Raw genomic sequence first — 72,089 nt, forward strand, 5'->3', positions numbered from 1 at the left:
GTGGGATGAACATATAGTCCAGTATGGATCTCAACATGATCCTCAACAATAACAACATTACAGATAGCTATGATCATGAACACCCATTCTCATACTAGAATAATAATGTGACAGTTTATACAAAATATATATATAAATATATATATGAACTTTTCTTGAAAACAATCATTTAATTCACCGCTATAAGCGATTTATCCTCCCTTTTTCCTTTCATTAACCCCCGTTCCCAATCTTTTATAACATTAACAATTACTTAGAAACATAGATTCACTAAGCCCATTACTCTTTCATTTGCCACACATACAACAAATGTGCCTTTTCAAAACATGTTTGGCATTTCAATGCAATTCCAATTATATCGTAATCATCCATGCACACCTCTATAAAAAAGATAACAACTCAACTACATACATAAAATCAATCAATGAGTCAACTCGTCCCTCCAACACTGTAACAAATACAATCCACAATGTTTCTAGATACACTGAAACAATAACAAAACAACATTGCACTACTAGCTATATACGTAGTAAGCCAAAGATACACTTCTCACCACAATCTACCAGTTTACCAGGCGCTAGCTAGAAGGGTATGGTACCTTAGATTATCAGCGCGTTAGTTCTCCAGGCGCTAGCTGGAAGGGTATGATACCTCTGATTATAAGCGCAGAACACATAAGTGTGTGGAGTCCATCCCCTATCTTCTCATACACACTGGAGTACAACCCCTCTCTTCTCCCAAACCAGTATACAAATATAATGTAATTCAGCATTTCATTACATATAATGTTCAATCAACAATGGTGTATTACGTACACAGCCATTCAACACAACCACGTCATCCTCCACCGATGACCAAGGATAAAACCTCTAGATGCAAATATTTAGTACACCTATTAAAGACTCAATTACTATGAGACCACAAACCCGACAACAACATTAACATGGTAGTTCAAGATACAATTCCACACATGTGTGTGTTCAACACTCATGAAACAATAATCCAATTTTCATACGTATTTCAAAACACTTTTCCCATTTCACAAAATGAATTCCACTTCCTTTGTTTTCACAAAATCATTCCCATGAACAAAAGCCATAACTCATTTAAATTCACTACATTCTTTTCAAAGCCATTTCGAGCTAATTATGCAAATTAAGTCATAAACAATAAGTTAGGGTTTTTCCTTCCTCTTTCTCAATATTGACCAAAAAGGCCCAATTTACATCAACAAACAACAATAACCACAATTAAGACTCAAAATACCTAAGTATTTGCCCCAAAGATAAAAACCCCTCAATTAATTTATTAAATCAAATAAAAGAAATTAGGGTTTCCTCTCCTTTCAATAACCACATGCTAATTAACACTCCAAATAGCCCAAAACAACTCTCAATGATAACATAACCATTTTCAAATACCCAACCCTAGGTTCCTTCCCATGATTTCAAACAAATCCAACATGGATATGATTTTTTTTTTTATGCAATACAAAATTACCACATGTCTATCTATAGACAAAGTATTGAAGAGAAACAAGGAGAGTCCCTACCTCAAATAGAGAACTCAAATAGAGAAGACGACCCGAAATCAAAGTGCTCCAAATCCCAAATTTCTTGGATCACAACGAAGCCCTCGACGATCAACACACTTCTTACAAAGGCCCAAGGTGAGGAAAGCACTCTAGCTAGATCAACCCTAAGAGAGAAGTTAGGTTTTAGAGTGAGGTGCCCTCCAATGGAAGTTTTGAAAAAATAAGAGAGAGAAAGGAAATCAAAAAGTGATCAAAAAGTGATTTCACAGACTGATATAATAACAGGTCCGCTCGAGCGTACAACACTCCGCTCGAGCGTCAGACACAGGTTCACGCTCGAGCGACCAAATTTCCGCTCGAGCGCCGGATGCACTCTCCCAGAATTTTCTGTAGACGACCAAAATGCTGAGAGAAGGAAATTCACGCTCGAGCGTCCAAACTGCTGCTCGAGCGGAAAGGCAGCAACAAAAGCCCGCTCGAGCGTCAAACCGCCGCTCGAGCGGAGAGACAAAAACCTGGACAAAAATTTCAAAGCTTTAAAACACAACCAACTAATTCCCAACTTGCCCAACACAACCCAAAACTCTAAAACAAAGAGTAAGGGATAGAAATGAGAATAAGACAACAACGAATCTACGGAACCGAGTCCGGATTACAGTTAAACAACAACAGGGAATACTGGGATCGCTATAACCTCCCCCCCTTAAAGAATTTCGTCCCCGAAATTTAGAACACGCCAAAAGCACAAGGCCAACAGATCACACAGCAACCAACACCTGAGTATTAGAGAAGAAACTATTCTCCCTACAAACTTTCGATTCACTCTTACCAAGGAAGAGACTAACTAAGGGAACACGTTCCAAACGACAACACTGTAGACACAAATGCTACAACAAAAACCAAATCTTTTTCCGAAACAATTCACCAACAACCGACTAGCGCTTCAAGCCAAGTCACTACCCAACAACAAAACTTCAAATAAAAGGATAGACAAGGCAAATCTATTACATCAATATAAGAAAACATTTTCTTGCTCATGAAACATTTCAAAATAAACCTTGCCTTTGCAACGCAAAACTCAAAAGTTTTGTAAACATTTTTCACAAATACGGTGTTATCCAAAACACAAAACCATCCACAGTTTATCTGCCAAAAATCATTCATTTGGAATTCCTCAAAACCCTTGAATTAAATCAATTTCTCAACAACGCATTTAGATAACCCAAACACTAAGAAAATTTTGTTTTCCATTCTTTTCAAAATAACTCTATCAACAACCATCACGGAACATAACATTTCTATATTGATAGTTAATAGAAATAACAACAGCACTATCAGCACATAAGGCATAAGAAATTCATGGTTTTTTGCAATTTCAACCTTCCTCCCTTTACTTAACCAATATAATAACATACACCTGGCTCAGAACCTGGCCAAACAATTAAATGAGATAATAACTCACATAAAACAGTTTTCACTTCACAATAGATAAGCATATGAGCTATATCGATCTTTCAACAGATACACATTTTGGTGCTGTATCATCGGAGTCCATCCCCTATCTCCTCCCATACAATATACATACATAATGTATAATAAAAAAAAAAATCCAATCATTTACAATGATCATTCAATGGACAAATTTGCTGTATTATTATAACCGTCAAATTCTATGACACAACCGGATGATTAGTTTTAGTTTTTCCTTAATCAACACACAAAGTCTACAACGAATGAGACTAACCTCACGGCGACAAATGTCAACCCAAAACCCGATACCAACAAGCTGACTAATCAACTCAATAAACTCCACACTCAGTAATCCACACACTGATGTGCCACTAACCCCAAGCACGGAGTTCCCCACACAAACCCCTAAATTTTGGAATCTCAACGGATCTCCTAAAATCAACCCACAACAACACTGCGTTTAAGGGAATTACTACCCCCCCCCCATGGCCACGTAGCAAGTCTACTCATCTCCTCGACCGAAAATCGACTTGGTAAACCTCAATTACAGCAACCCAATCACGAAAGGCAATTTTGACCAACGCTATCCTCATTACTCTAGATCTCAAACTGTTCTTCCTCCAAAGAATGCTGCCAGCATCCACTCACAAACCATACCCCACAATTGATAACCAATCACACCACAAACACTACCCCAATACAACCAATGGAGTCACCACGGGCTCACTAAGTAGCAAGGCCCAAAACACGAACCAACCAACAGGTACCAAGCAAGCAACAACATTAGGATCATTGACCCCACTAACAACTTCTCAATATAAAAGAGAGCTTAAAACCCATACATACTCCCCAATACCTGAGGATTAAACAAACAACAACAATATGCATACATAAGCGATACATAAACATGGTGCCTCAACAACCAACAGTACCCCGGTCAACAACAAAGTGATTCATATAATATACCACCGGCTAACAATACAAAAGTCCCCCTCCAAGGTAAAACCAAAGGACTAACTAATAAGTCGCCCCTCGCGAGGCTCCTGAAGCCTGGCCTGCCCGTTTCTGGTACCGAAAGCGCCCCCGACTGGACGGGTACGACTGAGTCTGACTAGGTTTTGAAACACTTGCAGAATTCACACGCAAAGGGCAAAAACGCCTACCATGGCCCTGCTGGCCACAAACGAAACAACCATCAGACCCCCTACTCTAAGACTGGCCTGAAACCTGCACCTCCCCGGACCTCTCAACAGAAGAGTCCGAAAACCCTGGCGAAGAAAAGGAACCAGCCCCCGACTGAGCATGTTTCCGCCTCCACCCCTTACTGAGCCTAGAGTATTTAGAAATCGAAGGACTTACCGCAATGGTCTCCTCCTTAACCCCATCATCTCTTGCAATCATGGCCTTCACATGGGCCGCTGCCTCAACTAAATAATAATAATCCTTCCAAAAGGATCCAGCTACCTTCTCCCGAATATTGAAACACAACCGCCTTTCAAACTCAAAACAACGACACTCCTCTGTTACCACCAACTTTGGAGCAAACCTTGACAAGCTAGCAAACCGCATCTCAAACTGCGCCACAGGAGTATCATCCTGACGCAACTCCAAAAACTGATCCCTTAACCTTTCCCGAGCAGAAGGAGGGAAATACTTGGCCAGAAAGGCCTCGGTAAAAGCAACCCACGTGCTACCCACAATATTCCTAGCATACTTCCACCAATAACTCGCATCGCCCTTCAGTTGAAAAGTCGCCAAAGAAACCCTCAACTCCTCATCTTCGACTCTGAGCATATCAAGAGTCTTGGTAATCTGTTCCAACCAACTTTCTGCCTCCAACGGTTTAGCCTCCCCCACAAACTCTGGCGGACTGGAGCGAAAGAACTCCTTAGTAAGTTTGAGAGCATGCCCGGCGCCGCCCTCAGTGCGAGCTAGAGCGTCTTGCACCGCTCTCACAATCTCACGTGCGACATCTTCGCCGACAGCCGATGCTGCAACGGCGGATGCTAAAGGAACTGCTGTGCCCCTACCGACACTCCTACTACTCAACCGTCTTCTACTTCCTCGTGTAGACATCCTATAAAGCACATAAGCAAACACCACGCTTAGTGCATAACACAATAGCCTTCTCCGAGGCACACTCCACTACTAAGTCACAAGATATACACCTCTATTGCATATAAACATCTAAACATATAAACACATAATCGAATCAAGTCTACAAAGATAGTCACTCATCCCGGAACTCTCAAGGAATTCCCATCAGAAACCACGTTGATCAAGCGTGTTTCCAAAAGGACCTCAAAGCAAGTTCACTGGCTATGAATACTATCCGAGAGACTAAATCCCATGCTCACATAAATGCAACACATAAGTCCTAACTTTCATGATATCTATATGCAACGTCCTCACAATACGTAGTAAACCCACTGTGGTAAAAACCACTTCCCACGAGCCCAAAGTATTCAAACCCGGCTCGCTCTGATACCAAGTTGTCACGCCCCACTTTTTATTACTTGGAGTCATTACCAATTCTTTAACTTAATCCAATTTCAGAGATAACATGCGTAAATAAACTCATACATTCAATCCGTCGAAATGATTAACGATACTCTCATTCGTATGCAAAGTAAACATTACATGAACTAACTTAATAAATTGCCCTTGGGCTTACATCATTAAAAGTACAAGAAGAAGGGTGTAACCCTTTACAACAATGGCATTCCGCCAACATAACTAAGGCTCCGTGGCCAACAAATAAGAAGATCCAAATCTTGTAGCACACCCTGCTAAACATTTGAAAAAAATTCAACAACGTGGGATGAACATATAGTCCAGTAGGGATCTCAACATGATCCTCAACAATAACAACATTACAGATAGCTATGATCATGAACACCCATTCTCATACTAGAATAATAATGTGACAGTTTATACAAAATATATATATATATATATGAACTTTTCTTGAAAACAATCATTTAATTCACCGCTATAAGCGATTTATCCTCCCTTTTTCCTTTTATTAACCCCCGTTCTCAATCTTTTATAACATTAACAATTACTTAGAAACATAGATTCACTAAGCCCATTACTCTTCCATTTGCCACACATACAACAGATGTGCCTTTTCAAAACATGTTTGGCATTTCAATTCAATTCCAATTATATCGTAATCATCCATGCACACCTCTATAAAAAAGATAACAACTCAACTACATACATAAAATCAATCAATGAGTCAACTCGTCCCTCCAACACTGTAACAAATACAATCCACAATGTTTCCAGATACACTGAAACAATAACAAAACAACATTGCACTACTAGCTATATACGTAGTAAGCCAAAGATACACTTCTCACCACAATCTACCAGTTTACCAGGCGCTAGCTGGAAGGGTATGGTACCTTAGATTATCAGCGCGTCAGTTCTCCAGGCGCTAGCTGGAAGGGTATGATACCTCTGATTATAAGCGCAGAACACAAACGTGTGTGGAGTCCATCCCCTATCTTCTCACACACACTGGAGTACAACCCCTCTCTTCTCCCAAACCAGTATACAAATATAATGTAATTCAGCATTTCATTACATATAATGTTCAATCAACAATGGTGTATTACGTACACAGCAATTCAACACAACCACGTCATCCTCCACCGATGACCAAGGATAAAACCTCTAGATGCAAATATTTAGTACACCTATTAAAGACTCAATTACTATGAGACCACAAACCCGACAACAACATTAACATGGTAGTTCAAGATACAATTCCACACATGTGTGTGTTCAACACTCATGAAACAATAATCCAATTTTCATACGTATTTCAAAACACTTTTCCCATTTCACAAAATGAATTCCACTTCCTTTGTTTTCACAAAATCATTCCCATGAACAAAAGCCATAACTCATTTAAATTCACTACATTCTTTTCGAAGCCATTTCGAACTAATTATGCAAATTAAGTCATAAACAATAAGTTAGGGTTTTTCCTTCCTCTTTCTCAATATTGACCAAAAAGGCCCAATTTACATCAACAAACAACAATAACCACAATTAAGACTCAAAATACCTAAGTATTTGCCCCAAAGATCAAAACCCCTCAATTAATTTATTAAATCAAATAAAAGAAATTAGGGTTTCCTTTCCTTTCAATAACCACATGCTAATTAACACTCCAAATAGCCCAAAACAACTCTCAATGATAACATAACCATTTTCAAATACCCAACCCTAGGTTCCTTCCCATGATTTCAAACAAATCCAACATAGATATGATTTTTTTTTATGCAATACAAAATTACCACATGTCTATCTATAGACAAAGTATTGAAGAGAAACAAGGAGAGTCCCTACCTCAAATGGAGAACTCAAATAGAGAAGACGACCCGAAATCAAAGTGCTTCAAATCCCAAATTTCTTGGATCACAACGAAGCCCTCGACGATCAACACACTTCTTACAAAGGCCCAAGGTGAGGAAAGCACTCTAGCTAGATCAATCCTAAGAGAGAAGTTAGGTTTTAGAGTGAGGTGCCATCCAATGGAAGTTTTGAAAAAATAAGAGAGAGAAAGGAAATCAAAAAGTGATCAAAAAGTGATTTCACGGACTGATATAATAACAGGTCCGCTCGAGCGTACAACACTCTGCTCGAGCGTCAGACACAAGTTCACGCTCGAGCGACCAAATTTCCGCTCGAGCGCCGGATGCACTCTCCCAGAATTTTCTGCAGACGACCAAAATGCTGAGAGAAGGAAATTCACGCTCAAGCGTCCAAACTGCTGCTCGAGCGGAAAGGCAGCAACAAAAGCCCGCTCGAGCGTCAAACCGCCGCTCGAGCGGAGAGACCAAAACCTGGGCAAAAATTTCAAAGCTTTAAAACACAACAAACTAATTCCCAACTTGCCCAACACAACCCAAAACTCTAAAACAAAGAGTAAGGGATAGAAATGAGAATAAGACAACAACGAATCTACGGAACCGAGTCCGGATTACAGTTAAACAACAACAGGGAATACTGGGATCGCTATAGCAACTAAAATAGACCTTAGCCAAGTGGAATTGCTTGGTAGAAACCGTACTAACGTATTTTTCAAATAATCATTTCTTAAAATGGACCATAGCCAAGTGGAATTGCTTTAGTACTACTTCATGCACCCAGAGTTAGAACAGACTTGGATCATTCTTTCAGCACCAAACTTCCAGCATCAGCCTTATTCAGCTCCAGATGGGGGCAACCAATTGTTTCTCAAAGAACAAACCTAGACCTGAGTAACACTTCAAGAGTTGGAACAAACTCAAACAGTTCTGCCACAAAGAACAGATCTTCAGTACCAATCTTACTTAGCTCCAGGTGAGGGCAAACAATTGTTTTCTTGGAATTAACCTGGACCCAAGTAAGACACTCTAATTACAAGTCAAGCACATCCCTGCAGCATGTCAAATAAACCAGATTGAGCATCTATTCGGCTCTTCAGTCCCAATAATGCTCGGCCGGGGGCAAACAACACAAATAACACAAACATTAAACAACAGATTGCAAGGTCTACAAGGCGAATTTCATCATCTAACAAAAGGCACAACTGGCCAAAACAAAAAGAAAAAGAAAAAGAAAATTTGTTTTAGCATGCATTAGGAGGTAACTTGTCAGGAAGACTGAGCTTCAGTACATCAAGGAAACGAGAAGAAAAGGAAAATTGTGTAAAATAAACTTCAAGTCTTTTAAGATGAAAACCACTCTAACTCTCATCAGCAGGAGGAACTTCAGGGACAGCATTCACAGTTTGGTTCACATCATCTTGGGGAGGAAAAGTACAGGTAGCTCCAACTTCCTGAGAAGCAGAAGGCTCCTTAACCACATCTCCCATAGCTTCAGTCTCCAGGTTTTCATCCCTTTCAACATCCACTGCTTCATTGACAGCATCGTTTTTTGGAGTCTTACTTGCAGCATCAGTCTCTGAAGGAATCTTTGCTGAAGGAGTAACAGGGGTGGTATTGGTCTTCAAACTCGAGGACTTCAAGGGAATAGGAACATTCTGAAACAAGGAGGATTCTTCAGGAATCTGAGCAGCAGCAAGGGCACTCGTCCAGCCTTTAAGAAAAAGCTTATCGCGCAGCACCAGAACTTCATCTTTATAAGCGGCTCCAGTTTCGTCCCAGCCCTGCTGCCAGTGCTTAGCCTCCAAAGTCAAACATTCAGCGGCCATAACTGCTATAACCGCCTTCAGTTCAGTAACCTTGCTCTCAAGTTGTGCCTAAACCCCAATAGCAGCCTCTTTCAATTTTTCAGCAGAGGTGACAACCTTGTTTAGGCGGAACACTTCCCTTTCTACAGTCTTTCAGCCTTCCTTTTCGACCTCCAAATTTGCCGTCAGCCTTTTGGCATCCATGGCGGCCTCTAGTACGACCCTCTCCAATTCTTCAACTCAGGTAATGGATAGATGCATCCCTTGGATACACTACAACAAATAACAAGGCATTAAAAGAAAGAAAATGACACAGACCAACAAAGAATACCAAAAGGAGTACAGAAACACTTACAACAGCCATCATTTGAAGGGTCCCCTTCAGGATTGGAATATCACGAGGCCCGTTGTGACCTATCATGTCTACTGGCATCAACAAAGTCTTGGTTAGGTCAAATGCAAAGTCCCCAGAAGTAACACCCGAATCAAAGGTAGAAATAGACATGCCTTGATGCAACATAGGCGGCTCCCACTTTTAAACGACTCATCCTCAATAGAATCTCAGAAGCTTCTCTAACTATGGCCTTGCCAGTCTTCCTTCTCTTCTTCTTTGCCCTTTCAGGGATTGAAGCAGAGGGTTCGGTAGCAACAGCAGAAGGGCTAAAGGCCCCCTATCTCCAGTTTTACGTCCATAAGGCTCTTTTGCTTGGCCTTGACTAAAGAAGCCTCCAGAGCGTCAGAAGAACCAAAAGCCTTTGCTTCCAGATCCACCAACACTCTCATTTTCGACATTGACCCACCCCCTGTGAAACTAGGGACAAGAGGAGGTGTCCTCTCAGCAGGCAAGCTTTGGCCGCGACAGCGGTTTGTGGCTAGAGGGGCAAGGAGTATCGAAATCAAAAGAGATGCACCAAGCTTTTTTTTTTTTTATTCTAGATTGTGGTACGATAGGTTGCCTGGTAGTCTAGCAGTTCGGGCGCAGACCTCTTTTTGTACATCAAAACGGCCTTGATCGCCTCAACATTCTCTCAGTTCGGCCTGCGTTGGAAACGAGAAGCCTCTTCAGAGATGAGGAACAACGTTAGCACAATATTCAAAATAAGACAAAAGTACAGAAATAATAGGGCAAAAGAGTTAGACCTGGGTAGCCATCTTTTTAGGGCATCCATTTAGATTGAAACTCAATCCCAGCAGGAAACTCCCAGTTACCACTAACTTGCAAGAAATCGTCATTGTGTTTGTCGAAATCAGGTAAGCCGGTGACAAGGTGACAATCAGCCGAATGGACACAGAGATAACAGGTGCTATGATCTTTATTGAGTGAAAGGGTATAATAACCCAAAATGTCCCAGATGTCCAAGTTCAAACCCAATCGCCTATTAAGGGCGGAGACACCACAGACAATTGGGAACAAGTTTACAGACACTTGCATTGGGGTAAGTTGAACTTGGTGCAGGAAACAACGTACTAGTGGATCAAGGGAAAACCAGACCCCTCCTTCAACAATGACAGCAACAGGGAAAGCAACAGTGTTTCTGGTACCCATGCGCTTGGTGTTAACTATCACCAGCTAAAGGATCACATCATCAAGAATACCATAGTCACGGCGGAACAAGGCCATTGCCTTAGGAGTATCCACCAACGTCTAAAACAAGAACAAAACTTTACTAAGCAAGAAATAGAGCCAGTTGCCGGAAATAGTGGCGCGAGGGCCAAAGAGGGCAATCAGGGTAGAAAACGAAAGAAGAGATAAGTTTCAAAGGAACTCACAAAGATTTAATGAAGGAACAGCGATGAGGGGAGATCCTTGAGATTGGAATGAGAATGGTAGCAGTTATGGCGGCAAGAGTTTGGGTGAAACATCGTCGGAACTACGGTAAAAGAACGAAAGGGTTTTGGAGTTTCTTGAAATTCAGAGATAGACGAAGGGGTTTGAATTGACACCCCTAGGGAATTTATTACCCTTAACTAGCGCGAAGGTACAAAATCATGCCTCTTTGTATGGATTCAGCGCACTACCTCTGCACACCAATTCAACGCCGCCACGTGTCATCATGATAGAACACATGCAGAGTGCATGTGTCAAGATCGAACCGTCACCAAGGCCGAACTAAGGCAAATCTGAAGCAACACAACATATGGGGTGTTGGACAGTAGCTCCTCCCAAAAGGAACCTTAGCGCAAGCTTTGGGGCAAATAAAAGGGCAAAATACAAACGAGTCGGATCCAAGCCTTGGGCCAGCGCAATCCATTAAACCCAAGTCCAAGTGGGTCAGATAAATATGTGAACAAGCTAGTTAAGCCCAAGTCCATGATCAACAGTTCGCCCAAGTCCTCAAGCACTTGGGCCCAACTCACAGTGGAAAGGTCAGTCCAGCCGTGACGCTAGGCTGGGCCGAGTTATAAGACTCAATCTTTAGACCGAACTGATGGGCCGAACCCATCACCAAAAAGAAAAGTGGACTGAGCCCACACATAGATATCTAAATGGGCCAGCCCATACTTATAAGCAGTCTCATAAAGGGCCGAGTCGAGGCACAACGGTATCGAGCTGAGGGAATCTCTCAGAGAAATGTGGAAGCTGTGAATGCATGCATGTGTAGGCTTCCACCTCAGTTGGTCCCTTTCCCTATAATCGCGGAAATGGTTGATCAAGGGAATGTGGTCTGTTATCAGCATGGTTATAACGAGTATATGCAACCCAGTTTCAACTACCAGATGGTCCCCTACCTTGAGCAATGCTAAAAGAAGCCTGGCAGCACCAAAGCTTCATGAAACCATCTAAAGAGTTCTATATAAACTACGAGGACTTCACATTGAAGGTAACAAAAAAAGCTGAACCATTGTGGTGACCCCACTGCATATAATGATTAGCACTTAATTAATTAAGGAGATCTGAATTTTAATTGCCCATTGTTATAATTTAATTTGGGGTCATAAGAATTATTTAGTTTGATTCGTATATGATTCTATTGAGTATTTATTTTGGAATTAGAAATTGAAAGCCAACATGGCTCAAGAGTGTATAATTGGTGAATTGAATTAATTTAATTTGGAGTATCGGACCGCACGGAAGCTTAATTAAATATTCAATTCAAATCTATAAAATTGATATTTTATTAATTGGGTCCAAATTGGAGTTGATTAAGTCATGAGGATTGAGAATTGTGATTGTTATGAATTAAATTTATTCATGTGGTGTCTAATTTGAATATGTAATTTATTGACGGAAATTTTGAGTCTGATTAGAAATTGAAAGCCTAAATGATTTGGGAAATCAAAATTAATAATGATAATAAATTTAATTTAATATTTGGAGCCTTTTGGGAGTTTGATTAAAAATTAGATTCAGAATGGTAAAGATTAAATATAATTAATTGGGCCTTAATGGAAGTCAAATTAAACTAATTAAATTATATGAGATTCGTGATTAGGTATGATTAATTTAATTGTATGTCAATCAAGGTTCATTAAGACTAAGTGTTGCTCAATTAAATTAATCTTAATCATAAATTAAATAGTATAATGGTTTAAAAATTTGAGAGTGCATATGGGTGTGGGTGTACTGAAAAAAATGTGTGTGTGCAGAGAAATCTGTGTGTGTATGTGAGAGTGTTGTGTTAGGAGCCTTAGATAATGTGCACGTGTGCATGTGATGGCAACAAGTATAGGTGTGTGTGTGTATTTGTTTCCTTTGTGCTGGAGCACTCTTGGGGGGATTGAGGTCAAAACCGAGAGAGAGAGAGAGAGAGAGAGAGAGAGAGAGAGAGAGAGAGAGAGAGAGAGAGAGAGAGAGAGAGAGAGTTAGAGTTTTACTGAACAAAGAAACAAAAGAGGAGAAGAAAAAAAATTGAAAGAGGAGCTCAAGTTATTGAGGAAGAAGAAGAACTAGAAAATTTAAGGTATGGCATTTATGTTTAAATTGTGTAGAATCCTTACGTTATACTTGAAATTAAAGGTGAAATTGGAACCAATAGCAAGAAGATGAAGAAAAATTAACTTAAGTATAAGATTATGGAAGTTAATTTGGAATTGGGTTCTAAACATGAAATGGGTTGCATGCATGTGGATGATTATGGAAAATAAATCTAGAAATTAATTATTTTGGGTATGATTTTGTAGTCTTACATAAGATAAGTCTCATTGTTACATACATGGGCAAATTAATATTCTAATTACAACATGCATCATGGATTATGAAAAATCTGAATTAATTCAGTTTCATATTTTGAAGAGAAAAAGGGAAAAGCTTTAGAAAAATCAAGTTTATGGAAATTTGGAGTTAATCTTAAAGTTAGACAAAGTTTTGATTTTATTATGAAAATTAGGAATTTGTTTGATTTTAATTTTTAATCCATGCATGTAATTTAATTTAAAAGTGTTGTTCAATTCAAATATATTTTGGAACATCTATGATCATAAATTAAGTACTTGGTTCAAGATGGAGTTAATAAGTTTAAATTCTAAGAAATTGATTTTGTTATAAAGAAAATAAATTAAATCTAAATTTAGACAATTGGAGCATGATTTTGAATAAATTATTTCTAATTGGGAGTGTTTACTAAACTATACAATGATTCTCCATGTTTTTATACCAAAAATACAAGTTTTGAGGCTTTGAATATTAAATTTGAACTTCAATTGCAATTCTGGAAATTCCAAAATTCACAATGTCCGCTCGAGCAAGAAAAGTCTCGCTTGAGCGTGAAAATCGAGCTCCCAGAAGTGTTTTGCAAAATTTTACAGTCCGCTCGAGTGACCAAAGTGGCGCTTGAGCAAAGACCCTATTTTCAGCATATTTTAAAAATTTGCATTTAATTCACATTTTTTTTTATTCTTATCTCTTTCCAAAACATTCTAGACATGATTTATGGCTCAATAAGGATTAATAAGCTAACCATCAACATTAATTAGTTGATTAAAGAATAAGTCATTAACTTAGTGATACTTGATTAAGAAGCCAAGTGAGGAATTGGGTTATTTAGAAAAAAGAATGATTTAGTAATAAAAGGGAGTTTGTGAAATGAGAACCCGATTCATTTGAATAAAGAAAGAATAAGCGTAGTGGACCTTCAAATTATTTAGACAGAAAACAAGAAAGTTAAGTTTGATCAAGGGAGTAATATTGTGCTTCAATGTGTATATGTTATGTGTTTGTGTAGGTCACGCGCTATTGTCTGCTTGATCTGTCTTATCTGCTTCTGCTACTATCTGTGAGTAATAACTTTGTAAAGTTATGTTCAATGTTAAAAATTTTCTGAACATTATGATATAAAATGATTAGTTTCTGAAATTCTATGCTATGTTTTGAATGAATGAATGATTGTCCAAGATTCTGAAAGTTATTTGTGGCATCTTTAGCATCATATGATATGCGTCCCTTTATGGGCCATCAGGTCCCTTAATGGGTCATCAGGTCCCTTTATGGGTCATCGGTAACGTCTCTGTGCACATGAGTCATCAGAATGCCTTCAAGGCCGTCCCTTTATGGGTCATCGGATTTGTTAGCGCTAATGGATGTACTTTGTATGATTATATGCAAAATCTGAATATGAAAATGATCATGATCATGAATATGTATATGAATCTATTTCTGATTTGAGAATCTGAATATGCATAAGACTCTGTTTCTAATAAGAATTTGATTTCTAACTCTATGATGGACATCATTCATAGAAACCCTTTACTTTGTTATTATTCACTGGGCACCAGCTCACTGTTTATATATATATATGTAGGTGATCAGGGCGTGACCAAACTTAGAGGCGTCTGCCTAGAATCAGTTTTTAACAGCCAACCTATGTGCTTCCCGTAGAGGTTCCGGACATGTCTAGTGGTTATGGTTTAGTGCATAAGTTGAAGTCTTGTTTTCCTGTTCAGTCAGACAAGTCTTTGTGTATGTTGTAAATAGGGCTAAGTCCCTTTTTGTCTAGCTTATATATGTATATATATGATGATGTGTATATGTATGTATATAAAGTTTAAAATTTTTCTGTCTCATATAAGTTTGCACAGCTCAATGGACATTGTATAATTGCTATTTGCTTCTACAACCCCTAATTATATGTTAGTCTGTTAAGAGGCCTTTGGTAATCTAAGGATTACTAGCCGGTTCTGACACTAAACCTGTAGGGACGGGTTTGGGTCGTGACAACCATACTCACTTAAACACAACTCTCTGCACTTAGAGAGCATATTCCATCTTCTCCGATCGCTGACTCCCACACCGGATAGGTTATCCGGCCAACTTCGGCCGGGCAGCTATAACGGTGCTCATTGTTTCAGGGTCTCAGTTCCCGGATAGTCTAATTGGGTGTAGAACTCCGGTCCACAATCATCTAGTGCGGTATTCGGTACGCACAATAAAGAATTAGTATGATTCAATATTTGAACACCATGTCAGCATCCAAAAAAAAAAGGGGGGGAAAGAAAAAAATGTGACAAACTAGATATATTAATGAAAATATTGGATCATATCTTAAGTGGGTCGTAGAAATAATAGCTAGCTTGTATATTTAATCATATACATATATATAGAATTGGCTTGGATCTCGTTGTTGGATTCAAATCACTAGTGACCACACAATCTAGGCCTAAAACTTCCCCATCAAAGAAAAGAAAAGAAAATAAAAGAAAAATTAATAGATATTAGCTTTTAAGATTGAAACACAATTTACCTTGATATTAAATACTTGAATGCTTATATAAATGTTAGGCTAGATTTTTTGATGGTTAAAAGGTATTGTATTAAAATTAAATAAGTCTAGTACACTTAGTTCTTTTGGGGTGATTATTCAGTACTCTCGGAGTATGGATACGTGGTACTCTATAAGATTTTGATTAGTGGAGAGGTGTAAGGGCCCACAATTTATGTTAGAAATGAAGGAACAATATGGGATTAAGCAATTAGTGATTGACTTAGAATATGACCACGTGATACTTCGAGAATATTAAATAATTTCTCCTTTAGCATTTAGTGCGAGTTGATTGATAATACATAAAAGAGGTAGTTCATAAGGTAATTTATACTGTCATGAGAAAATTGAGTAATAACAATAAAAAATAATAATAATAACCAATTATGAAGTATATGCTACTCTCAAGCTATGCGTGTTTATGTAGCTATGAATTACAAATCGTCGTAATAATAGTCTAAAATTATTTTCATAATAAAAATAAATATTTATAGATAATGTGTGAGTGATTTTCCGACCACACTGCCAACTCAGTAATCAACTGGAGAGAAGTGGCAGAATAGATGACACCTGGCTGACCTGCAACAGAAAAAGAAGATTCCGGCGGTGGTTCGTCCACCCGGGGGCACTCCGACGATCAAGTCAGTATATCTCTCAAAGATAATCAATAGTCCTAAACTCACCGTTCAGAATATAAATTGCGTACTTTAGACCCATCGGGGGTGCCTCTCTTTTACAGTGAACTCAATCCTTGTCCCACTAGAAGCCTAGCTTCAATGGACTCTTGCTCAGTGCTTATCTTGGACTCTTCAAGAGATAAAGATAAACTCCCTAAGAGTATTATCCTTATCCATGCTAAAGTCCTTTTCTTATTCTAGGACTCTTGTGCCTTATCCACTTATCTCGGATTCCGATATCTTTGGAGATAACCTCGGCCTTGCCGAGATAACCTCGGCGTCATGACCTGGACACGTGGCACCTCGGCTGACACGTCGGCGTCACCTTGGCCACGTGTTGGTACTCAGAAAATATATCTCCACAACTGCCCCTAGGTTCTATTACCTCGGCATTCCGAGGTAATAGAACCTATATCGGTACTTCCTGCCCGTACATCGGCTTAAGCCGAGCTCATCACTATAAGCCGACATGTCTTCTTAAAGATCAAGAATCCCAAGAGCTTCTTCACGCGTATGAGCTGCCACGCATCATAATTCAACCATTTCAGCCACGTGTCCTTCTCTTATTGGATCGTACTTGGTACGTGCTTCTTAATCGTCTCGCGCATGCGTGCGCCGTCTGACACTCACGTTGTTTTAGGTGCATTTAATTCTGTTTTGCCGCCGTTTCAAGTTTTAACAAAACTTTTTCTTCTCTCTTGGTCTTCTCACTTTCGTATCCTCAAGCTCTCAACTCTCTCTAGCTTCTGAATACGCCATTGTTCAAGCTTCCACAGCTCTGCAACTTGCTTCGTTTACCCCTTCTGGCGTGATTTTCACCAATCTTTCGCCTTCGCAACCGTCGTCAGACTTCGGCAATTCCCATTCCGGCTTCCCTCTTTCTAGTAAGCCACTATTCCTCCTGATTTCGGTTTCTTGTTACCTTACTGAACTTTACCGTTTTACCTGCTGTCTTTGCAATCTTGTTCATATTTTTGATATTTCATCTCGCATCTTGTATTCCACCATATATTTGAACATGTTTGTTTCATGATTCTGTTTTTACCTAAATCATCTTCTTGAATATACACTGTTCACACTCCTGTTGATTTCTGCCACTGTTCTTGGCCTGATATACCTGTGCAAACTTTTTGTCTTGATTTCCTGATGGCCTCATTATCATTCTTGATTCTGAAACGCATCCCTATTTTTCTGTTTTCCAGATCCGTGCATTCAATCTTCGTTTCCATAGATTTAGGTTTGGGATTTGCTTGTAGAACCCTCAATTACTAGGAAAAACTAAAACTATTTCCACAAATTCTTACCTAGCACATACTTTAGGTTTTTGCCGAGGTTCCAATAACCCTTTTAAAACACCTTCATTCTAAAATCCAATCCCTTCAGTTAAGCCGATATCATGGGTATGTGGAAGCATAGGGTAGACACCCCGACAAAATTAGAATACTTTAGGCGAGAGTTTTCCATCCCTGCCGACGTCCGTCTAAGGTTGGCTGGGGATGACGACTCTATCATGCCCGATGTAAACCTCATGCCTTTCCCAGTAGTAGCGTTTATTGAGTGTGGACTTAGGTTTCCACTTGACCCTTTTTTCCGTGAAATCCTCCATTTCTATAGGTTGAACCCAATGCAGCTTGCAATCAATTCGTACCGAGTTATTAATAGTACCATAGCCTTAGCCAAACAAGAGAATGTTAGGATTACTCTTGCCGATTTCTAGTACTGTTATACCATGTGTCACCTGAAATCTAAAAAAGGCCACATCTATTACCTCAAGCCGAGGTCCACGGAATACAAAATTGTTGCCGACCTCCCTGACTCCAACAAGGGAGCGGGGGATGATTACTTCGTCGTTTCGGGTAACTGGGAGTTTCAGCCAAACGATGACCTTCATCTTTATCCCCTAAGTCGAACAGTTTTCGAGGAAGGAGCTAGTAAGGGCCACCCTTCACAAATTTTTCTTGCTTTCTTGTATAAAGTTTTCAACATTCTGCTCTAATGTCTACATTTTTTTCTTTTTTGCAGTTCTCCCTCAACTACCAAAGGGCTTCCGTCAGTCTTTCTTTCCCAGTAAAGGCTTGAAGAAACTACTGAATTTGCCAGTCCACAAGCGAAAGGCCCCTCTGCTTTTCAACTTTATCCCCACTTATAAGTTGGCTCTTCCCGACGTCCCAAAAAAGAAGAAGAAAAGCATTTCTCCACCTTCTGCCACAACTCCACAAGTCGAGTCCACATCTCGGGCAAACCAAGGATCAACCTCTAATCCTGCTGAGCAACCGTCAACCTCGGCTCTATACCTGATCCCACCATCTCAGCGACAAAAAAGCTGTCGCAAAAGACCTCTTAGCCAGCATCCCTTCTGACGTTGATACTCAGCAAACCCAGCCTCCACCAAAGCAAAAAAGAATAAAAAAGACTCAGCCAAAGGCAAAGGTGACTTAGGTTGACACTGAGGACTCCTTGCCGATCTCCAAACTAGCTGAGAGTGATAAGACTGCCTCTGTCCCCGAGAAGAGGTCTGCTAGAACGCACCCATTCGAATCCACCAGATCAAAAAGGCCGAGGTCATCTTCTGCAACAACCTCGAGGTCTCAAAAGCATGATGCCTCCTGGGCCCCCAAAATCACTTTGGAAGATAAGCCAATTATGGCTAGTGACAGTGCTGAAGATATAAACGTCGGTGTTGCCCTTAATACCGCTCATTCCCGGTGATCTCGACCGAAACGCCGAGATGAGCGAGTATGAGAACTATGCTCTAATGCTCCAGCACTCTGTTCAGGTAAGTTTCTTTATTGGAAAATTTTTCTTTCTTTCTCTTCATTTACATACTTACAATATTTTATAATAACTTATGTTTACTTTTAGGCCATCCAGTATGCTCATTCTTTCTCAATACAATCTTTCTAGAACCGGGAGAAACTGGCAGAGAGGAAGAGAGAGGTCTCTAGTCTGCAAAAGACTAACAGAAATCCACAGTCAAAGATGAAGACTTTGGAAGATCAGGCCGAGGTCACTATCAAAGCCAAGGACGATGCCGAAGAAAAGGTTGGTGCTGCTAAGGCGATAAACAAAGCCCTTCAAGCCCAGCTGAAAGAGGTCAAAGACAAGATGGTCGAGGCCCAAAGGGAGCTTCAAGACGCCCTGGCCACCAAAGAGGCCGAAATCAAGGCCACCGACGAGAAGGGCTATAATGAAGGGGTGGCCGATGTCATGGCGGACTATGAAAAGTAAGTGAAGTAGGCATGCAATAAGGGTTTCACCCTTGGTTGGATGTCTCTTCTAAAAAAGCTTGAAGTCCCCGAGGACTCGCCCCTCAGGAACGCCGATGCCATTCCTCTTCCATTCCTTCCAACTCCAACTCAATCTGATGACGACTCTGAATCCGAGGAGGAGGTTTTAGTGAGGAAGTCAAAAGAGGCTACTGGGACCAAGTCCCTTTCTCTGAATGATCAAGTCCTAGACTTGACTCAAGATGAGGAGGTTGAAGAGGTTCCCAAAGATGCTACAGCTGAGAAGGCATCAGCCGACGTGACCCTTGCCGACAAGAGCCTTGACGAAACCCTTCAAGAAATTGATGTTAAGCTTGCGGTTGAGAAGGCCGCCGAGATGTCTTCGCAGCAGTCCTCCGTGATCCAGACCCAGCCTGCCAATGATGCTGAGGAATCTTAGTTTTGATGTCTTTTTCCTTTGTTTTTTACACCTTGTACTTCTTTGTTTTTAAAACAATGTAAGCTCTTCATATGGCCGACGTGCCTTTTAATGAATATAATCTTCTTTTTTTCTTGAATACTTGCGTGTTTGTCTTCCCTTTATTGCTCTTGTATGACTTTCATACTTAAAATAATTTGCATATCTTTAATATATACTTCAATCTTGTGCAACCTTCTCGAGGTGACATACCTCGGTTATACAAACTGACGATTTACTTCAGCAAGTATCCAAGTACCTTTCTTGGCGCAACCTCGGTTTCAACTTGTAAATTTTTCTCAAATTTCAACAAGTGTTTAACATCATCTCGGTTTTAAGTTTAACTTGTAAACTTTACTCAAGTTTCAACAAGTGTTAAACATCATTTCGGTTTAACTTCAACTTGTAAACTTTTCTCAAGTTTCAACAAGTGTTAAACATCATTTCTTCTCTCTGCCCTCTAATGTGAACCTAAGTTCCACTTGGGGTCTCATTATGCATGTATTTCGAAACAACGTTATGTATCTTCATCAGTCACAAATATAGAAGAATTCTGCTAAAATTTTATTCATTACGTCGGCAAATAACAAGGAAAATCTAATGATAGAAAAACTTCAGATTACAAGTATTCCAGGGTCTTGGCAACTCTTTGCCCTCACTTTCTTCAAGCCGATATGCCCCGTTGCCCAATACCGAAGTGATTCTGTAGGGTCCTTCTCAGTTTGGGCCAAGCTTGCCCTCCCTAGGATCCTTCTTATTGCCGACGAATTTTCTCAAGACTAGGTCGCCGACTTGGAACTCCCTTGGGTTGACTCTTTTATTATAAGCTCTGGCAAGCTGCTACTGGTAGGCTGCGAGCTAAATTGCAGCTCTCTTTCTTCTTTCTTCTAGTAGGTCTAGATCTCGCGCTAAGAGTACATCATTTGTCCCGTTCTCTACTCCCTAGGTTTTGATCCCTGGGATGCCGACCTCCAGTGGAATGACAGCTTCTGTGCCATAAGCCATGGCAAAAGGGGATTCCCCTGTTGATCTTCTCGGTGTAGTTCGATATGCCCAGAGCACACTTAGAAGTTCATCCACCCACTTTCCCTTGGCTGCCTGCAGCCTCTTTTTTATCCCATCCAAGATAACTTTGTTGAATGCTTCTGCTTGTCCATTGTTTTGAGGAAAGCTTGGGGTTGAAACATAATTCTTGATCTTGAATTTTGCACAAAAGCTTTTGATTAACTTGCTGTCAAACTGTATTCCATTGTCAGCAACTATTGCTCTCGGAATTCCAAATCTGGTGATGATATTCCTCCATAAGAAGTTCTTCACGTCCACATCTCGGATTTTGGCTAGGGGCTCAACTTCTATCTATTTGGTGAAGTAATCTATTGTCACCAGCAAGTACTTCCTTTGTCCAGTTGCTTGGGGCAGTTGCCCAACGAGATCCACGCCCCATTGGGCAAATGGCCAAGGACTGGATACTGGGTTCAGGTCTGCTGCTGGTTGGTGTATCAGTGGTGCAAACCTTTGGCATTTTTCATACTTCTTGACATAGGCTTCTGCGTCCTTTTACTTGTAGGGCCACCAATACCCCTGGGTAATGGCCCTATGGGCTAGTGATCTGCCCCCGGTGTGGCTTCCACAGATTCCTTCATGTACTTCATATAAAAAATCTTCAACTTGTGATGGGTGTACACACCTTAAAAGGGGTCCAGTAAAAGATCTTCTATAGAGATGTCCTTCTGTTGTTAGACTGAATCTTGCCGACTTCAATCTGATCTTGTGTGCCTCCTTGTGGTCATCTGGCAGCTTTCCTTCTTTCAGGAATGCAACAATTGCATCCATCCAGCTTGGTTCCATGTCCACACACATTGCTTCACGCTCTGTGGTCAGTGGTTCGATGCTTGGGCTCGACAAGTATTCGACCATTATCGTCCTTGCTTTTCCATGTTGTATTGCACTGGCCAGATTGGCTAGTGCATCGGCGTGACTGTTATCATCTCGGCTAACCTGATGTAGTCGGCAATTCTGAAACAAAGCTACTAACCTATTGACTTCCTTTGCGTAGGATGACATCCTTTTATCTCGGGCTGCAAATTTGCCCGTTGTCTAGTTGACTATGAGCTGGGAGTCACAAAAGACTATCACTTCATTTGCTTCTGCTGCTACCGCCAGCTTTAGTCCTGCAATCAATGCTTCATACTCTGCTTCATTGTTTAAGGCCTTAAACCCCAATCGAATGGACTGTTCGAATACTTCTCCATCTGGAGATACCAGTACTACTCCTTGTCGGTTTGAGCTCCCATCGACAAATAGTCAAAAGGATTCGCCGATGTAAATGCTGCAGGGTCTGAGTTTTTCCTCTTTGCTTTGTTTTTTCGCCTTTGGCTAGGCTCCTCTTTATTTGTTTGGACATCGTTCACATCGGCTCAACGGAGCCTGATGTTCAATGAATTCTGGCGTGAACTCCGCCACGAAGTCGGCCAAAACTCGGCCTTTGATTGTTGTTCTGGGTCTGTACTCTAGGTCATACTGGCCTAAGGCGACTGCCCATCTGGCTATTCTTCCTGTCAGGTCTCCTTGTTGCAGCAAGGACTTCAAGGGATATTCAGTTAACACCACAGTTTTATGGGCCTGGAAGTAATGGTTCAGCTTCTTTGAAGCCATCACTAAAGCCAATGCCAATTTCTCTAAGGGTAGATATCTTGTTTTTGCATCGGCCAGGGTTTTGCTTACATAGTAAACAGCCCTTTGCTCCCCTTTTTCTTCTCGGATTACTACTGTGCTTACTACGTGTTCTGAAATTACTAAGTATAGGAACAGCTCCTCCCCAGGTTCTGGATTTGAAAGAACTGGAGCTGTGATCAAATACTTCTTCAGGTCGGCCAAAGTGTTTTCGCACTCCTCGGTCCATAGGAAGTCTGTGGCTTTCTTCACTAAGTTGAAGAAAGGTTTGCACTTATCTAAGCTTCGGCTTATGAACCTATTTAGGGCTGTGGCCCTTTCAGTCAACATTTGTACCTATTTTGCCGATGTTGCGCTCTTCAATTCCAGAATGGCCTTAATCTGGTCTGGGCTGGCCTCAATGCCCCTTCTAGTCACCAGGTATTCCAAAAACTTACCAAATCCCACTCCAAATGCACACTTCGCTGCATTGAGTCGGAGCCGATATGTTTTAAGGATGTCAAAGACTGCTTTCAAGTCGGCCAGATGACGTTTAGGTTCCTTGGTCTTCACGACCATGTCATCGATGTAAACTTCTACTGTTTTGCCAATCAGGTGCTTGAACATCTTAGTTACCAGTCTTTGGTAAGTTGCTCCTGCGTTTTTCAAACCAAAAGGCATCACTTTGTAGCAGTACAGACCTTTTGGGGTGACAAACGCAGTCTTCTCTTCATCTGGGGGATACATGGCTATCTGATGGTATCCCCTGTAGGCATCCAGGAAGCTCATCCTTCCATACCCCGAAGTGGCGTCTACCAGCTGGCCAATCTTGGGTAGAGGAAAACTGTCTTTGGAACAGGCCTTGTTCAGGCTGGTAAAGTCCACGCAGACCCTCCATTTACCATTCTTCTTCTTCACCACCACTGTGTTTGATAGCCATGTTAGGTAAGTTACCTCTCAAATGGCCCTAGCCTCCAAAAGTCTGTCTACTTCCTCTTCCACTGCTTCGACCTGTATCAACACCGATCTTCTTGTTCGTTGGATTATGGGTTTTGCCAACCTATCAACATTCAGTTTATGGCAAGTGACCTCATGGTCAATGCCAGGCATCTCATAATGTGTCCAAGTAAACACCTCAATATTTGCTCCAAAAAAGCTTCCAACTCTTTTTCCTCTTCTTCAGCTAAGCCCAAGACAAGAAGAAAGAAGCGTTCTCCATTTCCCTCCTGGACGAGGATTTTCTTCAGTGCTTCTTCACTCTTTTCGGCTGGCTCCTTGCTGACATCCTCTAGGACCTCCACGTCCTCGTCTTCGATCTCTGCCTTCTCTGGTTCTCTTATGCTGCAGGTGGATTTCATTGCTGCCATGGAGCCGTTCTTTGCCTGCAGCTAATCTCCTCTGACCTCCTCAATTCCATGCTCTGTTGGGAACCGCAATAGTTGATGCAAAGTTGAGGGAACAGCCCTCATTGCATGCAACCATGGTCTTCCCAAAATGATGTTGTAAGGGGAGGGTGTGTCAATTACGGTGAACTCTGTTGTTATCTTCCTGGTGCCTGCTTGCACCTCCAAGCTGGTTGTTCCTAGTGGCCATGTCGGCGTTTCATTGAACCCGACCATTCGGCTATTGGATTGCTCCATATCGTCTGGGTGAAGGCTAAGCTCCTTATAACATCGGACGTACATGATGTCACAAGAGCTGCCTTGGTCAATCAGGATGCGCCTTACTTGGCATTTCCCAACCTGGAGGGATACTACCAAGGCATCATTATGTGGGTGTTGTACCATCTCAAGGTTGGCTTCAGAAAAGGACACTACTGGTCCTTGGCACTCCTCTACCCGATGTCTCTTCTCCCCGACTTGGTAGACGTACTGTAAGTGCTTCACCTTTTGGGTCTCCCCCCTAATCTCGTTTTCGCAAACCTTCGAGTGAATTACATTAATTACCCGAGATCCTCCAACTTAAGGTTGCTATGCTGGGGGTGGTGGAGGTGCTATTGCTTGAGGCAATCTTGCCTGTTCTTCCCTTGTTTTGGCCTCATCGACAAGGTCTCTCAGATGGCCTTGCCTCACCAGGTCTTCCAAGTGTGTTTTCAAGGCTCTGCAACCCTGAGTCATATGCCCGTTTTCATTGTGGTAAGCACAATGCCTGCCAAGGTTTCTTCCCATGAATTCTCCTGGTGCTTTTGTTGATGTTCTGAAATAGGATTGATTCCGAATTTGATCTAGGACTTTGTGAATTGGGATTCGGAACACAGTTGTCACTGTCTGTGTAGCCCTCAGTTCTGTCTCTTGCTTGCTTGATCCATTGTTACCTCGGCCTCGCTTCGGCGAGCCGTTTCCCTTCTCTTGTTTTGTCTCCCTAGTCCCCGACGTGTCTTCCTCGGCTCTGGCATACTTCTCGATTCTCGCCATGAACTCTTCCATACTCTTTGGCAGTGTTTTTGCCAAAGATTTTCGTAGTGGACAGTTGTCTTTTAGGCCATTTTTAAAAGATACAACCGCTACCTTTTGATTACACTCTGGTATTCGGTTGAACACCTCATAGTATCTTTTTGCATAGGCCCTAAGGCCTTCATCCTTACTGATCTTCAAAGCCATCAATGCGTCCACCCTCAATGGCTGCAATTTGTTTATTACGAACCTGGCCACAAACATCTCGGCCAGGCCTTCCCAAGTTTTCACGCTTCCCTTTGGTAATTTGTGGAACCAATCTGATGCAATCTCCCCAAAGGATGAGGGGAACACTTTGCAGAGCAACGGCTCATTCCCACTATACAATGCCATTGAGTTCAAGTATAATCCAACGTGAAAGTTGGGGTCTGACTTACCATCATATATTTGGAATCTTGGCATACTGAATCTCTTCGGCGTCTCAAACTTGTCCAACTCCACCGAGAATGGTATCCTCGGCTGATATGGGCAGTTTACCTCGGCATCAGGCTTCTGTTGCTTTCTCTTGAGGTAATCTCTTAAGTCCTCCTTTGTCCGCCCAGGAGCTCGGCTATCTCCTGATCTCCATCTTTTTGATGCACTACTTTCAGCTTCGTGGTGAGTCCTTTTTGACCTTTCTCCATTAGTTGTGTCAAAGCACAGTGCCTGCCCCTGAACATGCCGATGTTCTTTGGGGTCTGCCTCCTTGGCGCGATGCGTCCTCCGCGACTCTTCTCTCATCGACTCTCTTCGCCCGACCTCCCTGGAAGGCCGGTGAGAGTGTTTTTCGCTTCTGGTGTGCTGAGGGACTATTGGGATTGTCTTCTGCCCTTCCTTCTGGGCATTGGCTGCTGGAATCGGCGTGTCCTGCAGCGAGTATGGTGGCTGTATGACATTGTTTTGCATCATGAAATTGACGACCGATTGCAGGTCTGCCAATTTGTTTGCCATCTCTTTTACCTCTTCGTCCCTCCGTATGCATCTATCATTCCATACCTAGAGGTCATCCTCATTGTAGTACCCACTTCGATCTGGCTTCTTTGGTAAGTCGCCATCTTAGCCGACGTTTTTCTTGCTGTGATTCTGGTCACGAGTTTCTGTGTTGTGGTTGTCGCCTTCGACGTCAAGGTCGATAGGTCTGCCACTCCCAGCAGGAGTGTCGTCCCCCATCTTTTCCTTCTGTCCGTCAGTGGCCATCTACTCTTCTTTGTTTCCCATAGACGGCGCCAAATTGTGTGAGTGATTTTCCGATCACACTGCCAACTCAGTAATCATCTAGAGAGAACTGGCAGGATAGATGACACCTGGCTGACCTGCAACAAAAAGAGAAGATTTCGGCGGTGGTTCATCCACCCGGGGGCACTCTGACGATCAAGTCAGTATATCTCTCAAAGATAATCAATAGTGCTAAACTCACTGTTCAGAATATAAATTGTGTACCTTAGACCCATCGGGGGTGCCTCTCTTTTAGAGTTAACTCAATCCTTGTCCCATTAGAAGCCTAGCTTCAATGGACTCTTGCTCAATGCTTATCCTGAACTCTTCAAGAGATAAAGATAAACTCCCTAAGAGTGTTATCCTTATCCATGCTAAAGTCTTTTCTTATTCTAGGACTCTTGTGGCTTATCCACTTATCTCGGATTCCAATATCTTCGGAGATAACCTCGGCCTTGCCGAGATAACCTCGGCGTCATGACCTGGACACGTGGCACCTCGGCAGACACGTCGGCGTCACCTTGGCCACGTGTTGGTACTCAGAAAATATATCCCCACAGATAAAATAGAAGTTTTTATTTGGATGAAATACCAAGAAATTACAAAATGTGATCTTGTGAATTGTTTAATCCTCTATTTTTTTTTATGAGCCCAAAGGTTCCATTAAAGTGAAAATTACACAAAAGGATGATCACTTACATGTTTAGGTTTAATTTTCTAAGGATAGAAGTAAGTTTCTCTAAATATAAAATTATACATTTGGGTAATTCGCATTATAGAGATTTTGGATTTTCCCTTTTGGAACAAATCTCGCATTAAGAAAAAAAAAATATAACACTCTATTAATATAACACTCTAATATAACACTAACGTAACATCCAATGTAAAATACTAAAATCTCTTTGGTGCACTTTTCCTAAATGTAACAACGTAACACTCTAAAAAAACTTATTAGTGTACTTTTTCCAAACGTAACATTCTAATGTAACACACAAAAAACTCCTTAGTGTATTTTTTCCCTAAATGTAACACTTCAATCAATGTAACACTAAAAAACAACTCCTTAGTGCACTTTTTCCAAACGTAACACTCCAATAAATATAATCTCAAACGTAACACTCTAACGTAACACAAACAAAAACAAAAAAAAAATTCTTAATGTAATTTTTCTAAAAGTAACACTCACAATTTGAAATTATACATTTGTTCAAAATTTACTAAAGAATTTTTGTACTCCTTTTGGAATAGTTTGAAGAATTCCACATCCTTTTGAAATGGTTTGAAGAATCCCATATATATATATATATATATATTTTGGAGTATTACATTTGAAAAAAGTACACGAAGGAGTTTTTTTGTGCGTTACATTGGAATGTTACACTAAGAAATTTTTTTGGAGTGTTATATTGAAGTGTTAAATTTGGAAAAAGTACACTAATTTTTTTTTTATTTTAATGTTACATTGGAGTGTTACGTTTGAGTGTTATGTGGGAGAGTTATAGTTTGAAATTATACATTTAGCTAAAGTTTACTAAGGGATTTTTGTACTCCTTTTGAAATGTTTGAAAAATTCCACATCTTTTTGAAATGTTTGAAGGATCCCATATTTCAAGTCATCGTTGTACTCATTTTGAAATGTTTTCCAAATAAAAAAGAATCTTATATAAAAATTTCCCAAATTGATTTTCATAGATTGTATACATTACCTTTCTAGCACAACAAGAAAGAAAAAAAGAGAAGGAAACATAATAAGGATATAACTGTAAATTTAATTTCTAAATAATATATTAAATCTACATTCTCAAAATCAATGGGATTAATTGGTTTATAAAAAAATCCTTGTGACTAAATAAATTATCATTCCTCAAAATGAGATTTATAGGTAAATTTTTATTTTTATTTTTATTTTTATTTTTATCAAAATCAAAAATATATTTTTACCAAACGAAAACATTTTAATAAAAAAATCAAACCCACCGCACACCATACTAAAAAATTAATAATAAAATAAAACAAAACAAATCAAAACATAAAACGATCAACACCGAATATTGGTATGGATTGGATATTGAATGTAAATACAAATACATTAGAGTAAGTTGTTAGAGATAACAAGGCCGATTCAAATGCTATAGTGCACTTTTTTTTAAGATTAATTATTTAAAAATATTCATAAATTACACCATCCAATTTAATTATGATTGATACTATATTGGAAAATTTGGCTATAAATCCCTCTTACCTTCCTTTTATTGTTAAAAGGACTAAGAAAAAAAATTATACTTTCAGAACCCCCTCATAATTATAAAGTCTTATATATAGGACAAAATTTATTATTTAAATATTTTATCAGACTATTATACCTTCAACTAAATCTTCTCACCATCTCCTTTTGCATCACTTTCTCTCTCTTCCTTCACCTCTACCTCTCTCTTCTCATCCGCCGCAGCCACTGCCCCTTCCCGTCGGCCCTCCACAACCTCTCAATGTCCCTCATCTTCCTCACCATCTTCGCCGAAATTCTCTTCTCTGCCGTCGCCGAGATCCGCGATCTCCTTCTCATTCGCCATCGCTGAAGCCAAATTCGCCATTGCGACTCATTCTTTTCCATTTCCGACGACTAATCAGAGGTTTTCGATCGGATCGCGAAGCGCACAACAGAAATTTGGATCTATATATACATATGTGTGTATGTGTATGTGTTAGCAATCTTAGCTCGCAGATCTTGCCATCGCCGATCTCTCTCTTCGAATGAGGAAATTCGGAAGTCGTATTTTATCAAGGTCTTATATTTGTCAGATTGTTGAAATTCCAATCTTAAATCTTATTTCATTGATATTTATAAGGTTTTGAGAAGGAGATTTGGAGATTTGATTCTATACTACATCTATATGTATGTATATATATTCCTCTATCTACATGTGTATCGGTTGCATGTGAATATGTATATACAGGTTTCAAAGTGTTGTTTGTGTTTATTGATTGTTGATTTTGATGTTATTTTTTGTATGGTTCCCAAGAGAATGAGGAAAAAGTTGAGAAATTGATCATTTAAACATCAAGGCAACAGTAAGGATAAGATTATATTTGGTTTTCTTGTTATATTTCTGTATTTTTCTCAGCAACCAAACACGCAAGGTTATTAATACATGACACTTAGTGTGATTCAAAGTGGATACTCTTCTTAGATTATAGTAAAATTGTACTTTCAGAGTAAAATTTTACTCTGAATCAGAGTAAAGTAAAGTTTACTATGATTCAAAGTAAAATTTTGTTCTGGTTAAAAACATGTTGATTTGCTTAACGATATAAAATTTTACTTTGAATCATAGTAAACTTTACTCTGATTCAGATTTAAATTTTTACTCTGAAATTTTACTTTAGTTAAAAACTTGTTGATTTGCTTAACGATATAAAATTTTATTTTAAATCAGAATGAACTTTACTCTGATTTAGAGTATTTTACTATGATTCAAAGTAAAATTTTACTCTGAAATACATTGTGAAGATGTCTTAATAGAAGAATTGATAGATATGAGGATAGTATAGTAAAAGATACAAGTTTTAAAATATTAACAAGTTTTAAAAGTATTTATATAATTCTTATCATTTTGAAAGATAAATTAAACAGTGAAGAGTCTATCACCAAACCCCCTATTATATTCATACTACTACTGTTTTTTGGGTGAATCTCATACTACTACTTTAAATTTCGAAACCAAAGTAACTTAACCTTAGACAAAAACAATAGCAAAAAGACAATATGAGCCGCACAAAATCATAAAACGAGCAATGCTATGTTTGTCATTTGTTTTAACCATTTATATTTATCATTTTATGTAACGTATTTTACTATTATTAATATAAGAAAAATGATGCAGACCACTAATTAGTGGTTGCCCTAGGGATGCCACATGTGTTTTGTGTCTTAATTTTTTTTTTTTTTTTACTTGCCACATCATTAGTGGTGGTGTTAGTGGTAGAAATTTAGTGGTATGTAGCATTGCTGTTAATATAATAAGTATTCTACTATAAATAATATAATATATATTATGATAAATAATTTTTTATTTCAAAAGTAGATGTCACCCCTCCATATCTTTGTTGCATTGACTTAGAAATTTTCTAATATATATAGGCCTTGTTTGGGAAGTTGGCTATTTTAATTGGTTATTTTAGTTTTTAACTATTCTAGTAGGTTAAAATTTTTGTATTAAGGAAGATGGTTGAATTTTTTTGCAGTTAGATGTAATATTTGTGAGAGAAAAAATAAAATAATTATAAATTTGACAACAATGATTCATCCCACTAAAAATATCACCACTAATAGCACTAATGCATTAAAAAAGTAAAAAAAAAAAAACACAACTCCAAGACCAAAACATCACATCATTAATGGCGGGACCCACTGCCACCTAATTAGTGGGAGCACTAATTAGTGCTCCCAAGCATTTTTCTAAATTTGATGTAATATTTTATCTTATTAATTATTTTAACGTATTTAATTTTTTTGTGAATTTTAATCTAAAAAGCCCAATTTTTAACCTTTGTGAAACAAGCCATAGGCTTCAATGTGAACCTTACATGGTTGGTGCTTCTTTTCAATTTCAAATAAGGATTACTAATCCACATTACAATATATTATCAGACAATCATATATTGAAATTGTAATTGTAATAATATCTCTAAGATTTCGGGTTTTATTCTTTGTAAAAAAATCTCTTACGATAAATTCGAGTATATAATAAAAATATAAAACAATTTGACAACGAGGTCAAACCAAACTCGTTTTCATCGCATCATTTTCTGGTAAAGAAGCCATGTACAAATACAATTGAATGAAAGAAATGCAACCACATAACTAAGACAATGACTTGTCCAATACGCACATGATAAAGATGAAGAGATTCAAATCATATTTCAGCCATAAAAAAGGTCCACTTCATGTAGGCCTACAATACAACTCATCCTCTTTCACTCATTCAATAGCATTTATGCTTTAAAAAAAGAATTAAGTCTCGGGATTTTTCTCTGGGGTGATTGTGTGATGAAAATTAAATTTGTATAGTGTGTGGCGTTTATATATCTATATATATAATAAATCTGAACCACAAAATAATAATTCTAAATAATTTTTTGAATAGTTATATCTAGTTTTGTATTTGAGTATAAATTTAGAAACATAAAAGAAAAAAAGAAAAGAAAATGTGAATGAAAGTGAAGCTAAAATTTTCTTCATTTAACTTTCCTGTTCAAATCTCTATCTAAATCTGCAATTCAAACACAACGGTAATGTTCCAAAGAATGAAAAACTATAATACACATTAAATGGGTCTTTCTTTACCTCCCAACTAGGATAAATTATCTAGAAGGTCCGGCTTGTATCTTAGGTGGCATCCCTTTTTAATTGTAGAGTCATGTAACTACTTTTTTTTCTTTCGACTTTTTTATTTACAAATCTCTATCTAGATTTGTGATTCAAAAAGGTAACGTGTCTCATAATTGAAAAACTATAATACACATTAAATGGGTTTATCTCTCAACCAAGATAAATTATCTAGTTGGTCCGGCTTGTATCCTAGGTGGTGTCCCCTTTTTAATTGTAGAGTCATGCAACTACTTTTTTCTATTTTTTTCTCAATGTTTTAGACATAATAATTATGTGTGTCCTTTTACTATAAGGTTGACATACAACCACGCATTAAGTCAAATTTATCAAATAACTTCTCATTAATTACTTAATAATAAATATGAATCATCATATCTCATTTGTAAATTTTTTTCACCATTTAATTTAAACATTATGTAAATAATATCACATTAAATTATTGAATAATTATCCAAGAAATACTACTTCATGGATTTGGTTAGCAACCTATCATGAGTTGCTCATTTACTCAAAAAAACAGATAGTGGCTAAAATTTTGCCAACATTCCGTCGATGTTGTTGAATGAAGGGAAATTTGGCTGGTTGGGGGAGAACTCTTTTTAGCCTAGCTACCAAGCATGACCTTAAGGGGAAGGCCAACCCTATTGCCAACCATTGAATCTCACTAACTCGATTTATGTATACATACATTAAACATGACTTTTCTCTAACACTAGTCACAAACTAGGGGTGGATATGCCAGCCGTTCATTCAAAATATTGCATCACCATTTCACGGATGTGAGTGCAAAATACCCCTTCTAGGGATAATTACATGGGCAAATTAACAAAAAAAAAGATAATTACTTGCGGATATTATTGATTGGACTTATTTAAAAATTTATATATATATAAGTTCTATCGATGAAAATTTATTAGTTTTTAGTTATGTGTAGTTGTGAGTTTTATTTGTTAGATTAATAAATTTATCAATATAACTGTGAAATTTATATTCTGATAAACGTTTATGTATTAGTAAGATTTATTGGTAAATAAATTTAATCCATAATACACTAGCTCGTAACTACCCCTAAATTTAAACATATGGCAAATTACATTAATGGTTTCTATAGTTTGAAACTTGTGTCACTTTGATCCTTGACTGTTCAATTGTGACACATTTGATTCTGAATTTTGAATCTTGTTCCAAATAAAGACAATTGAATATACTATTGCTCAATTTTAAAAGCAAAGTCGTTAATTTGATAAAATATAAATTAATTGGTTAATTGGTCTAGGGTCCCTCTCACACTTTTCGTAATAGAAGAGATCCACAAAATTATTTTTTGATGTCTAAGATCCCTAAACATGTATCAGAGAAATTTGGTCGAAGTCAAAGAAGAGGTGGATCGATTGGTCGAAGATGAGATGCGTCGCAGCTCCAAGAAACCCTCTGATTTCCTCAACGAGCTCCCTCCTCTTCCCAGTTTCAACTTCCAGGTTCTCTCTCCTAACTAAACATTACGGATCGATTGGTCGAAGTTGAGATGCGTCATCGGTCAGGTAATCTTCGGATCGATTGCCGCCGTTCTCGCCGTAACTCAGTCCCCATCGCCATCACCTCCGCCATGGTTGCCATCGCACTCTTAGGGACCGTCATCGGTCAGCTAATCTTCGGATACCTCGACCTCCCCTGCGACAGAGATGGCATTTGCAGGATCTGGAAGAAGAAGTCGGCGGAGAACGAGACCATCACCTGCAAGGTGGTTTCCATGGTGGTCCTGTGAGCTTCTCTCTCCTAGAGGGTGGTTGTTGACTTCGGTAAAGGTCTACGTTGGTTTGTGGAAACCAGTGTTGCTGTTGCTGTTACACTGTGTGGTGACCATAGCGTGGCCGTGGATGCGTTGTAGTGAAGCTGGTTTGTCTGTGGTGAAGCTGATGAAAGATGTCTGTGAATGCTTCTTGGCAGAAAGCACCAATTGTACTGATGATGGACAAGTAAGATCCACAAATTTAACATCATCTCTTGCTATATCTAAGAAATTAAATCCAGAGAAAATTGGTCCAGAGAAATTTCTCTCCAGAGAAATTCTGGAAATTTCTCTGGACTTCGGAATTTCTCTCCAGAGAAATTCTGGATTTATCTCTAGAGAAATTTTCAATTTCTCTGACTTCGGAATTTCTCTGACTTTGGAATGTGTTTTAACCAAATTCTCTGACTTCGGAATGAACTGATGTGGGTTTTATAGTTTTTTTTGCATAATGGACCTTACATAGATGGTTTTGTTTCTTTGTGCAAGAAATTGAGAATGAAAAACTAATGGTAGAACATGTTCATATTTTAGAGGAGAACAGTGGTTTACATGTACAGAATAAAAAATTGTCTCAAGAAGCTTCTTATGCAAAGGAATTGGCCTCTGCTACTGCCGTTGAGTTAAAGAATTTGGTTGGTAAAGTCACAAAGCTCTCTCTACAGAATGCAAAACTAGAGAAAGAACTATTGGTTGCTTGAGAATTGGGAGCCAATAGTTCCCTTCCTTTCTCAAATCAGAGAAAATTCAAGAGATGACAGATCTGAATCAATTTTCTAATTTTCCCTTCCTTTCTCAAATTAAAATTTTTCTGGGAAGTCCAGAGAAATTCAGAATTTCTCTGAACCAAATTTCTCTGTGATGTGAATTTTCTCTGGATCGAATTTTCTCTGGGACTGAAATTTCTCTAGATTGATGTTGAGGGACCTTAGACATCATGAAAATAGTTGATGTCCTTTATACTAAAAAATCATAATATCAGGAACCTTAAAAAAAATACCCCTAAATTAATTTGACAAAAATAAATGTCAAAAAAATATTTTGAAATTTTTAAAAATTATTTCTATCCACCAAAGATAAAATTATATAAAATTGACAAATCTTTTACATATTTATTTATTTTACCAAATTAATTTTTATTATGTGTTTGGATGATGATCATGTAATGGGTGATTGTTTTTATTTTTATTAAATTAGTTTTTATTTTTTCAAATGTCAAATATGGTGATAACTTTGATATCATTGTTAAACTAATCCATTAAATCAAAAAAATCTAAAACTAAAAACATTTCATATATTAAGGCCTGGTTTGGCATCTTTAAAAAAATTCAAAAAGTCACTATTCTATTTAAGTCACATCATCTTATTTAAATCACATTACCTCTCTACCACATCACTTTAAACCCAACTCATACCCAACCATATTTCATAAAAAGTCAAAAAGTGCACTTATTTAGAACATCCCAAACAATCCCTAAATATATCGATTTCATATTAAAAACCTAACAATCACCCATTACATGATCATCATTCAAACATATAATAAAAATTAATTTGGTAAATAAATAAATGTGTAAAAGATTTATCAATTTTACATAATTTTATCTTTGGTGGATAGAAATAAATTTTTACAAATTTAAAAATATTTTTTTGATATTTATTTTTATCAAATTAGTTTATATTTTATCAAATTAATGACTTTATCCTTAAAATTAAATAATAATATTTTTAATTATTCTTATTTAAAGTAAGATTTAAAATTTAAAATTAAATATATCAAGAAACAAAATAATACGAGTTCCAAAAACTATCAGGAATGTTATTACAATGCGCCATTAAATATAAGAATAGCCATGCCTATGTCACTCAAAGCAAATCGTGAGCTTTATTTGTTAGATTAATAAATTTATGAATGTAGCCGAGAAGTTCATCATTATGATAAATATTTATGTATTAATGGACTTAGTTGGTAAATAAATTTGGGCCCTATTTGGTAGGGCTTATTTCTAACTTATTTTAATTTTTAGCTTAATTTAAACTATTTTGATATATTTAGTTCAGCTTAACAATACAGCTTATAACTTTTTGTAAGTAAAAAATCAACTTATTCTTTGAGTGAGGGAGGAGAACCTTAATTTATAAATAAAAAATCAACTTATATTCACAATTATAAGTTATAAACTGTTAGATTATAAATTGTATTCATTTTCCTACAACTCTACCAAACGGAAAGTTAATCCATAAACTAGCTCTTAACTACTTCTAAATTTGAACATAAGAATATCCATGCCTATGCCACTCAAATCAGGCATAATGGATCTATAGCCCAAACCTGTAGGGCCCAAATTATTAAACTACATAAGCATGTATAGCCCAAACTTCAACATTTTCTCACTGTCTAGTTAACCATCGTTTTCGTCTTTTATTTGTGTTCAAGAGCTTGCAAGCACGACGGCTTATTAAGCTTAAAAATATAAGAAAAGCACATCAAGTAAAAGATAAAAAAAATTCTCCTCTTTTGGTTGGCTTAGGAAACGAAAGTATATATTTTTGTCATGGAATATTAGTTCTCGCCAATTCATTAATTAGAATGAAGGGTGTTGCTAGTTTCATCATGAGTTCATAACCTTCTTATCTTGATAATCTAGACCGTTCATCTTGTCCGGTTTGTAGAAAAAATAATCCATGCAAAACACAAGTTGATCGAACATTTAATAGTCATCTAATTGGATTACAAAATCATGAATAAAAAATATATGCTTTATTTTTAAAATTACATTTATTATCCATTTTTCACGTTATTTCTGTGATTTGATTATTTGGACAAAATTTTGCATTAATGATTTTCTCAATAAACCTATAAATTGTAGGGTCCAAATTACCGATTTAGGCCAATAATGGGCCTAAAAATAGTCTAAATAATGGATTGGAGTCCTATTGGTTGTAAGTGGTCTACTCTGTGTACTTTTATTGAACGAGACAATTTTGATCTATAGAGGTAAACATGTACAAGACACATAAAATTAACTATAAGTCGTGTATAATCTCAAAAATCAAACATGGTAGGCCATTCCAACCTCTAGAGTAGATGCATGAGGCACACTTAGTGCATAGACAGGTGCCCTAGAGTTCCTTCTTAACAAATCATACCCATAATTTATAACAAGCTTCTTTAGCATGCTTGATCCTTGTTTGGCTCTCACATATGAGTGCCCTAATATGTATGCCATCCCTGCCTCCCTAGCCTCCATCAGCTCTTGCAACTCCTTTCGGGCACCGACATCAATCTCCGGGCTCTCCGGTATCACAAATCGGACCCTTTTCCTCGGTTTCATAATTGGAGACTGTATCTCCTTGAGCTCTGACGTGCTAGCCGACTCCGGATTGTCTACTCCAACCTCACGCACTTGAATGCCTTTGCCTTCTGAACGAGTTAAAGGCGTTCCAACAACCGCCATTTTCTCACATTCTTTCCCCAAATCTTCATCTATACCGTCACAACCCACTTTTCCAGTCCGTATAAACTCGGCTATACTGCACACAAGATCTTTCTCGAACTCCATATCGTCCTTCTGAACATCCCGATACCCATATCGCACAATGCACCTGTAGATTCGATATTCTCTCGGCCCAATATGGCCCACGAGGAAGCGTTCTTCGTGTTTGACATGGGGAACGGGGATGGATTTAATGCAAAGGAAAATTAAGACTTGGTGGAATGCTGGAAGGTTAGTGACAAAGCGGGAGAAAATTGCGGGGATTCCAGACACGAGCTCAGTGTGTATGAGGCCAATGCCACGAACACGTACAATACCTAGGCTGGGACCCAAGCTGAGAAGCCAGTCGACGGGGACCTTGTTTTGGTCATCGAACTCATATTTTTTCAGTGTGCCATAGTGCCAGACGTACATGATGATCATGAATATGAATGCGAGCGCGATGGGGACCCATGCTCCTTCAAGAAACTTGATGAGAGAAGCAGAGAAGTAGAGAGCTTCAATTGTTCCAAAGAAGAAAACGAAGCAAACTGCGAGGAGGACACTCCGGTGCCAGCATAAGACAATAACTATAGACATTAGGCAGGTGGTGACCAGCATGACGGTTATCACTGCTAAACCTGATCCAAAAGGAAGAACAAGTATCAGGTTAGTAACGATCACAAACAAAATGATAATTACAAAAACTTGAGTTGGTTTAAGTGAATTAACATGATATATTTATTCATACTGAAATTTAGCATTTTTCAGAATGATAGGGCAAGACACACCAAGCATTCCTCAGCTCAGTATTTCTTATGAAGTTTTACTTCCACTTACTCTCATATTGCGAGAGAGATGGTCTGGTTCTAGTTTGGTTCCAACGGTTCATCTTGCTGAGCAAATTCTCTCTATGAAAACCCAAAAATATGCAAGCACAAGAATATTATTATCATCTCGCCAAGCATGTTTCAAAATAGCAGCATAAAATGTCATGTGTTCTCCTATATGTTGCATGCACATACCAGGAGTCTAGGGTACTTATGCTTCACCGAAATTGAAGATGAAGAAAAGGGAAAGAACAAAAGAATTTTTTTTTTTATTAATTTCAGCCCATAGTTTATAATTTATAGGGGTGTTCAAAAAATCCGGAGGGCATCTGGACTGGTCCAAATCGTATGGTTTTTGTACCTAAAAAAAAAATCATATGGTTTGGTTCTAATTTTTTGAGAGGACGGGTAGGTTCAGGCTCCAAGTAATTAGGAAACCTTAATTATGGTCCAGTCTTGGATTATGGCTTAAGAGAAGTGGACTGAACCATTCCCTATTTCGAAGATTCTTTTACTTGTATTATTGATAAATACATTTATGTAGCACTTGGTGTATAAATACAAACAATTTGATCTGTACTTGCACTTTTTATAAATTAGTTGAAATTTTGAAGTATGGAAGTTTTTTGGCATGCTTTTATAGGTAGAATCAATATTTTATTAAACTAGATAAGCATGATATACTTCAAACGAAAAAAAAAAAACATTATCCTAGAAGGGTAGAACTGAACAGAAACCGAAATCATTTTTTGTGATTTGGTTCTAGTTTGGTTCCAAAGGTTCTATGGTTCAGTTAGTTCTCAAATTTTTGGAACCGTAGTGATCGGTTTGGTTCATGATTCACCTTGATTTATATCCAATTTGGAAACGGAGGTAAGCAAAATGAAATTACTATTACAATAGTTTGAATGCTTCCATTATTGCCATACCTGATGCATTACCCAAGCGTTTTGTGTCTCTGAAACCAATAGTAACAGCCAAGCATAACACCATTAAGATCCAGTTGATCTCTGGGATGTAAATCTGGCCATGTACTTTGGATGAGGTATGGACTATTTTCACCCTCGGGAAGCAGCCCAGAGCAGAGCACTGTTTGATGATCGAGAAAGTTCCGGTGATGATGGCTTGGCTTCCCACCACGGCAGCAAATATCGCAATAACCAGAACCGGCCATCTTAATGTCTCTGACACAGTAGAGTGAGATATCTTGGTCAATTCAAATCCATCAATAATTAATAGGATTAATTATACAAATAGTACGTGTTATGTTACACTTTTGTCCCCAATCTTTTAATTGTTCCATTTTGGTGCCCAAAATATGTAACCTGTTACACTTTGATCCCTAGCATCGGTACCATTCAAAATCAGTAACGGAGAAGGGGTATTTTCAGAATTTTACAAAAGAAAGCAACAGAATTAAAAAGTTAGGGACGAAAGTGCAAATTTGGGAGACTTGAAAGAAACAAAATGCATTTTTTAAGAACTAAAATGCTATAAAATGCTTACTTTGAGACCATGTATATATTTGGTCATTTTAATTTTGTCTAAATTTTATATAAAATTCAAAAAATATGCCCCTTCCGTTACTGAATTTGAAGGCTGCTGATGTCAGGGACTAAAATATAAATTGCATACTTTGGAGACTAAAGTGAAACAATTAAAAGATTGGGGACTAAAGTGTAACAACACCTATACTTTGTGGACCATTAGTGTAATTAATCAAAATTCATATGCTTTATCCTTCAATAAGCAGCAAAACAAGGTACCTACCTGGGACAGAAACATAAAATCCAATTTGGGGGTCATTTTCATCAAAATGGTGCCGAGATAGATACGCAGCTTGCCCCATATATGCAAGAATCAAGGATGGATAAACAAAAGATGTGAAAGCAATCTGCAGAAACATGACAGTCTATTAGAGACAGCTCCTTGCATACTTGAGATCATATCTAGTGAAACAGAAAGTGATTTTCGGAACTTGACATTTGGGAAACCATAAATTATATCCTCAGATTGTTGAAATCACCACAGAAGGGCAGTGAAAATATGATCAACCCTAAGCTTTCTGAGATAAATGACCTATCTCTGAAGGTAAATGCCTCTTCTATTAGCTGTGAAAAATAGTCTCTAAGAAGCAGCAACACTTCTAAGTAGAGGTGGTGTGTCCGTGTCATGTTTGTGTCGGACACTGACAATCATCGGACACTTCCCAACAGGTGCCGGCCATTTTTGTCACGTGTTAGACACTCATCCAAATGTACCATATAATAATAATAATTAGTTTTTTAATTTTTCAGATCTGGACATGATTATACACTTGGGGGGACACAAAAAATACAAGTTTGAATAAAATAACTTCGGACATAATGATAAAAGAAAAACAATGTAGATTTATATAAATTAATATTATGTGGCAATTTTTTTATTATCTTCGAATGATGTTGTTTATATATATGAATAAATATATAAAACTATATATTTTGAGTGTCCCTCACATGTTGTGTCTTACATTTTTTGAAAATTGGTATGTCGTGTCCGTGTCAGTGCTTCTTAGGTAGTACTTGACCAGTTACTAGCACTCTTTGTTCATTAGCATATGAGGTGATTTTATAACTCTGAAATGGCGACATACTAATGCTGGTGAGAAGAGTCCCTAATGTGGGGTCCTAATGAAGGTGACATCCTACTTAGGTACAATCTTTGGGCAATTTGAAAGGAGGAAGATAGGTTAAATTTGAAAACTGTTTAGCAGAAACTATAACCATTTAGCAGTTCTTTTACAGGCATTATTGGAAAAGAAAATAGCGTTACAAAGCTTCAAATCATCTTTTGAGTTGTGTGCATTATATAACAGTATAGGTAGTATAGACATTTTATTCATCAATCATCACCTTGAAGCCAATGTGAAATGAGGTTGCGACAGTGAAAAAGGTGGTAACAACATTAGCAAAGAATTAAAAATTGGGAAGGTTTACATCATGAAGGAGAAAATGTATAATCATAAAACAAATAACAAGCCATGCCAAGTCAATACAGAAAATAAAAACCATTGATCATATAATTCAGACATTGAATAAAATATACCTTGATTGACAACTGTGAAAAGTGCCCTAGATCTGCAAACATAGCTTCCGACCCTGGAAAATTCGATATGGACTGGGGAATCAAAAAAGAGGGGGAAAAAGGACTATTCTTTCTCATAACATGGGTCGAAAATCAGAGGTAAATAAATTACATAAAACATACACTTACCTGTTATACATAACAGGATCCCACCCAGAGACATCCAACCACCTCTTTGTGTTTTCTTTAAAAATTTGTACATGTAATATGGAGAGAGTGCTTTATACACATGAGGGTTCCAGCGAAAAATGTTATATACACCAATAGTACTGATGCACAACAGCCAAATTATGACCACAGGTGCAAACAAGAATCCAACCCTGTGGGTACCATAATGTTGAAGGGCAAACAAGCCTATCAGTATGATACATGCAATGGGAACTTCTACATCTGCAGAATAATCAAATTTTTAGGAGGCGGTACCAATACATACACATGATTTAAAATTTTAATATAATTCTTCTAGGAACACATAAACCGGTCACAAAATCAGACATCCAAATGCAATTACATTATGGAAAACATTGGTATTAAGATCATTAAAAAAGAGCTGATCAGGTTAGCATTGAATAATATCCAACAAACTTTTAGAAATAAATACCAGTATTGCAGAAATTTCAGTCTAGCGTATTTAATGACTGAGATTCTATCAACACGGTTACACGGCGAAATATAACAGGCTATTCTAAAAACTCGGGCTAATAGAGAATGATGCAACTAAGTAGATGTATTATATTTTGATGGAGGCGGGACTCCTAACCCTTACCCTATCATAGAAGTAGCCCTGAAATCCTTGATGAACCATCTCTATCCCACCCAAAAAATCCCAGCAAGTGATTCCCTTAAATTCCAAACCCGAAACGGCCTCAAACTTTTGCCATTTGACCTGCATTCCATCCTTAACTCTAATCACAACTTTCCAGCCAACCATATTTGAATGTAGGGCAGCCTACAAAAGGCTATGTCCTACATCATCCCCCTTTCTGAATACTCCAGGCCAATTTCTCTTTCCCCTGTCTTGACGATCAACAGAATCATAATGATTATTGTCCATCACAAAATGTTAATTTTCTGTTTGATCTCTTATTTCATCCTTGCAGTTCCTCCTCATTATTGTTGTCTACCCTAGCCGCCTTCTTCAAGGACTTAGATAAGTTAAAGATCAATGAAAATTGCTGAGGAGAAAATAAATACACAAAAGGTTTAGGACTAAAAGTGAATGCTTCAGCTTGATAAAGGTTCCATACACAGCTAGTTCTAAAATCCATAATAACCTTATTCAGGGTAAAGGAAATATATTGCACAAACAGAAGGAAAAAAAAAAAGTTGCCATGACAGCTTGTTAACCTTCCAAATTTGTCCGCCACTTTACATTCATAATCATTGTCACACCATGTAAGCTAAAAATCATTGAATCCAATAAACTATCAGGAGGGAAGCAAAAGTGGTTATGCTGTGTATTGGCTACTAAGACACTAGACTATACAAAATCTTCCTCCAAATGCACGGAATTGCATAATTACTAAATTGTGGACATCAATCATCTGGGATAGCCACAAGCATTGGATAATCAATCTTCTAAATCTTCCAACTATCTATTCCCAACGTTGTGCTGGCATCTAAGCTTCAGCACAAGTTACGTAGTCCAAAGTTCTGAATAAGAAACAAATAACCATCATGTTCTATGCCGCATATCAAACACTAGCATTTAGTCTTTGCAAATTTACAGGTAAGCACCTGAAACAAAGCACTTTTTGGTTGAAATTGGCCTCTGTCCAACCATGCAGACATGCAACAATTATACTCATTTATGGCAACCTCCAAGTGTCTGCATGCTCACTGATTGAACAATCCGAGGGAGGAAATGTAAATTCCACATTGGATTGCTTAACTTTTGAGCATATGATCTTCTTAAAATTCTACATCGACCTTTTCAAGTCCCAGTGATATAATCAGTTAGTGCAGACCACATATCCCACCCAGCAAAAGGGAAAGAGCGTCATTCTGTACTCTTCACAGTGGAAAACCCTTCTGATCATGTATATACAATAGAAAATAGTCAATTAACTGACTAACCACATGCATACTCAATTTTTGTCTTATCCTCCCCCATACGTTTTGAATACCTTATGCTATGTTTGGTTGATTGGTATGAGCTGGAATAGAATGATCAGTATATAAAAATGTTCATTCTCACGTTTGGTTCACTAAAAGTGTGATGAAAAGTGCATTGTAAATGGAATCGTCACTCATCATTGTAAGGGAATGGCCATTCTATAAGGAAGCTAAGCAATGACCCTTCAATTCCAATCCACCTTCATTCCAAAGAACCAAACACTACCTTACGGTATTAATAACAACCCGAAGATCCCATTTCAAATATATCTTAACATTCACCATCCAGAGAACACTCGCAAGATTTCTCTGCATTTTCCCAATAATTAACCACATAGACCACCAAAACACTTCACATCAAAGTCAACATAATAAAGCTTGTTTACCTAACCGCAGTTGCACCATTAAAAAATTTCCTTCTGACCTAATGAGATGAAAACCTTTAGCTTTAGATGTCAATACCCACACTCATGACATTGTGACTTTAGATGCATGAATTGTTTTTTAGTCAACTGAAAATTCACCTACTACTTAAAAAAGAGTAAGAAGCAATCGTAAGCATTTCTGTCAAGTTGGTAACTGTTCCTTAAATAATTAACCAGGGGATCTAAAAAAATGGAGCACCATGATCAACACGAAAAACTTTTCTAGCTTTCTGCTATAATAAATCACTCTCCACCCAAATAAATTACCAAATCATGAATTGCTCAAGAATTCTGTAACTGCAAACTTCGAAATAAAGTACATAAAAGGCCAGATTATTTATATACACTCAGAGAAACAAATAATAGTTCTCAATTTCTTTCTGTATAATAGTCCAAAGTTTTTTGAGGGGTCTTACTAGCGTAGTTCTTCTTTTGGAATTGATGGGTAACTCATTTGCATGAAAATTATTCATGCTTTCTGGATTATCTATTCAAATGACTCTAATTCAGTATGGGTGCCCAAATTCGATTAAGGCCAAATCCAGAGAGTTCTCATTCGGTAATCCTTTCAACAATTTTCTTTTCGAAAAGAAATCCTCTATCAAAAAAAAAAAAAAAAAAAAAAAAAAAGAAAAGAAAAGAAAGAAACATAGACTGTTCAAGACGGTAAAATTTGAATATGTTGGACAAAATACATTATATGACTTACTCCTACCGTAACCAACCAAAATTGCTGGCATGGAATCAAATCCCAAAGATTTGCAAATTATTGTTCTATGGTGTGCCTACTTAACTTGAAGGTATTGACATATACTGAAAACAAAATGCAAAACTTCATATAACAGAGGGGGGACAAAGGTTGAGAATCTTACATTTGTGATGCTCTTTTGACATAGCAAGCTCCACTCCAGACACGGCAGAAAACACTGCACCACGACAATCAACCAATCAATACATTAACCAATAACAACAAACACTGACAAGCCCAAATTCAATCAAAATTCACAAGAACAGAATGAATAGTTTTCCCAATAAATATTTGGCCACAACAATCAACCAATCAATACATTAACCAACAACAACAAACACCCTCAAGCCCAAACTCAATCAAAATGAATAGTATACCGGATAAATATTTGGCCACAACAATCAAATCAATCATACATGAACAAACTACAAGCCCAAATTCAATCAAGATGCATAAGAACAAAATTATAAGTATACCAGATATTGCAGGTGTGAGGATGCCATCGCCGATCACCATACAAGCCCCAATCAAAGCCAATACAAGCAAACATTTCTGCAACACTCTATGCCTCTCTAGTGTAGATTTCAAACTTGACCCAAAAGTGGTTGGAGCAGGAGAAGTGACATCCTTCTTATAATCTGAAAGTTCTTCATCTGCTAACTGGCAATTGGGCAGTGAGTTGACTCGAGCGTGTCGACATAGCAGAGAGTACAAAGCAAATGTGCCCCCTTCGCCATTATCATCGGCTCTGAGCACAATGAACACATATTTAAGAAGAGGAACTAAAGTTAGTGTCCAAAACACAAAAGATAGAACCCCATAAATCTCTTCATTGGTCTCTGAGTGTGTAATGTCTTCAGCAAAAGTACTTTTGTATACATAAAGTGGAGATGTGCTCAAATCTCCATAGACAACTCCAAGGCTCTGATAAGCCAAAATCAATACTGTCCTCCAAGATTCTTTCTACAACAACAAAAAACACAAAAACAATTTGATCAGAAAACACAAATGGGTTTGTTCCAAAACACAGATTAAAAGCAAACCCATTTCTCAGAAAACACAAATTAAAGGATTACCCATCTCACCTTAACACGATTCTGATAAAAACCAGTTTCTAGATCCATGATGGGTCTCCTCAAAACCTCATGGAAACCAAATTTAACCCCAAATTAGGAAGATTCAAAGATGACCCATTACTGAAAACACCCTCCCCAGTAAACAACTTAAATGAAATTATGTAGTAGACACCAACACATGATACACACAAACTAAAAAAAACAAAGAAACATATAGTTTAATAAATACAGATTATGTGGACTCTTGTGGAGTTAGCAGTTGAACCACCATCAATGAAGAAAAAACACGAAAAGCCACAAAAACGAGTGCCAGAGCTTTCGTGGAATGAATATGGAACCGGAGAACAGGATTCTAGAATATGTGGCGTATGACAGCGAGAGAGAGAGAGAGAGAGTTTGTTTTGCAGTTGGTGTTTTTTGTATTTACAACGTTACGTTTCTCTATCAAATGGGTTTTGCATTTGGGGATTTTTTTTAGTAAGATATATATATTTTGGTGTTGATCTGTGATTCCACTTGGCTATGAGAGAGAGAGAGAGGGAAGCTGTTGTGGCATGGAGAGCTCTGAAATCCAACTCGCTGATTCAAGACGAGTGGACTCTGAATCTGTGATAACTGACGTTGACACGTGCAATAATCTCACTCATAATTAGCAGAGGAATTGCTGACAATTTTCACATTAAAATAGTTATTTGAAACTGTTAAATTAGTATATTTTTTAACTGTTAAAGTCATCTTAAAAAAAAGAAAAAAAATGATGTGATTTAAATAAAATAATATGTTAAAATAGTAAGATTTTATTTGTTATAAGTTAAAAAATTTTATTTTATTTAAGTCACATTACTTATATCACTTTAAACTCAACCTATATCTAATTTATATTTTATAAAAAGTCAAAAAGTATATTTATTTAGATCATTTCAAATCACCCTTAAATGTTATTTTAATACATGTCAAACAAGCTTTAATTGCCTATTATCTAAGAAAAAAAATGTTAAAAACATTTTCTATCAAAATTTTTATCAAATATACTATTTGTCTCATATGAGTTATGTTGGATTTACACTCATATGAGACATTTAGTAAATCTTTGATAGATATCCCTAACATTACTCTTTATTTAATTACCATTTTCAAATTTTTTATCTAGATATTTTTAAAATATTATTAAAATAGCAAAAATTGCACTTTATCCCTTTTTTTTTTTTTTTTTTTACTTTGGCTTGTAATTATTTATTTATTTATTTTGATCTTTCATATTTCAAGTTTTTTTTTTATTATTTTATACTTTACTCTTAAAATTAATTTATGTCCAAAATTAGACAAAAATAATACATTAACAATTACGTAACAATTTTTTTAGGGCAAATTACCAACAATCCCCCGAGGTTTGACTAAAATACAGATTTTTCCTGAGATTTGAAAAATTACAAATTACCCCATGAGGTTTATATTTGCCTAACAAATGAGGGGATAATTTGTGTGGGGACATATTTTCTGAATACCAACACGTGGCATGGTGACGCCGACGTGTCAGCCGAGGTGCCACGTGCCCTGGTAGTTAAGCCGAGGTGATCTCGGAGAAGCCGAGGTCATCTCCGAAGATGTCGGAATCCGAAGATAAGGGACAAGAGTCCTGAAGCAAAGAGGGGACTTAATTAAGATAAGGATAAACCTCTTAGGGAGTTTATCTCTATCTCCTAAAGAGTCCAGAGTAAATACTAAGATTGGGGTACACAGAAGTCATATTTCTAGTTGGACTTGGATTAAGTATATTATAAAAGAGAGGCACCCCCGTGGGTCTAAGGTATGTAATTCATACTTTGAGTATTCAGTTTAATACTTGATTATCCTTGAGAAACATACTGACTTGATCGTCGGAGTGCCCCCGGGTGGAAGAACCACCGCCGGAGCTTTTCCTTTTTGTTACAGGTTGTTGGAGCCATCTATTCTGCCGGTGCTTTGCTGCTGATCACTAAACGGGCAGTGTGGTCAGATTTTTACCCACACAATTTGGCGCCGTCTGTGGGAACGAAGGAAGAATAGATGGCCACTAACGGACAACAGGAAAATATTGGGGATGACGCTCCCACTGGGAGTGGCAGACCAATTGGCCTCGACATTGAAGGAGACAACCACAATTCAGAAGCCCGTGGCCAGGGCCACAGGGAAAACGACGTAAACCTGGAAGGCGACACGTCAAAAAGAACAAACCAAGGAACGTACTACAATGAAGATAACCTCCAGATATGGAGGGACAGGTGCCTACGGAGGGATGAGGAAGTAAAAGAGTTGGCGGACAAGTTGGCAGACCTTCAGTCAGTCGTCAACTTCATGATGCAAAACAATGTAATGCAGCCACCATACCCGCTGCAAGATACGCCGATACCAGCGACCAATACCCAAAAGGGCGGAAGAAAAACAATCCCCGAGGTTCCTCAGCATACCAGGAGCGGAAGGCACTCTCACCGGCCTTCCAGGGAAGTCGGGCGAGAAAAGCCGAGGCAAGAAGAGTCCCGAAGGACGCAACACATGAAGAATCCAGACCCCAAAGAACATCGACATGTTCAGGGGCAAATACTCCACTTTGACACAACCCATGAAGAAAGACCCAAACGGACCCACCTCGAGGCCGAAAGCAGTGTGCCAAAAAGATTAAAATCCAGAGACAGCCGAGCTCCAGGGAGGAGCAAAGAAGACCTAAGGGACTACCTCAAAAGGAGGCAGCAGAACGCGGAAGCCGAGGTAAACTCTCCAGTAAAACCGAAGACAGCCTTCTCGGTGGAACTGGACAAATTCGAACCACCCAAAAGATTCAGTATGCCGAGGTTTCAAATCTATGATGGTAAGTCAGATCCAAACTTTCATGTCGGGCTGTACCTAAATTCAATGGCATTATATAGCGGGAACGAGCCGTTGCTCTGCAAAGTATTCCTCTCATCCTTTGGGGAAATTGCATCTGATTGGTTCCATAAGTTACCAAAAGGAAGCATAAAGACATGGGAAGGCTTGGCCGAGATGTTTGTGGCCAGGTTCGTGACCAACAAACTACAACCCCTGAGGGTTGATGCTTTGATGGCCCTAAGAATAACCAAGGAAGAAGGCCTTAGGGCCTATCCGAAGAGGTACTACGAGGTGTTCAACCGAATACCTGAATGCAACTAGGAAGTAGCAGTCGTGTCTTTCAAAAACGGCCTGAAAGATGATTGCCCACTACGGAAGTCTTTGGCAAAAACATTGCCAAAGAGCATGGAAGAACTCATGGCAAGAATTGAGAAATACGCCAGGGCCGAGGAAGATACGTCGGGAAACAAAGAGGTGAAGCAAGAAAAGGGAAACGGCTCGCCAAAGCGAGGCCGAGTCAACAATGGACCCACCAGACAAGAAATAGAATTAAGAAATAAACAGGCGGTAACCACGGTATTCCGGATCCCAATCCATAAAATCTTGGATCGGATTCAAAATCAACCATATTATAGGGCTCCGGAAAGAGCACCAGGGGAATTCATGGGAAGAAACGTCGGCAGACGTTGCGCCTACCACAATGAAGAAGGGCATCCAACTCAAGGTTGCAGAGCCTTAAAAGCACACTTGGAGGACCTAGTAAGGCAAGGCCTCCTGAGGGACCTGGTCGATGAGGCCAGAACAAGGGAAGAACAGGCAAGGTTGCCTCAAGCACCAGCAGCACCCCCTCCCCCAGCACAGCTACCACAGGCAGGAGAACCAAGGGTGGTCAATGTGATCCACTCAAGGGTCAACAAAAACGAAGTCAGAGGAGAAACCCAGAGGGTAAGACATTTACAGCATATCTACCAAGTTGGGGACAAGAGACATCGGCCAGAAGAATGCCAAGGGCCAATGATAGCCTTTACCGAAGCCGACCTAGAATTGGTCCAACATCCGCATAATGATGCCTTGGTAGTATCCCTCCAGGTTGGGGAGTGCCAAGTAAAACGCATCCTAATAGACCAAGGCAGCTCCTGTGATATCATGTACGTCAGATGTTACAAAGAGCTAGGACTTCACCCCGATGACCTAGAGCAATCCAGCGGCCCGATGGTCGGCTTTAATGGAACGCCGACATGGCCACTGGGTGCAACAAGCTTGGAGGTACAAGCCGGCACTAAGAAGATCAGGACAGAATTCCTGGTCATTGACACACCCTCACCATACAACATCATCCTGGGAAGACCGTGGTTGCATGCAATGGGGGCAGTTCCCTCGACGTTGCATCAACTACTCCGGTTCCCAACAGAGCATGGGATTGAAGAAGTCAGAGGGGATCAACTACAAGCCAAAAATTGCTCCATGGCAGCAATAAAGTCCACCTGTAGTATACGGGAGCCAAAGAAAGCAGAAGTTGAAGATGAGGACATAGAAGTCCTGGAAGATGTTGGGAAAGAACCAGCCGAGAAAAGCGAAGAGGCGCTAAAGAAAATCCTCGTCCAGGAGGGCGACGAAGAACGATTTTTTCTTCTCGGCTCCGGCTTAGCCAGAGAAGAGGAAAAGGAACTGGAAGATTTTTTAAGGGCAAACATAGAGGCGTTCGCCTGGACACCCTATGAAATGCCTGGCATTGACCCCGAGGTCACTTGCCACAGTCTGAACGTCGACAGATCGGCAAAACCAGTGATTCAACGAGCCAGAAGGCCGACGTTATTGCACGTCGAAGCAGTGGAAGAGGAGGTAGACAGACTCCTTGAAGCCAGGGCCATCCGAGAAGTTCAGTACCCGACATGGCTGTCCAACACAGTAGTAGTAAAAAAGAAGAATGGCAAGTGGAGGGTTTGTGTAGATTTTACCAGCCTCAACAAGGCTTGCCCGAAAGACAGCTTTCCTCTGCCCAAAATCGACCAACTGGTAGACGCCACCTCGGGACATGAAAGGATGAGTTTTTTAGATGCATACAGAGGGTACCACCAGATTGCTATGAACCCTCCAGATGAGGAGAAAACCGCGTTCATCACCCCGAAAGGCCTGTACTGTTACAGGGTAATGCCTTTCGGGCTGAAAAACGCAGGAGCAACCTATCAGAGGTTAGTGACAAAGATGTTTAAACACCTGATTGGCAAAACGGTGGAAGTTTACATCGATGACATGGTCGTAAAGACCAAGAAATCAGAAGGTCATCTTGCCGACCTAAAAGAAGTCTTTGACATACTCAAACGATATCGGCTCCGACTCAACGCCTCGAAGTGTGCCTTCGGAGTTGGGTCAGGTAAATTTCTAGGGTATCTGGTAACAAGAAAGGGCATTGAAGCCAGCCCAGACCAAATCAAGGCCATCCTGGAACTACAGAGTCCAACATCGGCAAAGCAAGTTCAAGTGCTCACTGGAAGGGCCGCAGCCCTGAACCGATTCATCAGCAGAAGCTCAGACAAGTGCAGACCCTTCTTTAACCTGGTGAAAAAAGCCACAGACTTCCTGTGGACGGAAGAATGTGAAGCTGCCTTAGCCGACCTGAAAAAGTACCTGACCACAACCCCGGTCCTTTCTAACCCAGTCCCAGGGGAGGAATTATTTTTATACTTAGCAGTCTCTGAACACGCAGTCAGTGCAGTGCTAATCCGAGAGGAAAAAGGGGAGCAGAAGGCTGTCTATTATGTAAGCAAGACTTTGGCTAACGCGGAAACAAGGTACCTTCCACTGGAAAAATTAATGCTAGCCTTGGTAATGGCCTCAAAGAAATTGAGCCATTACTTTCAGGCACACAAGATTGTGATTCTAACAGAGCACCCATTGAAGTCCTTATTACATCAAGGAGACTTAACAGGAAGGATAGCAAAATGGGCAGTAACACTGGGCCAGTTTGACCTGGAATTCAGGCCAAGAACAGCAATAAAAGGCCAAGTTTTGGCCGACTTCGTCGCAGAACTCACACCTGAAGCCATCACACCTCAGGCTCCGTCGAGCCGAGATAAGCATCACCCCGACAAACAAAAAGAAACCCAGTCAAAGACAAAACAGCAAGAGAAAGAAAAGCTCAGACCATGCAGCATCTACATCGGCGATTCGTTCAGACTATTTGTCGATGGAAGTTCAAACCGCCAGGGAGCAGGAGCAGGAGTACTGCTGATATCTCCAGATGGAGAAATTGTAGAACAGTCCATCCGGCTGGGGTTCAAAGCCTCCAATAATGAAGCGGAATATGAGGCATTAATTGCAGGACTAAAGCTAGCAGCAGCAGCAGAGGCAGACGAGGTAATTGTTTTTTGTGATTCACAATTAATTGTTAACCAGTCAACAGGAGAATTTGCAGCCAGAGACGAAAGAATGTCGGCATATGCAAAGGAAGTCATCCGACTGGCGGCCCTATTCCAGAACTGCAGATTACTCCAAGTAAGCCGAGATGACAACACCCACGCCGACGCATTAGCCAACCTGGCCAGCTCAATCCAAACTGGAAAAACAAGGACAATTATGATCGACTACATGTCGGCCCCGAGCATAGATAAACAGAACATCGAACAAGAAGCAATGTGCGTGGGCTTTGGACCAAGTTGGATGGATGCAATCATTGCATTCCTAAAAGAGGGGAAGCTGCCAGCAGACCATAAAGAAGCACATAAAATTAGGCTGAAATCGGCCAGATTCAGTCTAACAGCGGAAGGCCATCTCTACAGGAGGTCCTTCAGTGGACCACTTTTAAGGTGCGTACACCCTTTACAGGTTGAAGATTTTCTTTATGAGATTCATGAAGGAATTTGTGGAAGCCATACTGGGGGCAGATCGTTAGCCCATAGGGCCATTACCCAAGGGTATTGGTGGCCCTACATGCAAAAGGATGCCGAAGCCTATGTAAAGAAGTGTGAGCAATGTCAAAAGTTTGCACCTCTGATACATCAGCCAGCTGCCGACCTAAACCCAGTATCCAGCCCTTGGCCGTTTGCCCAATGGGGCATAGATCTGGTTGGACAACTTCCCCAAGCAACTGGGCAAAGAAAATATTTACTGGTGGCAACAGACTACTTCACAAAATGGATAGAGGCAGAACCTCTTGCCAAAATCCGAGATGTGGATGTCAAGAATTTTATCTGGAGAAACATAATCACCAGATTTGGGATTCCAAGAGCAATAGTTGCCGACAACGGAACACAGTTCGACAGCAAACTTATCAAAAACTTTTGTGCAAAATTCAAGATCAAGAACTATTTCTCAACCCCAAGTTTTCCTCAAAGCAATGGGCAAGCAGAGGCGTCCAACAAAGTAATCCTGGATGGAATAAAGAAGAGGCTCCAGGCAGCAAAAGGAAAGTGGGTGGACGAGCTGCCCAACGTACTTTGGGCATATCGGACTACGCCGAGAAGATCAACAGGAGAATCCCCCTTTGCCATGGCCTATGGCACAGAAGCAGTCATCCCATTGGAGATCGGCATCCCAGGGATCAGAACCCAGGGAGTAGAGAATGGCACCAATGACATACTCTTAGCCCGAGACCTGGATTTACTAGAAGAACGAAGAGAGAAGGCTGCAATTCAGCTTGCAGTATACCAGCAACAGCTTGCCAGAGCTTACAACAAGAAAGTTAACCCAAGGGATTTTCAAGTTGGCGACTTAGTCCTAAGAAAAGTCATCGGGAACAAGAAGGATCCCAGGGAGGGCAAGCTTGGCCCAAACTGGGAAGGACCCTACAGAGTTACTTCAGTATTAGGCAATGGAGCATATCGGCTTGAAGACAATGAGGGCAAAGCATTGCCCAGACCTTGGAATACTTGTAATTTGAAATTCTTCTATCATTAAAAAAAACATCATTGTTTGGCCGAGATTATCAATAAAGTCTTTTCAGAATTCTCTCAAACATGTATGATTGATGTTTATTGAAGACATATCAAACTCAGGCAAACTAAACCGATGTTATTCCTTAATTCACTTGTTGAAATTTGTAGCAATTTACAAGTTGGAATTAAGCTGATTCCTTATCTTCACTTGTTGAAATTTGTAGCAATTTACAAGTTGAAGTTAAGCCGATGTTATTCCTTAATTCACTTGTTGAAATTTGTAGCAATTTACAAGTTGGAATTAAGCTGATTCCTTATCTTCACTTGTTGAAATTTGTAGCAATTTACAAGTTGAAGTTAAGCCGATGTTATTCCTTGATCCACTTGTTGAAATTTGTAGCAATTTACAAGTTGGAATTAAGCTGATTCCTTATCTTCACTTGTTGAAATTTGTAGCAATTTACAAGTTGAAGTTAAGCCGATGTTATTCCTTGATCCACTTGTTGAAATTTGTAGCAATTTACAAGTTGGAATCAAGCTGATTCCTTATCTTCACTTGTTGAAATTTGTAGCAATTTACAAGTTGAAGATAAGCCGATGTTATTCCTTGATCCACTTGTTGAAATTTGTAGCAATTTACAAGTCGGAATCAAGCTGATTCCTTATCTTCACTTGTTGAAATTTGTAGCAATTTACAAGTTGAAGATAAGCCGATGTTATTCCTTAATTCACTTGTTGAAATTTGTAGCAATTTACAAGTTGGAATAAAGCTGATTCCTTATCTTCACTTGTTGAAATTTGTAGCAATTTACAAGTTGAAGATAGGCCGAGGTTATTGCTTAAGTTTTCATAGCAATATGTGGGTTGTTTAAACCCTAGAAAAGATGCTTAACACTTGTTGAAATTTGTAGCAATTTACAAGTTTATGTTAAGCCGACGTATGATCACCCGCTGAGGTATACAGAAAATTAACGGGTTGAAGCAAAGGTTAAGTATATTATTTAGACACTTGTTGAAATTTGTTGAAATTTGTAGCAATTTACAAGTAGATTAGAACGAAATCATTGTTTAAATACTTGTTGAAAACTTTAAAAAAAAAAAAAAAAAGGGCAAAAGTATACATTGAGTAGTATATGTTTTGTGCTTATCAAAATTTATACAAGGTTTGCAGGTCAGTATCTTGCCGAAGTAAAAGCTTTGCAGTTATACCCGAGGTATGTAACCCCGAGAAGATTGCACAAAGAAAGCCGAAAGCAAGCAAAAATTTCTAAGTATAGAACTACGCAGAAGCAAACAACAGAACATCATAAGATTGAAATATCCATAGCAAGAACAGTTGCAAATACATACTGAAAAAGGCACATCGGCCATAAGAAGGAATATACATTGTCCGGGAATTGAAAGAAAAAACAAAGTCCAAAATCCAGAAAAGAAAGAAGGGAAAATCAAGACTCTTGAACATCAGCAGCAGTAGGAACTGGAACCTCGGATGATTCAGCTGGAATCTCCTCGGCCACCTTCTCCGCTTGTATTTCGGCATCTATCTCTGCCAAAGTTGTGTCAAGACTTCTTTCAGTCAGAAGGAGGTCAGATGATAGACACCCTGGAACAGACTCCTTGGACACTTCCTCAGCATCATCACCCCCCTCATCTTGAGTTAAGTCCATAACCAGTTCAGCGGGAGGAGGGGACTTGACTTCGGCAGCATTCTTGGGTTTTCTCACCAAGGCCTCACCATCATCTTTTTCTTCATCTTCCTCCTCGGCCTCGGACTCTGACTCACCAGCAGGAGGAGGTGGAGGAAATGGTAACGGAATAGCATCGGCCTGACGCAATGGCGAGTCAGCAGGAAGGTCAAGCTTCTTTATCAAGGACATCCAACCAAGGGAAAATCCCCTGTTGCATGCCTGCCTGACTTGAAGCTTGTAGTCTTCTGCAACGTCGGCCATACCTTGAGCATAGGCCTTTTCATCGGCCTCTTTGATTTCGGCCTCCTTGGTGGCCAGCGCTTGTTGAAGTTCTTTTTGCGCTTGGACCTTCTGAGCCTCGGCCTCCCTTTTCTCGGCTTCAGCTACTTTTTTAACGGCTTCAGCAGCTTCGGCCTTTTCAAGAGCTAAGGTTTGGTTCTTCGTTGCAGCCTCGGCTTGATCCTCTAGTTTTTTCATTTTTACTTCAAGGGCCCTTAATTCTCTCTTCATTGAAGTTGCTTCCCTCTTCATATCAACCAATCTTTGACGATTCTCAAAGGATTGCATTGAAAATGAATGGGCATGTTGGATAGCCTGAATGAAAGCAGAAGTATCAGAAAATTTTCTCAGAAAGAAAAAGAAGAAAGAAACATAAATACAAACAGAAATACTTACTTGAGCAGAGTGTTGGAGCATAAGAGCATAATTTTCATACTCGCTAAAACTAGCATTTCGCTCCAAGTCATTCGGTAGGAGGAGAGCAGTGCTAAGAGCGACAGCAACATTAATGTCGTCAGCACTCTCGCTAGCCATAATGGGCCTGTCCTCCAGAGATAGATCAGGGGCCCATGGGACGTCGGGCTTCTTTGAAGCCGAGGTCGTCGCAGACGATGACCTTGGCCGCTTTGTTTGTGTAGACCCTGAGGGTTGACCCTCAGCAGATCTCTTGGTGGAGACAGAGGCTGATTTCTTGCTTTCTGCCAGCTTTGAAATAGGCACAGTATCTTCAGCTTCGGCATCTGTAGCCTTGGCCTTAGGCTGAGCCCTTTTTACTCTCTTTTGTTTGGGTGGGAGCATTGTTTGCGTTGGTGCGGCTTCGGCGTCAGTTTGAATGTCGGCAAGAAGATCTTGGACGACAGGCTTTGGACGAACCATTTCGGCTGTTTTTACAAGCTTTCTTCGGCGTCTACGTTCTGGAATTGGTATTAAGTAGGGGGCCGAAGTTTATGGAAGATCGGCTGGGGCAGATGTGGATTCTTGATCCGTTCGGGATGTAGAAGCAGTTAAGGTTGTGGCTGTAGGTGGAGAAAGGCTCTTTTTCCTTTTTCTTGGGACGTCGGGTAGGGTGGATTTGTATATAGGGATGAAGTTTAGTAATACTGGGGCTTTTCGTTTATGGATTGGGAGGCCAAGAAGTGTTTTCAGATCTGTTCCTGGGAAGAAGGATTGGCGAAAATTTTTCGGTGGCTGATGAAGATCTGCAAAGAAACAGACGTCAGAAATAAAGTATTAAAATCTTAAGTAAAAACAACTAAGTGTTGACTCAGGGCTCTTACTCTTGCCCTCTGTAAGTGTTCGAGGAAGAGGGTAGAGGTGGACATCTTCATCTGGGCCAAATTCCCAATTTCCAGAGGCAATAAGAAAGTCATCTCCAGCCCCCTTGTTGGAGTCTGGAAGGTCGGCTATAATCTTGTACTGAGTGGATCTCGGCTTAAGGTAATAGACAAAACCCCTATCCTTCAGATCGAGAGGACACATGGTATAACAATATTGAAGGTCGGCCAGGGTGATTCTAAGGTTTTCTTGCCTAGCTAAGGCAATAATACCGTTAATTACCCTATAGGAGTTGATAGTAAGTTGCATAGGGTTCAGCTTATAGAAATGGAGAACTTGACGAAAGAGGGGATCGAGTGGAAGCCGAAGTCCACATTCGGTAAAAGCAACTATTGGAAAGGGCATTGTATGATCTGTGGGCACGATGGTATCATTATCCCCAGCCAATTTAAGATGAACATCGGCTGGGATAGAGAATTCTTGTCAAAAGTATTCAAGTTTTGTTGGGGTATTCACCCTATGCCTCCACATACCCATTATGTTGGCTTAAACTAAGAGGAATCTGTCTTAAAAGATGGGCGTTTTTCAAGTTTCCCTAAAGATTAAGGGTTCTACAGACAAATCCCAAATCTATGAACTATGAAGATAAAGATCGAGGGCACAGATCTGGGACAGATACAAAAAAGAAGAAAACAAAGACGAAGTTTCAGATTCAAGAACAGAGGTATAGTTCTCAGAAGCAATAGAGATACAGAAACAAATCAAGAAACAGCGGCAAAGAGAATGATGAAAAAGCATAGAAGCTCAAAGTATAGCCACAAATTCAAGAGACAAATAAATCCCAGACCTCGAACAAAATCAGTAATGGCAGTAGACAGACAAAAGCACATAAAGAGAATTGAAGAATTAAAAGAAAGGGTCTTACCAGAACAAATGAAGCCAAGGCAGTGCTCACCAAACCCAGAAACCAGTTGCAACAACAAAGAGGGCTTTTGCAAGAATGAAGGATCAAAAGCAGTTCCAGAAGAAAGTTTGAAGCAATGGCGGATTCGAAGAAGAAAAAGCTTTCAGAAAGAGAGAGAACGAGAAGACAGAATGAAAAAAGTGAAGGAAAAGAAGAGGCAAAAAAGAGTTTTGTCAAAAATTTGAAACGGCGGCAAAAATAGGGCAATTATTGCGCCTAGAGCAACGCACGCGTCAGACGGCGCAGACGAACGAACAGACAGCTTCAGGCGCGTCACTGACACGCTCCAATAAAGATGAAACACGTAAAAGAAACAGTTAGATATGCATGACAGCTCATGCGCATGGGGGAGTACGACCGAAGCCTCGTTCTCCGAAGAGAACACGTCGGCTGAAAGAAGATAATCTTGGCAAAACAGTTTTTTTGAGCCATTGCTCAGAAAAGAAGTGACAAAATTTCGGAATAGATTCCATCACCTCAGAATGCCGAGGTAATGGAACCTAGGGGGCAGTTGTGGGGACATATTTTCTGAATACCAACACGTGACATGGTGACGCCGACGTGTCAGCCGAGGTGCCACGTGCCCTGGTAGTTAAGCCGAGGTGATCTCGGAGAAGCCGAGGTCATCTCCGAAGATGTCGGAATCCGAAGATAAGGGACAAGAGTCCTGAAGCAAAGAGGGGACTTAATTAAGATAAGGATAAACCTCTTAGGGAGTTTATCTCTATCTCCTAAAGAGTCCAGAGTAAATACTAAGATTGGGGTACACAGAAGTCATATTTCTAGTTGGACTTGGATTAAGTATATTATAAAAGAGAGGCACCCCCGTGGGTCTAAGGTATGTAATTCATACTTTGAGTATTCAGTTTAATACTTGATTATCCTTGAGAAACATACTGACTTGATCGTTGGAGTGCCCCCGGGTGGAAGAACCACCGCCGGAGCTTTTCCTTTCTGTTACAGGTTGTTGGAGCCATCTATTCTGCCGGTGCTTTGCTGCTGATCACTAAACGGGCAGTGTGGTCAGATTTTTACCCACACAATTTGTTATGTAAATATAAACCTCATGGAGTAATTTGCTATGCAAATATAAATCTCAGGGGGCGAGATGTAATTTCTCAAACTTCATAGGGGAATCCGTATTTTAGTCAAATCTCGAAGGGGTGTTGGTTATTTGCCCATTTTTTTATTATATATAACTCACACTTTTGACACAGACACAAACACAAATACAAACCCTAATATAATAATATATTTTATATTATGTGACAATTCATGTAACATTTTCTGAGTAATTTTGAACATAAATTAGTTTTATAAGTAAATTGAAAAAGAGTTGAAATATAAAGGGTTAAAGTGAGAAAAAAAATAAATTTTTAAGGACTAAAGTGAGAAAATGACCAAATCTAATGGGACAGAGTGTAATTTACTCTTAAATTTAACTCCCCTTTTCCAATTGTTTTTTAGCAATTTTTTTGTTGATTTTTTTTTTTTTTCAAAATTTTTAAAAAGTTTTTGTTTTCAGATACTATTGGACACAAATCTAAAAAGTAAGTACAAAATTTTTAAAAAAAATAAAAAAGAACCACTAAAGATGAAAAAAAAAATTTATTTTTGATTTTTTTTTGGGTCCTTGATAAACCCTTTTAGCTGCTATAAATATCTAAAAATATTATAGAAAAATATACAAAATGTTGCATTTGTTCTAGTGGAGTATATGTCTCATTTAGAATAAGGTCTCGTTTGGTAACAAGCTAATTTAGTAATTTGTTAATTATTTGGCTAAAATATGAGTAAAAAAAACTAGTATGTTTGGGATGACTTTTTAGCTTTTTACGAAAAGATGTGCAAAAAGTAGAGGGAATAGAATCTTTGACTTTTTGGTATGGGTTATTGATTTTTTGGCTAATTTAGGTGTCGTTTGGGAAGAGCTCATTTGGGCCCTTTTGGCTCTTTGAGCCACAAAAGACAGAATAGGCTATTTGAGCCACAACAGACAAAACATCACATCCAACCCATAATCATTACACTTTTCTCTCACAAAAAAAGTTAAAAAAGCCAAAAAGTCAAAAAGCCCTTCCCAAATCAAGCTTTTGAGTCCAGGCTCAAATAGCCAAAAAAAGTCAAAAAGCCAACCCACTTCCCAAACGGAGGCTTAGTAACTTTTTGACATTTTAGCTAAAATGGAGGGTTCCCAAACGAGGCCTAAATGTAATTTTAGTTGTTACAAACACCATATGTTATTTAATTTTTTGGAAAAACTATTAATTTGCTTCATTAGGACCATTTTCAACGTTGCATCAGATTCAATATCAAATTTGAATTTGATGAAAAAAATCATCTTTTTTGCTCCAATGATTTCACCAAACTGATATCAAACTGAGAACGGAGCAAAATTTTCACCAAACTGAGAATCTACGTGAGCCTTCACCAATTCACTGTGCTATAACGTTGCAAGTGGGCCCACCGGTCGACCAACCGGTCGTCCGGCCGATTGACTAACCGATCGACCGGAAAAAGGTTCAAATAGTTCAAATAGGTAGGTTCAAACAAGTTCAAAAAGGAAAAAAAAATATATTTTTTGGCCTTATTGGTCGACCGGCCGATTGACCCGCTGGTCGACTCCTGCCTTTGATGACAACCATCGGAGCAGCTAATATCATATTGAGAAAATGATCATTTTTTTACTCAAATTTAATGGAAAAAAAAAGTGAACCATTGGAGATGCTCTAATAATTTGACTTTAACTGAGTTTAAAATGATTAATGTAACACAATTTTTGTTTTCAAACATAATGTATAAAGTGATCTGAAAGATGAATTGTTTTTATTATTTGATTTCAGTAAGTCTTATTTTAAATGTCAATACTTATTATCGTGCACTACATCATTTTTTTAAAAAAAATTATTTTTGTAGCATCTCCCTTAGAAGATTGCAATACATCCAACAAAATTATGATTTCAATGCATCAAAAAGATTTGAGTTGATTTTCCAATCGTGATTTTGTGGCTTGATGGCATTTTAAAATGTTTATGAAGCAATTAAAATTATAAAATGAATAATTGACTTTTCAATGGCGGATTTTTAAACCCATGCTTATTCTTTGTTTTGTTTTTTAATGGGTTTTCAAATAAAGCAAGTCTGCATATTTAAAAACCGAAATAAAAAAATTATTCATAATTTAAAATGTAAGGTTAAGATTTATTTATAATATGGCCATACAGCCATAAGTTTATATGCACTTTAGATTTAAAATTTCGATATGTTTTCTGATTTTTTTTTTTTTTCAGAGAATATACTTTTTGTATAAAATATTATGCTTTTAGTCACCTAAAGTTGACTCAGTTTTCGTTTGGAACGTGAGTTGGCTTTTTATTTTTTAATTTTTTAAATATTTTAATTTGAGAGTAAAAAGTCTAATTTGGGACGCACTTTTTGAGTATTTTTATTTTTGTAAAAGAAAAAATGAAATGATTATGGTTTGGATGTGACATTTTGCCTTATTAATTTTGTAACTTATTTTTATTTATTTTTTGACTAAAATAACAAAAAAAAAAAAACATGCCAAACATAACCAATAAAGTTGTTTGTGAAATGCTGTCACTCACTCCTCACTGAATCAAGATCCCCTCCTTCCATTTTCTCCCTACATTTCTTACTTGCAAGTCTATTGGGCCTACTTTTAGGCTTAATTTTGATAATCCTAATCGTTCATATTTTAAGATTTGTTCAGTATATCATACCTGTAAAAAATCAAGTTGATCGGATATTAGAAAGTATGTGTTCGGAAAACTGTTTATTAAATTTTTTAAAAAAATAGTTTTTAGTTCGAGTTTTCCGAACACATGTTTTCTGATATCCAATCAACTTGATTTTTTACAGATATGATATACTGAATAAATCTTAAAATATGAACGGTTCATATTATCAAAATTAAGCCTAAAAGTGGGCCTAATAAGCTTGCAAGTAAAAAATGCAAGAAAAAAATGCATGGAGGGGATCCTAATTCTTCCTCACGGCCAATCCCATGCATGAATTTGCTACGTAGTCATTTGGACATTTCACAGCCCATTTTTTATTTTTTTTTGTTCTTTTGATTTACGTAAGGCTTGTCTGACTTGGATGAAAGAATTTCATAGTTAGTTTAGTAATGATGAAAAAAGTGTACAAGGGTGGAAAATGAAGGGGAAAAAACTTGTTTGTGCAATTTTTCTTAGTGAATGCTAGAAAGTATGAAATATATTGTCTTATACAATTTGACTTTTAGGCCGTGTTAGATATTCAGTTTAAAAGGTTAAATTAGTTTTCGATTGAATTGGAAGAGACATTTAATATTCAGTTTAAAAGGTTAAATCAGTCTTTGATTGAATTGGAGGAGACATTCAAACTCACGTGACTCTTTTATGTTGGTAATGTTGTGTTTAGTTTACCAAAGAAAATAATATTACTAATTAAACTATATGGTAAGATTCGCAATACCACTCTCTCATGATATTATTGTTGTCATAATCATGAAATCTATATAATTAGCCACATCACTTCATCTAATAATAAAAAAAGAAATTCTCTATTCTTATCCTTTATTGGCCTCGTTTGGTGTAACTGTTAAAACAGCTTATAAATTATAGTTTAACAGATTATAGATTATGACTTTAATCAGAAGTTGTTAATCTGTTTAGTGTAGTTATTGGATTATAGATTTAAGTTGCTGAGTAGTGTTTGTTAAATAAGCTGTGAAATAGCTTTTTCAATTAATTTTTATTTTTTGTTTGTCTACATTTCTTATAAAAAATCATAATAATAATCTATAGTCCATTTGAGTCTTTTTCTATTTTTAAAAAAATAAAAAATAAAAAAAATTAAAAGTATAACCATAAATTAACATGTCCACAGCAGAAGCTGATAATCAGAAGTAAGGGGTGAGTAGCTTCTCAGAATTATTTTTTTTGAGTTAAAATAAGCTGTTAGAATCAGAAGCTGTTTGAAATAAGTTTAACCAAACAGTCCAAATAACTTTTTCAAAGCTAAAAGCCATAAGTTGACTCTGAAAAGCTGAAACAAACACCTCCATTGTGTCTAACTTTAATCAAATATTGTATTATTATTTTCATAGTTTTGCAATTACTATCTCATCCATTATGTCACGAACAACAGTTTCAATTTCTTGCCCAAAAAAAAATAATTTTTTGGGTGAAAGTAGCCTGTTGTTTCATATCTTTCTTACAACTTTCTCACAAAAATTTCATAAATTAAAAAAAAAATCAAAAAAAAATAAAAAATCAATTCAATCACATATATTTTTGTACTCTAATCAAAGGGATTCCAAAAGATTGAACTTCACATGCTGACAAGGGATTTGAATTCAGTAGTGTTTTGAAAAGTTGGTAAAAATGTGACTTTTTAACTTCTTTTAGTCTATTTTGTCTTTTTATGGATAAAAAATGTGAGAGGTGATGTGACTTAAAATTAGTAAAAAATTAAAAGTTGACTTTTTATTTTGTTCCCAAAAGACCCCTCCATAATCGGTTTGTATGCTTTGGAAATGAATCTGCATTTGAAACTTGTCCCATTTTAAAAGTATGAACTAAATTAAAAAAAGATTACAAGAGTTAAAAAATAAATAAAATAAATAAATAAATAAATGATAATAATAATAATTAAGGTTTTTTAAAGTCCACTTGCCTGAATGGATCTCTGAAGGGGCCTTAAAAAATGTAGGTTTATCTAAATCTCTGATCCTAACCCTAGTTTTGGTTGATTAGGATTGGATTGAAATTAATGTAGCTGCACTAGTATGCAATGGGAAAGTTTAAAATAATAATAAAAGTGAGTTGTGTTGGGAAAACATCTACTCTCCACTTGTGTTGATTATTAACTAAATAGGAGATTATTCTAGGATTTTATTTCTTAATGAGTACATGCAAATTTTAGTCTCCTCAGACTGTTAAAAAAATCACGGGTTTTTATTGATGTAATATGTTATATATATATATAGGAAATGAGAAATGAGTGAGACCACTAAAAAGAAGAGCACTAATAGCTTTAAAGTGGTGTGAGTCTCACATGATGGGATGTTTTGCTCTTGTATTTTTTTTTTGTTTTTTTTTTTTTGAATTTCCACCTCATTAGTGGTCCATTAGTGTTCTCAAATTAATGGGATGAATCATTGTTGATAGGAAATACTATGGGAAATACTCTCTCTTGAAATATATTAATTTTTCAAAATAAATTGATTTATCCTAAGGTTTACCGCTCCTATTTATGGTGAAAGGAAATGTCTTATTACAATAGGAAATAAATTAAAAAGGCAATACTTGCTAATCAAGCTTAAATTAAAGAGAATACAAAATTTAGTCAAAAATAGAAAGATTCGAGTTAAGCTCAAATATTGAAAATATAACAAAACTAAACATGATGGAAAAAACCTAGCCTCAAATGGATTCATTTAAACTAAGTAATTAAAGAAATAAATATTTTCTAAAACAGCAAAATCACACAATTGAAGGCTTAAACAAGTCTCAAATCCTTGTATCTATTTGCTGATATCTAAAAAGTTGGTTATTTAATACAAATTGAACATATGTTTCTTTACAAATCAAGTAAAAATTCACTCATTTTGAATTCATTAATACAATTGCAATCTCAAAATTTGGGAATTTGGCACCTTAGAAGAAACTTGTGTAGTCAATGAAATAAATTGCACCAAAAGTAGTCTTGTTTCAATCCCCTAATGCTAAAGTTGGAAACATCTAGAAAAAGTTGGAAAAGTAAACTAAAAAGCATTAGAGAAAAGAAATTCTTACTTCTTTTAACAACTTTTTTTTTTTGTATGCATCCTCTCTAAATGTGAGCACATGATAAAGCATTTTACTTTTGATGATGCTTCTCTCGCCACTTATCATGTTTTACTTTTGATTACGTCTCTCTCTCTTTCTACTTATCACTTTTTATATTGAAGTCTTAGGAGTTGTTTGGGATGTTCTAAATAAGTGTACTTTTTGTCTTTTTAGATTAGAAAATTGAGAAAAAAAATATGACTATTTGGGTTAACTTTTTGACATTTTATGGAAAAATGTGTATTAAAAAATTATATAAATTAGTGTGCAGGGAAAAATTAGGATTGGGAGTTGTGCAGTTGTAATTTTTGAATTTTGGTGAATAGTGATAACTTTTTAACTTTTTGAGTAACTTTTTGACTTTTTGACTTTTTTTTAACTTATCAAACTTGGCCTTACTCTCTCTTTTTCCTTTTTCTTTTTTTAACAAGAAAAAAGAATATTCATATTATTTTAATAAATTAGTCTCATTTTTTTAGCAACATTTTATATATGCCCTTCTTTACATTGTGAGACATGAGATGGCATTTCACTTTTGACAATGACTCTCTCATCACTTATAACTTCCTTTCTCTCTCAAAATCAAAGGCAAGGGTATAAGTATCAAACAATTTTCACTTCAATTCTCACTTCTTTTAGCAATCTTTTTTTTACGTGAGGGCTCCCATATGGTAGATACTTTTTTTTATGCTCTCTCTCATACTTTAAGACATTAAGCATGCACATACGCTCTCTCATAATATAACCTATTCCTTTTTTATGCCATCTTTCAAAATTGTGAGACGTTACATGGCGATAATAACTTTCTTACTATTGATCACTTCTCTCAAATCTGTATATTTATGAATTTGAGTATCTTTTACTCATTATCTAAAGAAATTCATTGTTTCACTATTTAAGAATATAGTGGTCACATCCATTTAACTTTTATTGTAATTTAAGTATTTGTATACTTTATTGTAGGCCTACCGGGAATATTGAATTCACAATAGTCATCACATAATGTACATGAAATTATTTCTTGTACACACGTGCATTTTGAAAAATTAATTTTCTCTCTCATGATGTGGTTCCATGTGTTAGAATGAAATGAGGAATATGTGAATAACATTGTCTTACGTTTATTATAACTATAATAATTCTTAAGAATCTAATTATTTTATATTTTAATTAGTGATTCTAAGGCAAGTCTTTCCTAAAAAATGACTAAGCTATTCTTTTGGTGTAGCTTCTAGGAAAGCTAAAGCCAATAATAATAAATAAATAAAACTAATTGGTAGAGCTTTTGAAGTTTAATTCTATCTTTTAGTTTGAGTGTTTTGTTCGGTTACAACTTTAAAAAATTAATTTCACACCCACTTTTCAGAACACTTATTTTTTAATATCATATGTCACATTACTCAATTCAAACTCTTTTCAAAACTCATAACCAAACAAATTTTTCACACTTAAATTAAAATTTCAAAACTCACAAACTCAAAATATAACTCTATTTTCAAATCATAATTCTAAAACTCTGCCAAACACAACCTAAAGCATTTCCTCTTTAGTTTCTTTACAATCAAATTTTCTTTACCTTATTTTAGTCATTTTAGACTTACAAACAATAAGTAGCAGTTAAACACTTTGTGGCATAGACTTTTGCAATAAATAAATTATATGCATCTCATATAAACTGCACCAAAATTAAAAAATAAAAGATTGAAATCATATATATATTATCTTAATAGTTATGTTTAAATTTAATTTTCTTAAGGTAGTCAGTCATTCATCTAAAAAAATGCGCTAAGTCGCATTAGAATTTGTTTTATTTTGTTAGACCGTAACCATAGCCTAGGAGAGAGCGGGAGTCTTGTATATAAAAAATGCATATTATTGATCTCCTTACAAAGTTCAAGAGATCCCAATTAATTTAATTAGTTCCAAAAAGCTCAATTTAGCTAGCTCGTGATCAAACCAAAATAACGACTCGCATTGTAGAGTTTTGAGTCAACATTTGTTCAATAAAAAAAATCTAATGTTGACATTTCTAAATTTGAACCATGCAAGATAGCCTTTTAATTTTAAAATGAGTCTAATATATATATATATATATCAAATTGGAACAAAATTTTATCATATCATATTTTTGGTTTGTGCTATCTAAAATTAAATTAACAAACAAACAAAAAGGAACAAGAAGATTCCAACACATGAAATTGAATAAGAGAATGGTGTGACTGTTGCCTTTTGAAAATGAGGTCACAATCAAGAGGGACCTTGATCAATTGATTCATTTAGGGGCCAACCAAGCTTGACAATGAAATTTGATCAAAACATAGAGCCTTTAGAGACTTCTCTTCCTACTCCCAGAAAACATACAAATATCCCATATAGTATGTGGGTGTGTGAGAAGTGGGTTTTTTTTGTAGGTTTTTTTAGTTGTAGGATATTATTGGAGAAATTTTTTTTTTGTGTTTGAGAAGGTAGTTGGGTTTTTTTGTGGTTAGATGTGATGTTTGTAAGAAAAAAAAATGAAATGATTATGGGGTTTGATGCGATATTTTGTTTGAATTTGTTTTTCTTATTTTTTTATTTTGTAGCCAATTTGTCTTTTAATTAAAAAAAAAACCAAAAAACCTCCTTCCCAAACAGAGATAGAGAAAGCCCACTTCTTGTGCATGTTTCGTGGACATGGATATTATATAAGTAGTGCAAAGCCATTTGGCTTGGGCTTGTGCTTGGACTATAAGCGGTAACTTAGCTTGTGATTTTTCTTTAAACATTTTCTATGTTTGCTATCTTTAAAAAATAATAATAAAGAAATAAATGTCAAAGAAAAATAAATAAATTATATTGATCTCTCCTGAGATTTAAAAAAAAAATACAATAAATCTCATAATTTTGACATAATTATATTAATTTCTCTTAAAGTTTTAAATTATATAACACTTAGACCATTTTTCAGGAATAATTTTTTGAGTTTAATGACTAAATTACTATTTTTCAATCAGTTTTACTTAACAAAAATAGATAGATAATTTAGACTAAAAATAAGTCAAAAGATTAGGGTTTAAATTGATAAAATTAAAACTCATAATTTATTTTTTTATAAAGATCAAACCTTAGAATTTCTTTTGTAATTCTAAAAAAATAATAATATTATCATCTCTTTTAGACTGAAATATATATATATATATATATATATATTCTTTTTATCATTATATTTTCACACCAACTGTATTATCTTTACACTTTCAAATGAGGAAAAAAATTATCTTTCAAATAAAACCCACTTACATTTGGTGTTCCACAACTATAGTATATAGATAAACCAAACCAAGAACAAAGATGGTGGAATGTCTTTATCTTTGCTGACAAATGGTATGTGGCAAACTACCATGCACAGAATTAAGAAGTGTTATGCATATTTTTTAAAATTAAAATGACAGAAATTTTACAGCATATATAGCTGCATTTTATCTTTTATACTACATGTTATAATTATTAAATAAATGTTTTATTTAAGACTGCCAAAAATAATTTATTTAAGACCGCGTGAATAGGTTACATAAGCAAGACGACAATAACAAAATAGGCTCAATTTCTCTTTAATGTTCTAAATTGTTGTCATTTTTTAGGGAAAATTACACTGATTTCTCTTCAAATTTAAACAAAATAAAGTAAATCTTGCAAGTTTGATATAATTATATTAATCTTCTTTTTAGTAAGATTAAACAAATCAGAACTAATGTAGATGGTGTGAAGACACAATGATAAATAAATTAAAATATATATTTCAGTGTAAAATAGATGACGATATCATTTTTTCATCCATATTGTTGGAACAATATTCTGTTTAAAATAAATAATTTGAAACTAATCAAACAAATAAAATAAATTACTTACAGAATTTATTTTACCGAAATGTAAACGTACAAAAAGATCAAATCAAGTGTGTGACACTCTATCCTTAAGACAGATTCGCCCCGCTACGGTGCTTACGGATAAAAGGCATCTATCTCCCAAGATACAATGATCTTCATAAATTGTAGTAGCATTCCAAACAATTTGTACGGCAAACCAAACCTATGTTCTATACTCTCTTAATTTTTTCCTAAAAACTAGTATGAAGAGAATTTATGCAAATAAGCAAAACCAGGAGGGGACCAAGAAAATTTCAGATTTTTCTGAATGTTTGTGATTGTGAAAAACCTGCTAGAAAGTCTTTTATTTATAGGACAAATGGTGACTGTTCAGATCTGTCCGAACAGATATGAAAGGAATGAACAGGTGCAAATCAAAATTTGAACAGATACACACTATTTTAAATAGATAACTGCTACGGTTTTAAATCTGTAACTGTTGGGCAGTTTCTAGCAGTTTTAAAACTATAAAAACAGTTTGAATCTGTTAGGAATTTCAGTCTGAATGAGGTAAAATTTGGACAGAAAATTAAATTCAATTTTGGCACAAAATTGGAATTTAATTTCATTAAGAATTTCTGGAAAAAATTCAAATAAATTTTGTCTAAAAAATTAATATTAGAACCGACCCGACCCACAACTCATACTCGCGCCCGGCATAGCTCGGTTCGGCTCGACCAGCCGGTCGGACGGATAGCAACAACTGCAGCGCGCGTGTGGTGATTTGAGCCAATGTTCCATTTGTCCATAACTCCTCCCTCCTACAAACTTGGAGTGCCCCTTGGGGCCCAACCTAAGTGTTGTCACCTAGAACTTATATACACACATAAGTTCTCTTAAGTTTCCAACGTGGGATAAGCCTTACAAGGAAACCCACATTAAATTCTTGAATTGTCCATTTCACGAATCCGAAAACAACGTCAAATTTCCATTCACTCATAAATAGTTTTAACGAACCGTCTTCACCGTGTGACTTGCCATGCGGTAAAGAACACGTCACTCTTAAAGCCACCTCAAAAGACGTGTGGACCCCACTCAATTTTGGGCTCAAAATAGGCCCAAAATAAGCCTATAAAAACCAAATTTCCAACAATCCCCCACATGAATGGAATTTGACGGAGAGAAAATGCAACAACATGATCTAATTACAGAGAGTACACAAATTGAAAATATTCTGCAAATAATAGGTAGCTTTTGGCTTTGAACCTTCTCTTGTGAGACACTATCGGATTTGCTAGCTAACCAGTGAATATAATGTCTTGAACTGTTTGGCCATTTGTATAAACCAAGACAATAGAACTCACACAGTATATCCCTAAATACAGTTTAGTTCTCATTATTGTGTTCATTTTGGCCCTGAACAACCTGATTTTTCATGAGTGCTCTAGAGAATTGTAACCCTTCACAAATCTCATTGAACCGGCCCAATTCACACTCATATATGTGATTCTTATGAAGAGTATCCTACCATACTCTACTAGGTATACCTAGATATAAGAATCATTACAAGTATTACTTAACCTAAAACGCTGCTGACATCACTATTTCATCATAGAAATGGGTAGGAGTTTAACTCTCCAATAATCCTTATGAGTCATAGACAATTTGGTTGTCCCTTTGAACCTAGATCTTAGGATCTCCAGTCAACTAGGTTGGGTTACCGTTGTGGTAACTCTTATTTAATAGGCTTAAGTTCTATTCCCCTCGATGAATTTTCAACTAACTCTCTTGCTAACCCTTTAGTTAGTAGATTCGCTATGTTGTCTTTAGATTTCACATATTCAATGGAAATAATTCCATTAGAGAGTAGTTGTCTCACGGTGTTATGTCGATGACGAATGTGTCATGACTTATCGTTATACATGATATGACTATGTGTTCTACCAATTGCTGATTGATTATCACAATGTATGCATATAGCAGGTACCGGTTTTGGTCACATTGTAATATCTTCAAGGAAGTAGCGAAGTCATTCTGCCTTTTCCCCAACTTTATCTAAAGTTATGAATTCTGATTCCAGAGTAGACCTAGTAATACAAGTCTGTTTGGAAAATTTCCAAGATACAGCAGCCCCACCAAGAGTAAAGACATACTCACTTGTGGATTTTGAGTCTCTAGTATCCAATATCCAATTTGCATCACAGTATCCTTCAAGTATTATCAGATATTTAGTATAATTAAGTCCAATATTACGAGTAAATCTGAGATATCTTAGAACCCTTATAATTGCTTTCTAGTGTTCTACTCTTGGATTACTCGTATATCTACTTAATTTATTTACTACATAAGCTATATCTAGGCAAGTGCAGTTCATTAAATACATTAACCTTCTAATAATTTAGACATATTCTAATTGAGAAATACTTTCCTATACATTCTTAGAAAGAAACAAATTAACATCCACAGGTGCTCTGCAAGATAATCATCATCTTTGCTGAATTTATCAAACATTTTCTCAATGTAATGTGATTGTGACAAAGCATAACCTTCTGATGTTTTGGTAATTTTCATACCAAGAATTACATCAGTAATCCCCATGTCTTTCATGTCAAAATGTTTATTCAACATTTTCTTGATAGTTTTAATCATGTCATTATTACTACCTATGATGAGCATATCATCCACATAAAGGCATACTATCATATAGCCTTTGTTTATGTTTTTAATATAAACACATTTGTCACATTTATTAATTTTGAATCCATTTGACATCATTGCTTTGTCAAATTTCTCATGCCATTATTTTGGCGCTTGTTTTAAACCATATAATGATTTAACCAATTTACACACTTTCTTTTCTTTTCCTGGAATAGAAAATCCTTCTGGTTGTTCCATGTAATTTTCTTCATCTAACTCACCATTTAAGAAAGTGGTTTTAACATCCATTTGATAAATTTCTAGATTGTACAAAGATGCAATGGCAATTAGCATTCTAATGGATGTTATTCTAGTAACTGGTGAGTATGTGTCAATGTAATCAAGACCTTCTTTTTGTCTAAAAGCTTTGACCACAAGTCTTGCCTTGTATTTGTCAATTGATCCATCCGCTTTCATTTTTCTTTTGAAAATCCACTTGTACCCAAGAAGTTTACAACTTGGTAGCAAATCCACCAATTCCCAAGTGTGATTTTGCAGGATAGATTCAACTTCGCTGTTTACAGCTTCTTTCCATAAAAGAGTCTCAAGACTAGACATAGCTTCTTTAAAAGTTAAAGGCTCATTTTCTAACAAAAATATTAGGAAATTTGGACCAAAAGATTTTGAAGTTCTAGCACGTTTACTACGCCTAAGTTCATCTTTCTCATTTTGATATATCTCTTGCTTTTGTTCTTGATCATGACTAGTAATAGTATCATAAGATCTTTTATTAGTACTAGTCTCTTGTTAAGTTTTATTTGGAAACACATGCTTAAAGAAAGACGCGCATTCCGAGATTCAATAATAGTATTTACATGCATTTCAGAATGTTCTGACTTATGAATCAAAAATCGATATGCACTACTATTTATGACATAACCAATGAAAATGCAATCAACGATTTTAAGACCTATCTTAGTCTTTTTAGGACTAGGAATAGCCACTTTAGCCAAACATCCCCACACTTTTAAGTATTTGTATGATGATACTTTCCCATGCCACGTTTCATAAAGTGTTTGATTCACTTTCTTCTGGGGTACTTTATTAATAATATAATTAGTAGAAAGTATTGCCTCCCCCCACAAGTTCTAAAAGTTCTGAGATAAACCAGAACTCATTAACATGGCATTCATCCTTTCTTTTAAAGTCCTATTTTTCCTTTTAGCAATTCCATTTTGCTGAGGTGAGTAAAGAGAGGTGGTTTGATGAATTATTCCATGTTCTTTACAAAATTCACCAAAAGGTGATTCGTATTCACCACATCTAT

General features: G+C 37.4%; 1 protein-coding gene and 1 long non-coding RNA gene across 3 annotated transcripts; one reads left to right on the plus strand and one right to left on the minus strand.

Annotated features, from left to right (window-relative positions):
• Positions 1 to 36,664: 36,664 nt before the first annotated feature.
• Positions 36,665 to 46,175, minus strand: LOC114274459 (potassium transporter 6). 2 transcript variants are annotated; one of them, XM_028216382.2, is made up of 8 exons: positions 45,530 to 46,175; positions 44,921 to 45,407; positions 44,569 to 44,622; positions 41,286 to 41,546; positions 41,118 to 41,170; positions 39,804 to 39,927; positions 38,963 to 39,217; positions 36,665 to 37,844 (listed from the first exon to the last, which is right to left on the minus strand). In XM_028216382.2, the coding sequence occupies exons 1-8, from the start codon at positions 45,566 to 45,568 to the stop codon at positions 36,781 to 36,783; spliced, it is 2,337 nt and encodes a 778-aa protein (XP_028072183.1). In that variant the 5' UTR covers positions 45,569 to 46,175; the 3' UTR covers positions 36,665 to 36,780. The 2 variants fall into 2 exon arrangements, with proteins under 2 accessions (XP_028072183.1, XP_082748929.1); XM_082892803.1 differs by having other exon boundaries at positions 39,804 to 39,945; positions 45,530 to 46,076.
• LOC145801428 (uncharacterized) lies at positions 37,737 to 38,050 on the plus strand. Its single transcript, XR_014342901.1, has 2 exons — positions 37,737 to 37,872; positions 37,975 to 38,050. It is a non-coding gene; the product is annotated as an uncharacterized LOC145801428 (long non-coding RNA).
• Positions 46,176 to 72,089: the final 25,914 nt, after the last annotated feature.

Source organism: Camellia sinensis, chromosome 10 (assembly GCF_055761805.1).
Source record: "Camellia sinensis isolate YWXY chromosome 10, ASM5576180v1, whole genome shotgun sequence".
In the NCBI taxonomy this organism is placed as follows: Eukaryota; Viridiplantae; Streptophyta; class Magnoliopsida; order Ericales; family Theaceae; genus Camellia; species Camellia sinensis.

Excerpts from the sequence above, each read along its gene's own strand:
- LOC114274459 (XM_082892803.1), bottom strand. The coding sequence starts at position 45,568 with ATGGATCTAGAAACTGGTTTTTATCAGAATCGTGTTAAG. Across the intron at positions 45,408-45,529 it reads TTTATCAGAATCGTGTTAAG|AAAGAATCTTGGAGGACAGT; the intron begins GTGAGATGGGTA and ends TTGTTGTTGTAG. Across the intron at positions 39,218-39,803 it reads ATTTTATGTTTCTGTCCCAG|AGACATTAAGATGGCCGGTT; the intron begins GTAGGTACCTTG and ends CTACTGTGTCAG.